Source organism: Crinia signifera, chromosome 1 (genome assembly GCF_055691185.1).
Source record: "Crinia signifera chromosome 1, ASM5569118v1, whole genome shotgun sequence".
NCBI classification, from domain to species: domain Eukaryota; kingdom Metazoa; phylum Chordata; class Amphibia; order Anura; family Myobatrachidae; genus Crinia; species Crinia signifera.
The window spans coordinates 34,783,617-34,855,705 of NC_139217.1; positions in this window are offsets into that span (position 1 = coordinate 34,783,617).

Here is a 72,089-nt window from a genome sequence, read left to right on the forward strand (position 1 = left end):
GGGTACTTCATAAGGAGGAGATTTCTTTCTTTTTGGTCAAGTGTCCAGCCGTCTCGCTGGTTCTTGGTCATCCTTGGTTGGTCCTCCATAGCCCGCAGGTTGATTGGAAAACAGGGGACATTGGCCCTTATTCTAATCGGATCGGTACGGCCCGCGTGCGGCCGTACCGCCGATGTTTTTACTCTGCACATGCGCACAGGTCAATCTGCGCATGTGCAGCCCCCTTCGCCGCAGACGGATTTCGTCCGCCGCAAAGGGGGCGTATAGGGGCGTGAGAGGCTTCATGCCCTCATTTCCCTATGTGTACGCCCCGCGTTTCATGGGCGTTCCCATGCAAACGCGGGGCGTGTGCATGGTAATGAGGGCATGACGCCACTCATGGGGGCGGAAAGCTGACGTCGCCGGATGTCAGCTTTCAGCCCCCATACAAGCTACCACACGGACGATTGTCCGTGTGGTCTCAGCTTGCGGGAGCTGCCGCGGCGTGCGGACCTGCCTTCGATGGTCGACGACCATCGAATGCAGGGGGCAGCTCCCACCATGGTGGAGGCGTACGCCTCCACCATTTTTATGCGGATCGCCAGCCGTCCGTGTACGGACGGCCGTGGCGATCCGTAGGGTGGGCGGGGATTGGTTTGTGCGGCCAGAGCACCGTGTGCGGCTCTGGCCGCACCAACCAGAATAAGGGCCCTTGTGCGGTGGAGTTCCTCTTGTTTTGATTCCTGCATAAATCCCTCTTTTCTTCAGGCCTCTGTGTCACTCTCAGCTATACCGCCAGCATACGTAGATTTCTCGGATGTTTTTTCAAAGGGTAAAGCGGATAAGTTTCCGCCCCATCGTTCCTATGATTGTGCCATTCAGCTTATACCCGACGCTTCCTTACCTAAGGGGAGACTTTATTCTTTGTCTATCCCGGAGACCAAGGCCATGAATGAATACATAAAAGAAAGTTTAGAAAAGGGGTTTATCCGCCCGTCTAAATCTCCTCTTAGCGCTGGATTCTTCTTCGTGGCCAAGAAGGATGGGTCCCTACGTCCTTGTATCGACTTTCGGGCCTTAAACAAAATCACCATAAAAAATGCGTATCCCCTTCCCCTCATTTCAGTTTTATTCGACCAATTGAGGTCCGCCACGGTCTTCTCCAAAATTGACCTCAGAGGGGCGTATAACCTCATTAGAATAAAAGCAGGGGATGAGTGGAAGACGGCATTTAGCACACACTCTGGGCAGTACGAGTATTTAGTGATGCCCTTTGGGCTGTCCAATGCCCCTGCCGTATTTCAAGACTTTATCAATGATATCTTACGAGATTTTTTGGGAAGTTTTGTAGTCGTTTACTTGGACGACATTCTGATTTATTCCAAGGATCTAGATTCACACAGAGCCCAGGTGAAGCAGGTTCTCCAACGGTTGCGGGAGAATAATTTATTCGCCAAACTCGAAAAATGTGAGTTTGAAGTTCCCGAAATCGCATTTTTGGGATATATCATCTCAGCTGAGGGTTTTAGCATGGATCCTAAGAAGCTCCAGGCAATAGTGGATTGGGTACAAACAACCAATCTTAAGGCAATCCAAAGGTTTCTTGGATTTGCCAATTACTATCGACGCTTCATTTTTTCTTTCTCCTCTATTGTAGCTCCTCTGGTTGCTCTTACCAAGAAGGGTTCGGATCCAGGGAATTGGTCCTTAAAAGCCAAACAGGCTTTTCAAACCCTCAAAGAAGCCTTCGTGTCCGCTCCTATTCTCAAGCACCCGGACCCTGAGCGTCCCTTTGTGGTGGAGGTGGACGCCTCGGAAATGGGTGCAGGAGCAGTGCTCTCACAAACCAACCACAAAACTCAGATTCTGCACCCTTGCGCCTATATGTCTAAGAAATTCTCTGCAGCAGAGACCAATTATGATGTTGGTGACAGAGAATTGTTAGCCATCAAGTGGGCCTTCGAGGAATGGAAGCATTGGCTAGAAGGTGCTAATCATCAAGTAGTGGTATTAACAGACCACAAGAATCTGCAGTATATTGAAGCAGCCAAGAGACTTAATGCCCGGCATGCCCGCTGGGCGTTATTCTTTACTCGCTTCAATTTCATCATTTCCTATAGACCCGGTCCGAAGAATGTTCGAGCGGACGCCCTGTCACGGTGTTTTGTTCCACAACATTCCACAGAAGACTCGGTGGTCCCCATTCTCCCTGCCTCCTGCATACGGGCCGGCCTCAGGTTGACGCTAGAAGGGCTCATTCGCCAGGCCCAAGACCAGGCCCCTGCTCAGACTCCTAGAGGTCGGTTATTTGTCCCTGAGACTCTCAGGCGAAGAGTACTCACAGATTTTCATGATAGCAGGACTGCAGGGCATCCCGGGATTCATAAGACCAGGGACTTATTGGCCCGAGTTGTGTGGTGGCCAGGAATGTCCAAGGATGTCAGGGACTTCGTGCGATCATGTCTCATTTGTGCCAAACATAAAGTGCCTCGGTCTAGGCCTTTTGGTGAGCTCATGCCGTTGTCCATTCCGGCAAGGCCATGGTCCCACATTGCCATGGATTTCGTGGTAAGCTTACCAATATCTGCCAACTGTCAAACCATTTGGGTTGTCATTGACAGGTTTTCTAAAATGGCACATTTTGTAGCCCTTAAGCAGGTGCCGTCAGCCAGGGAGTTGGCTTCATTGTTTCTGAGGCATATTTTCAGACTGCATGGATTGCCCACTGACATTGTTTCAGACAGGGGTCCGCAGTTTGTAGCACAGTTTTGGAGGGCTTTTTGTGCAACTCTTAAAATCAAACTGAGCCTGACGTCCGCTTTCCACCCTCAGTCCAACGGACAGACTGAACGGCTCAACCAGTCCTTGAAACAGTATCTGCGCTGTTTTATTTCTAAGTTGCAGAATGATTGGGTGGAGCATCTCCCCATGGCAGAATTTGCATATAATAATGCAGTACATTCTGCCTCTAAGGTGTCACCTTTCTTTGCAGTATATGGTTTCCACCCTCAGGCCAATTCTTTTGCTCAGGCTCCATCTTCGGTTCCATCTCGGGTCTTTCACTTCAAGACCTCGTGGAAAAAGATTCAGGATGCTCTTAAGGAGACAGCATGGAAAGAGAAGGTGTTGGCGGATCGATTTAGACGCCCTTGCCCATTTAAAGTTGGTGACTGGGTCTGGGTTTCAACCCGAAACATCAAATTGCACCAACCTTCGGCAAGACTTGGGCCCAAGTTTATTGGTCCATACAAAATCATCAAGAGGGTTAATCCGGTCGCTTTTCGCTTATTGCTGCCTAAGTCCCTCAAGATTGTGAATACCTTCCATGCGTCTCTTTTAAAGCCTGTCTTCTTTTCTCATAAATTTCCCCAGAAGATCATCAGAGGGGTTCCTTCAGTGGATGTTCAGGAACAGCAGGAGTTCTTGATTGAAAAAATTATGGACTCCAAATTTGTCCGTGGTGCCCTTCACTTTTTGGTCCATTGGAAAGGGTTTGGGCCAGAAGAAAGGTCCTGGGTCCCCGATAGGGATGTCCATGCCCAAAACCTGAAGAGAAGATTTTTTCTGGAGTTTCCCCATAAACCTGGGGGTAGAGGTTTCAAAACCTCTCCTCAAGGGGGGGGTACTGTCAGCAGCGCTGACAAGCGCGCTGCTGCGGCGCGTCACTTCCGCCCAGCCGGGGGACTGTAGTGAAAGTCTGGCCGCGTCACCTGGTGGTTGCCAGGCAACCAGGGGACGCCGGGCGGCGCGCGCCCAGACAGCTGGGGCTAAATTAAAACAGGGTGAGGGCCGGATCTCACGGCGGAGGCTGATTGGCCAGCAGCACCCTTTTAAGGGGGCTGGCCCAACTCAGCCCCGCCGGTGATATTGTTTCTTGTGGAGAGTCAGTTACTCTCTGGTGTCCCGGTCCCTGCTCTTTTGACCACCCTGCACCAGTCCTGTGCCGCCTCCCGTGCCACTTGCTCGGCTGCATCATACCGCCGGTCCTGCGGTTGTTCCGTGGTCAGCAGCCGTGTCCTCTGGTCCCGCCGAGATCCTCCAGACGTGCACTTCTTCATCCATTGCCGCTGGTGTTTCCGATCCGGTTGTGTAAGTGCTCCAGTGGAGCCTGGTTCATTATTCTTTTATTTGTGGGCAAGCAGCCCTTATTCTTTAGTTGTTCTTTCCTGGTTTATGCCTGGCCTCTCCGAAGTTAGGAAAGGCGCATGCTAGGGGGTACTCGCCCGTTTTTGGGGTATCGGTATTTGTATCATTTATTTTAGGGGTGTCTTTGGTATACCCCGTCATGTTTAGCTCTGGTGTCTGTGACTTGGTCACACCCCCCGTCCTTGGTCTGGTGCCACGAGATAGGGTGTTCTTTCCAGCTAGGCCCTATTAGCCAGTTCCACCTCTTGGTCCGAGTCCCTGACGGTCGCCGTGGGTTTGTCCCAACATAACACCTGGCTGCATCGGGGTTAGAGTCGGCTTAACTGACTCTTTCGAACGCGGCGGCTACAGGCGAAGCCTAGCATTTTGCAGCCCGCGGTCACTGGTCCGGGACGGCCAACAGAGTCAGCGTAGGGCTTTGCCGTGGCCGTTCTAAACAGCGGTCCCGGCTGAGGGCTCAGCCCACCACCTACCTCACATCCACCTACACACGTTACAGCTATATATCAATATCAGTGTACTTAACTGCAGTATGCACTTGTGCAGCAGCAGTGCAGTACTACCCAAATGGACTTTCAGTGCCACTGGACTGGACTACAGAACTGTAGTAGTTAAAACTACAACAGGATAGGTATATAATCTATGAGGCACAGGCACAGACTGTTAGTGCCGCTGGACTGGAATACAACAGGAAGGAACTGTAGTATTTAAAACTACTACAGCTAAGCTATCTATGAGGCACAGGCACATTTGAAGTGGCCGGGAGAGTGAGCACGTGGTCAGGCAGGCAACCAGGATGTCCTATCACTTAACTCTCTAAGACTGGAGTGAAGATGGCGCCCGCCCCTTTATATGGCTCTGGAAACACGTGTTGTGAGTCTGTGTGGGAATCCCCAAACAGGCTCGGAAGCAGGCTCGAATTGGGGGTGTTCTGGGGTGCCTGGATTTCCCCAATCCGAACCCACTTATATCTAGTTTATATCCCATCTCTGCCAACCTATTCACTTGTTTTTACTCTACTGATATTTATCTTTTAGCCTTCAGTCTTGGAGTCAAAAAAATTCAACAATTCTATCTAACTATAGCCCCCTCATTACTTCTAGAATTCTTGTGAGGCTTCTTGACACATTATCCCAGTTTCACCATACATCACCATCTCTCTCCCACTTTAAATTAAGGTATCTTCAGGCTTTTTAATAGGCCCCTACACATTTCCCTCGACACTTCCCGACTAAGCAAATTTATTCAATGTATTCCATCTTCCAATACAACTTGATTAAGACACCTAATTGTATCTATCCATCTCTGTCTTGCTATATTTCTCATTTGCATTTGCAAATGGACAATGCATCTTCAAGCTTAATTCATCATATTGGACTGTATTTCCCTTTACCTTTTCTTATTTTCTCCCTACATGTCTGTACACGGTTGTCAATACAAGCATCACTCTTTGAAGTGATTTGACTCATTCATTAACTTTCCGTTCCTCACCTACTCATATATGTTCCTTCTATTAAAATATCAGCAGAAAGAGACCATCAAATAATTTTGCTACCTTCTCTTTCCTGTTCTAACTGTCATTCAAGTTTCTTCTTGGTTCAGTCACAAATGCCATTGCCAAATCTATCATTATTTTATCTTGCTCTGCTACAATTGGATGTATGCTATGGGCAACCAATCAGATACTATCTATTATCTTCTAGAAGGTGGTAACTAAATAAGAAGTTGATTTTGATTGGTTTTGATTGGTTGCCCATAGCAATATCCCATGTGAGCAGAACTCCCATATTAGTAAATTCCCCCCATAACTCTCACTTACAAAGCTCTTGTCCTGTAATCTCTTACCTACATCTTAAAGCATATGTCCTAAAAACTCCATCCCATATTATAATATTATAATATATCATCATCATCATCATCATCATCATCAATCATTCAACTCCTCTCCCCAAGTTATTGACACACCTCACTCCCATTTCTAAGACTGTACCTCTGTTGATAATAAAACATAGAATTCTCATATTCTCTAGATGTGACACTCTTATTAATTATTTGATATGGAAATTTGATCAAAGCTGATTTCAAAAGTCTAGCCTCCATCTCACTGACTGGACCCCAAAGGTGTTCCATTGTATTAAGGCGGAATTAAACAAACATCATTGCAACACATTAATCTTGTTAATGATGGGCTATGGTGATATTCAAAATAAAAAATTGGCCCTTATTCAGATCTGATCGCAGTCCAAATTTGTTCTCAAAATGGGCAAAACCATGTGCACTTCAGGTGGGGCAGATGTAACATGTGCAAAGAGAGTTAAATGTGGGTGGTGCGTGTTGAAACTGAAATCTATATTTCAGTGAAAATAAAATGCAGCCAGTATTTACCCATCACAGAAACAAAATAACTCACACAAATCTTAACTCTCTCTGCATTTTACATCTGCCCCACCTGCAGTGCACCTAGTTGTTCCCAATTAGAGAACAAATTTGTACTGTGATCAGATCTGAATAAGGACCCGTACTGTATGTGCAGCATGTACACATACTGTAGATGTCTTCTTTTACCTCAGCATCCACCACCAATGAGTCCCAGGCTTCATCTTAATTCTGGGGGAATCTCAGGAGGGAAAAATCTTTAAAAGGGAATACCCATTTTCTGAGGAATTATAGGGCTGGGGTAATTATTTAGGGTTCATAATGCTTCAACCAAGGTACCATTGCATGCTGTGTCATGTTTTTGTCATTTAACCCCTGCTAGAAAGAACTTGGGGCTGGTTCTGATTAATAGCTACTGTAAATATGCTCAAAAATTGCAAACTTGGCCAAGCACTTACTATTTAACTTCATACAGACTATACAGTTGTTGAGTAGTGACCATAATGAACGTCACGATACATTTATAAAAAACAATAGATTTCTATAAACAATGGTATAAACAGGAAATGGGAATATTGAAATATGTTTAAGTCCTACTGTAAATAAGAAAAGTAGGAGTGGGACTATATATGTGACATCAAGAGTCCCATAATCCAGGCATGTCCAAACTATGGCCCTCCAGCTGTTGTGAAACTACACATCCCAGCATGCCTTGCCATAGTTTCAGCATTCCCTAATAGCAAAACTGTGGCAAGGCATGATGGGACTTGTAGTTTCACAACAGCTGGAGGGCCATAGTTTGGACATGCCTGCTAGTAATCAAATGAATTAAAATTCCTGTCAGAAGGAAATAAAATGACACACAACACTTTATATAAATATATTATGTATATTATTTTTAAAATAGAGTGTGACATCTACGATACAGCTAGGAGGTGGAGTCAGCCATAAAAACAATATTTACGGCTTTCAATTAAGTGAATAAAACTTGCAGGGGAGGAGAGGTGCCCCCTTGGGAGCAAGAGCCCAGCGGCAGATGACTCCATTGCCTCCCAAGGGTCCGCCTCTGGATAAACAACAAAAGAGCAGAGCATTCTGTCACTGAAACATGTATGCTGCAAAGATAAAATTAGTTTCAGATACTTAAAGTGTGAAATAAAAAAAGTTATGAACACTTTGAATTTAATTCTGCTACTGCTTTATTAAACAAAATTCACTTTTTAGTACCATACTGCATGCCAGTATATCCCCATTTTGGTTTTACTGATCCAGAGCATTAAAAAAAAGGTAGCAGTAATAATAGCAACTTCATTAAACTCTTTTTTTTAGCATAGATGCCGCATGGACAATGTTCTGAAAAGTGTTCTGATGGATTCAGAAAAGCAACAAAGGAAGGATACCATGCGTGTTGCTATAACTGTGTGCCGTGTTCAGAGGGCGAAATATCCAATAAGTCTGGTACATATATAATATTTTAATATTTTGCTTTTCAAGTACAAGTGAAGGGGAGAGAAAATGGATTCACAATAATTAACTATTTGTTAAGTAGTTATATGTTATTCAGAAACGCAAAGTACTGTAAAGACAAAGTGACCTGCTTTATCACACACAGCGCCCCCTAAGTCCCAGTCTGATTTAGAGTCTGAGGGCAAATTGCTTACTGGGCTATTCTGAGTAGGAGAATCACATCACATGGGCCATTTTCGTGACATGCAATGCGATGCAATTTTTGAATGTAATTTATACATTTCTGTGTTGGCCGCGGGGAACACATCGCATCGCACCTCACGCAAAATCACATGCGATTGCATGCTATTTTATAGGGTGCGATGCCATGCCATTAGCTATACACTGGTATGAGATACAATGAGGCTTTAGTGACCCCCCACTATCCACGCCACCCCGAAGTGTGGCGAGCGCAGCGGAATGTATCATCCCGACCTTTCCATACCCCCACTATCCCCCACTTTCCATACCCCCACTATCAATGTCGGCGTGGAGTTGATTTTATTAAGTGTGGCGAGCGCAGAGAGTTATGAAAACTAAATACCATAGGCACAGGTGGGGAGGGGGTCCGGTTGCACATAAACCCCCATTCTCTTGGCAAGTGGTTCAAATGATGACAGTAGCAATGGAATATAATATGATTACTAGAGCTGCAGCAACATCATGCAGTGGTAGCAGCTTCTTCTACTAAAGTTAGCTGTGTGTGTGGATCTGAGTACTCAATCAGTGAGTAGCTACCAGGAAGCAGAGACAGGAGCCTTACCATGAGGTGGGAGAATGTGTGCTTTGAAAGTACAGTACTGTGTATTTATTAGTTAAGGTATGTTTAACCTTTTTCCTTACAACTTATTAGTTAAAATTTTAATACAGCCTATAATATAGTATATAGTTATATATATAGTGTAACACTGTAGGGGAATTTGGATGCCTTTTCCTGGGGTAGAAGGCAGCCAACAGCAGCTGAGTAATCACACCAGTCCAGTCTTTGTGGTACAACTGGCCGCAACCAGTTTTATTTCAGCAGAAAACAAAATAAACATAAAAGAAAATACCTTGCCTTTCCGGCACTAACTATACACAGGGTGCTCCTAACTGTCACTAAAGAAAAATACAAAGTTTCCCAGTCAACACTGGGTGGCTCACTTGTAAAAGGCAGGTTTGCTTCTCACACAGAGACTCTGCAATCTCCCAGGCAATTCTCTCACACTGTTCACTCTGGCAGCCTTTTTACAGCTTGCTTGCTGATTAGCCCTCTGTGAGGCAAAACACCTGTTTCTAAAAGGTGTAGGACAAGAACCTGGGACAAATATACCTGCCTTCAAACACTACTCCAGTGTTCTTGTCACATATCGACCTCTCCTGTTTCGACCTAGGGGCCGGAACACTTGTAGCCCCCAAACAGAAGGTGCAGGAAAATGCATCTGCATTGGCCAACTGTGAACCTGGTCTATGTTCGACCTTAAACTTGAAATCCTGTAATGCTAGAAACCATCTGGTTTCCAGAGCATTCTGACCTCTGTTTACATGCATCCATTTTAAAGGGGCGTGATCTGTCACTAGCCTGAACAGTCTTCCCAAGAGGTAATACCTCAAGGTATCTAATGCCCATTTAATGGCCAAAGCCTCCTTTTCCACAATGGCATACCTTTTTTCATGCTCATTGAGTTTCCTACTCAAATAGATGATAGGGTGTTCATCCCCATTGGGACAACACAGCCCCTATCCCTACCTCTGAGGCATCTGTCTGTACAACAAATTATTTTGAAAAATCTGGCGTTATCAGTACAGGTTGTGAACACAAAGCCACTTGTATTGCTTGGAACACTTTTTCTGCATCAGGGTTTCATTTCACCGTATTTGACTGCTTCCCCTTGGTAAGGTCTGACAACGGCACTGCTGTGGCTGCAAAATTAGGAATAAATCATCTGTAATACCCAGTTATTTCCAAAAAAGCCCTTACTTGTTTTTTATTCATTGGCCGAGGCCAATTTTGAATAGCATCAATTTTATTTAATTGGGACTTAATCAGACCTCTACCAATGGTGAAGCCCAAGTACTTAACCTCCTCCATTGCAAGGCAGCACTTCTTTGGGTTAGCAGTAAACCCTGCTTCTCTGATTGAGTCCAGTACTGCTTGTACTTTAAACAAATGGGACCCCCAGTCCGTACTGTGAATTACCACATCATCCAAATATGCAGCTGCATATTTTCTATGGGGCCTCAAAATTTTATCCATCGTCCGTTGAAAGGTTGCTGGAGCCCCATGCAACCCAAAAGGTAACATCTTATACTGAAACAGCCCCTCTGGAACCGAAAAGGCTGTTTTTTCTTTTGCGCTATCAGTTAGGGGTATCTGCCAGTAACCTTTAGTCAGGTCCAATGTGGTAAGAAACCTGGCTGTTCCCAGCCTTTCTATAAGCTCATCCACACGGGGCATGGGGTATGCGTCAAATTTGGACGCCTCATTTAATTTACGAAAATCATTACAAAAGCGTATGCTACCATCTGGCTTCGGGGAGGAGAACTATAGGACTGGACCACTCACTGTTGGATTCCTCTATGACTCCTAGTTCTAACATGTTTTTAACGTCTTTAGAGAGAGCTTCTCTCTGAGCTTCAGGAATCCTATATGGCTTTAAATGAACCCTGACCCCTGGTTCAGTGACAATGTCATGTTTTATTATGGTCGTTTGGCCAGGCAGCTCTGAAAATATCTCCCTAATTCGGTTGAGAAATTCTTTAACCTGATTGTTCTGATCAGTTGACAATGTCTCTGACACCCTCACCGCGGGAATCAACTGAGGTGAAGACGCCAAAGAGCAAGGCTCCGCTGACAGAGACAACCTATCTTTCCAGGGTTTGATTAAGTTAACATGGTAGATTTGTTCAGGTTTTCTCTTACCTGGTTGGTATACTTTATAATTGACCTCATTCACTTTTTCCAAAATCTCAAATGGTCCCTGCCCTTTAGCTAGGAACTTGCTTTCCACAGTGGGCACCAACACAAGAACTCTATCCCCCGGAGCAAATTCCCGTATCTTGGCACTCTGGTTATATACCCTCTGTTGAGCACTTTGGGCTTGCTCCATGTGATCTCTGACAATAGGTACCACAGTTGCAATCCTATCCTGCATTTGTGATACATGTTCAACAACGCTTTTATAAGGGGTGGGTTGTCCTTCCCACGTCTCCTTGGCAATGTCCAACAGCCATCTGGGGTGTATACCATACAACAAACCAAACGGAGAAAACCCAGTAGAGGACTGCGGAACTTCTCTGATGGCCATCAACAAGTAGGGCAACAAACAATCCCAGTTTTTCCCATCTTTGTGAACAACCTTTTTTAACATACTTTTTAACGTTTTATTAAATCTTTCCACCAACCCATCAGTTTGGGGATGGTGGATAGACGTCCTGAGGTGGGTGACCTTAAACAATTTGCACAATTCTTTCATGACCCTTGACATAAATGGAGTACCTTGGTCAGTCAAAATTTATTTTGGTATTCCCACTCTACTGAAAACCTGCACCAGTTCCCTAGCTATCGCTTTGGTTGTGATAGTGCGTAAAGGGACAGCCTCAGGGTATCGAGTGGCATAGTCCATTATTACCAAAATATACTGATGGCCCCGAGCGGATTTTAACAAGGGCCCCACGAGATCCATGGCCATTCTGTCAAATGGGACCTCTATAATAGGCATGGGAACTAGTGGGCTCCTGAAATGAGGTCTAGGGGCATGATACTGGCATTCAGGACAGGAAGAACAATATTCAGACACTTCTTTATACACCCCTGGCCAAAAGAACCTTTGTAAAACTCTTTCAGTGGTCTTTTCTGCCCCTAAATGTCCTGCTGTAACATGACTATGGGCTAAATCTAGTACCGTTCTCCTATAAGGTTGGGGAACTACCAGCTGATCCACCCCTTCCTCACCCTTTTTGACAACGTGGTACAAAAGCTCATTACAAATAGCCATGTGGGGATAAGAAATCTTGGCACCTGGTACCACGGGTTCCCCATTAACAACCTTAACATTTTCTCTAGCCTTCAATAAAGTAGGGTCCTTTAACTGTCCAGACATAAACAAATCCTTCTTTACCTCCAGATCGGGCACTACTACCTCTCCGTTTCCAGCAAGAGGGTCCTCACTGGACTCTCCATCTGTCCCCTCCCCAGCCAAACTAGCAAAAGGTAAAGGGTCAGAAGGTTCAAAGGACTCACATACATCCACAAAATCATTGGCATTAACTACTGGCTCTTCACTTCTCCCATCTGTGGCTAAACGTGATTCCCACAGCTTCCAAAAATGAGGAAAATCCCTCCCTATTATGGCCTCATGCAACATAGAGGGGACCAGTCCTACTTTCACAATTGCTGACCCACAACAAGTTTCTATATGTACTTCAGCAGTAGCATAATGTTGGGTATCCCCATGTATACAAGTAACCCCAATAGGTATTTGCTGGACCTTTAAGGGATTCACTAATCCAGCTTTCACAAGGGTAACCAAACTCCCTGAGTCCAGCAAAGCCTCTACCCGGTTACCCTCTAAGAACACATCACACATTTGTCTTTCGAGTTTAGGAGAAGGCACCACAGTACAAGCTAATCTAGCAAAGAAAGACATTCTGCGATTTTCAAAGGCAGCATCACATTGCATGGGTTCCTGCGTAACTGGGCAATTAGCAATAACATGACCTGGCATATCACACCTGAAACATTTAATCACACGATTATCAACCTGTTTGGGCAGCATAGACCTTTCTAGTCCCATTGTCTCGTTTGGGTTAACCCTATACAGGGTTGGGTATATACCCGCACAACCTATTTTGAAGTTGGTCCACAAATATGGAAAGAGAAACCCCCAAATATTGTATCCACCGTGTGGGGAGTGCAGTTCCCAACAGAAACAATGTATTTGTACAAGGAGAAGAGAAAGGCTGTATGGGGGAACGCACAAAATGTTAAAACATAACTTTTATTGGTATATTTTAAGATGCCCTATATCCATATATATTGGTATATTTTAAGATGCCCACTACATAAATAGCGAAAATAATGAAGAGGTTAAAAAATACATATAATATACAGACAAAGTAAGTGATGGAAAAGTAAAGAATTAGTGTGTTAAAAACACATTTGTTAATTAGGGAGAGATGTTATAGGATAGATATTGAGACAAAAAAAACCTTTTGGGGATCAATTCTTTGTGTCATATATTTGACAAGTAACCGTGGAGAAATATGGATTGTGGGCGAGTGGTTGGTATTCCAGTCGGAACCAGAGTTATCCACTTGTGATGGGTAATCCACTCTCACTGGTTCCCCAATCAAAGGTGGTGGCAGATAAGTGTTGTTTGTGTGTTATACTTGTAGATGAACACTCGTTGTGAAGGGTGATCCCCTCTCACTGGTTCACCCCTCACAAAAATCGGGTTTGGGATGGCAGTTTCAAAGTATTCAGAGATATTTTTATTTATTTCTCTATTATGCTATACTTTATTGTAGTATCCCATTGGTGCCCTTTATAATTTTGACACACAGAGAAAATAACCAACACAGTTGCCACCAATAAAGATATATAGCCACACTAGTGTCTTGATGTTATTTCAGGAATGCCACTCTCACTGGCATTACCTGTTGGTACTAGTTGTTGGGTTGTATTACCCTCAATGTAGTAATAGGAATGCCACTCTCACTGGCATTACCTATTAATACTAGTAGTTGGGTTGTATTACCCGCAATGTAGTATTATACTAGTACAGAGACACTATAGAATATTGCACAGTTGAGTGTGAAGTTTCCCTGTGTTATAGTAATTCAAGTGGTATTATTTGCTGGCTTAGATTGCCCTCTAATGGTTAAACCACATGAATTACAAGCACACTTATTGTTGCAATATTTCCCTGTGTTATAGTAACTCAAGTGGTATTATTTGCTGGCTTAGATTGCCCTCTAATGGTTAAACCACATGAATTACAGGCACACTTATTGTTGCAACATTGTGTTCAGTGCATATATTAGATACATCTCTGATACTGTGTCTTATATTTCTCCTGACTCAAGTCTATCCAAGTCCTATCTCATACAATAAATTTCATTTATCATAATGACAATTATATAATAAACTGAGAGGACTTCTCCCTAATATGACAGATGCCAACGCAGCGTTTCGCTATTAAGCTTTTTCAAGGCCAAAAAAAAGCCTTGAAAAAGCTTAATAGCGAAACGCTGTGTTGGCATCTGTCATATTGAAATTTGAAATTTATTGTATGAGATAGGACTTGGATAGACTTGAGTCAGGAGAAATATAAGACACTGTATCAGAGATGTATCTAATATATGCAAAAAGGAGAAAAGGAAATGTCTTTCTGTGTGGTGCACCTCATGAGAAAAATAGCATAAAATTTAGCTTTTATTAACTTATATTAAAAGACAAAGAGGCGAAATATAGACAAAACAGTGAAACATAAAACACGGACAGTGTATTAAAAAGGATAAGCAAATTTATCCTCACTCAGTGTGGCCCAATTCCCCTGTGGTCCCCTTCAAGAGTTTGCAAACGGTGTTTCTTTTTTAATTAGAACTGTGCTGACAGGCAGTGAGTACTAGTATTGTGGGAGTACAACATGCTTTACTATATGTGCCCTGTCAGATTGGAGTTGTGTCCAGAAATCTGGAAATGCCTATCACCTTAAGCACTATTGCTTGGAAACTGTGTAACCAATATACCAATTAATCCCAGATAGTGTGGTATTAATTAGGGAGTTACAGAGGCCCCTCCAAAAAGCACACCAGTGTGTGAGCAATCACCATACAATTGGGACTGCAGATCTCCCCAGCCTGCGGTAGCCAATGAGGACTGTCACTCCTCTGGCACCCCGTGTTAGCCGGGGGTATAGAGATGATACACTGGTGGTTAACCCTTCAAGAGCTAAGGCATGCGGTGGCGTGTCAAATACAGCGCCGTCCGAGTTATTGCCCGCTCTAGAAGGTAAGGAGGAAGCTCATACACAGCGAGCAAGGCAGGCGGCAGCGTGTCAAGTACAATGCTGTCCGTCTTATAGCCTGCTCCTAATAAATACAAGGTAGCGGCAAAGACTACAGAGGTGAGACTATGGTGAGCGGCGGCGTGCCAAATACAACGCCGTCCGACTTAACACCAGCTCTGTAAAACAGCAAGCTGCAGCACAGACGTCTTACGCTGCAGCCTGAGACAATTAGTGAGCCCAGTGGAGACTGGCATTCACTCGGTCTAAAAATTAAACTAGACACAATCAAAATGCAGTATAAGTGGGGAGGGGAAGAGGGAATAACACACTGAGGGTTAGGTCAGTGTACACTTCACAAACAGAGCTTCATCAGGACTGGTCTCTTGAAGGGTTAACCACCAGTGTATCATCTCTATACCCCCAGCTAACATGGGGTGCCAGAGGAGTGGCAGTCTTCATTGGCTACCGCAGGCTGGGGAGATCTGCAGTCCCAATTGTATGGTGATTGCTCAGACACTGGTGTGCTTTTTGGAGGGGCCTCTGTAACTCGCTAATTAATACCACACTATCTGGGATTAATTGGTATATTGGTTACACAGTTTCCAAGCCATAGTGCTTAAGGTGATAGGCATTTCCAGATTTCTGGACACAACTCCAATCTGACAGGGCACATATAGTAAAGCATGTTGTACTCCCACAATACTAGTACTCACTGCCTGTCAGCACGGTTCTAATTAAAAAAGAAACACCGTTTGCAAACTCTTAAAGGGGACCACAGGGGAATTGGGCCACACTGAGTGAGGATAAATTCGCTTATCCTTTTTAATACACTGTCCGTGTTTTATGTTTCACTGTTTTGTCTATATTTCGCCTCTTTGTCTTTTAATATAAGTTAATAAAAGCTAAATTTTATGCTATTTTTCTCATGAGGTGCACCACACAGAAAGACATTTCCTTTTCTCCATTTTGTTTGAGCCTCGATCCATGTCCAGTGGTAGCACACCCTCTTCCTAAATATAAAGGAATAATTCTACTTCCATGAGGGTCCTGTCTGAAATACATTTGTAAATAAACCTGTGCGACTGACCGTCCTTTCCCCCTGTCCCCCAAAAAACCAAGTATCTAATATATGCACTGAACACAATGTTGCAACAATAAGTGTGCCTGTAATTCATGTGGTTTAACCATTAGAGGGCAATCTAAGCCAGCAAATAATACCACTTGAGTTACTATAACACAGGGAAATATTGCAACAATAAGTGTGCTTGTAATTCATGTGGTTTAACCATTAGAGGGCAATCTAAGCCAGCAAATAATACCACTTGAATTACTATAACACAGGGAAACTTCACACTCAACTGTGCAATATTCTATAGTGTCTCTGTACTAGTATAATACTACATTGCGGGTAATACAACCCAACTACTAGTATTAATAGGTAATGCCAGTGAGAGTGGCATTCCTATTACTACATTGAGGGTAATACAACCCAACAACTAGTACCAACAGGTAATGCCAGTGAGAGTGGCATTCCTAAAATAACATCAAGACACTAGTGTGGCGATATATCTTTATTGGTGGCAACTGTGTTGGTTCTTTTCTCTGTGTGTCAAAATTATAAAGGGCACCAATGGGATACTACAATAAAGTATAGCATAATAGAGAAATAAATAAAAATATCTCTGAATACTTTGAAACTGCCATCCCAAACCCGATTTTTGTGAGGGGTGAACCAGTGAGAGGGGATCACCCTTCACAACGAGTGTTCATCTACAAGTATAACACACAAACAACACTTATCTGCCACCACCTTTGATTGGGGAACCAGTGAGAGTGGATTACCCATCACAAGTGGATAACTCTGGTTCCGACTGGAATACCAACCACTCGCCCACAATCCATATTTCTCCACGGTTACTTGTCAAATATATGACACAAAGAATTGATCCCCAAAAGGTTTTTTTTGTCTCAATATCTATCCTATAACATCTCTCCCTAATTAACAAATGTGTTTTTAACACACTAATTCTTTACTTTTCCATCACTTACTTTGTCTGTATATTATATGTATTTTTTAACCTCTTCATTATTTTCGCTATTTATGTAGTGCCCCTGATTTGGATATAGGGCATCTTAAAATATACCAATAAAAGTTATGTTTTAACATTTTGTGCGTTCCCCCATACAGCCTTTCTCTTCTCCTTGTACAAATAGTCCCATTGTCTCCAGGGCCACTGTTTACAGTCTCTCCAGCCTTGCGCTCTCTTAACCGCCCAGCAACATTTTCCCGTGGAACAGTCTTACCAGTCTTCACTGAAGGGTGCTGTCGGGGATCTGTGGGGTGCTGGGTGGTCATCAGTAACTCCTCTGCCACCAGATACCTCTCTACCATGTCCACTAACCGGTCAGCAGTATCCAGATTTCCTTGGCTCACCCACTTGCGCAGGACCACAGGCAAGGATCTCAAATAGCGGTCCATGACGACTCTTTCCACCATCTGGGGGCCAGTTAATGTCTCTGGCTGTAACCATTTTTTGGTTAGCTGAATCAGGTCATGCATCTGTGAGCGAGGAGGCTTCTCCAGGGCATATACCCAGCGGTGCACCCGTTGGGCTCTTACGGACAGTGTGACTCCCAGGCGGGTTAGAATCTCAGTTTTTAATTTGTCATAGTCCCGAGCATCTGCAGGGCTTAAATCAAAGTATGCTTTTTGGGGCTCACCCGAGAGAAAAGGTGCTAGCAGACTGGCCCATTGTGCTTCCGGCCAGTTCTCACACTCAGCAGTCCTTTCAAACGTGGTCAGATAGGCCTCCACATCATCAGTCTCTGTCATTTTCTGCAGGAAGTGACTGGCCCGGATAGAACTAGAGCTGGCTGAAGCACTGACGGCCACATCACCGGTCTGTGTTGCCAAGCTTCGCACCACTTCGGTTAAGGCCTCTCTATCCTGATGCTGTTGCCTGCAAAGTTCATCCATTGCCACCTGCTGCTCTCCTATTTTCCTCAATGGCCACATGTTGCAGCCTGGTGGCCTCCTGCTGAGCTGCTGTGGCCTCCCGCTGTACCGCTGTAGCTTGCAGCAAGGCTTTAAGCAGTTCCTCCATGTTGACAGATTTTTCAGGTGGCTTTGTAGCTGCTTTCACCCAGGACATATATAAAATCCTCAGGCAATTCTCAGCAACTTCACACTGGGCTGTATCTGCATAAACCACTGTTTTCTACAGGGCTCAAACAGCTGCGGCTCTCACTTATGCACAGAACGGAGTGCTCGCATTCTCCACCAATTTGTAACACTGTAGGGGAATTTGGATGCCTTTTCCTGGGGTAGAAGGCAGCCAACAGCAGCTGAGTAATCACACCAGTCCAGTCTTTGTGTTACTACTGGCCGCAACCAGTTTTATTTCAGCAGAAAACAAAATAAACATAAAAAGAAAATACCTTGCCTGTCCGGCACTAACTATACACAGGATGCTCCTAACTGTCACTAAAGAAAAATACAAAGTTTCCCAGTCAACACTGGGGACTCACTTGTAAAAGGCAGGTTTGCTTCTCACACAGAGACTCTGCAATCTCCCAGGCAATCCTCTCACACTGTTCACTCTGGCGGCCTTTTTACAGCTTGCTTGCTGATTAGCCATATATATATATATATATATATACTAGGTGATTCATCGCGCCCTACGGGCGCTCTTCACACCGTCGTAAGGGGCTGCGCCCCCTTAATTTGTAAACGTTTGTATATGAGAAATATGGTTAGAATTGTATGAAAGATGCCCTGTATTGCAACTTAGGTGTCCGCGAATCGCGGGAGGGGGGGTCGCGGAGGGTGCCGCGAATTGCAGGAGGGGGGGTCGCGGGGGGTGCCGCGAATTGCAGGAGGGGGGGGGTTGTGGGGGGGTGGATGCTGCGAATCGCGGGAGGGATTGCAGAGAATCGCGGGAGGGGGGTCACGGGGTGGGTTGCCGCAAATCGCGGGAGGGGGGTTACGGGGGCGGGGGTTGCGGCGAATCATGGTAGGGGGGGTCGCGGGGATGTGCCGTGAATCACGGGAGGGGGGGTCACGGGGTGGGGTGCCGAGAATCGCGGGGGGGTGTGTGTGTGCCGTGAATCGCGGGAGTTGGGGTTGCGGGGGGGTGGGGGGGTGTGACGCGAATCGCCACAAGAAAAAATCAACACAGAAAGGTCAACACATGTAAATGTTGACATAAGTGTGGCACTTCATTGGTGTCCATGTCGACACATGAGAATGAATATGAAAACATTCAAAAAATGAAAAAAAAACCTTCAAAAACTCATGTCAACCTTTTTCATTGTCGACCATAGCCATGTCAGTGTTTTCCATGTGCAATTTAATTCTGGAGCTGCCGCGAGTCACGGTGGGTGACGCGAATTGCGGGAGGGGGGGGTCGCGGGGGTGGGTGCCGCGAATCGCGGGAGGGCGGGGTTCACAGGGGTTCCGGTGGGGGGTTGCCGCGAATTGCGGGAGGTGGGGGGTCACGGGGGGTGCCGCGAATCGCAGGAGGGGGGTTTGCGGGGGGTGTGACGCGAATCGCCACAAGAAAAACTCAACACAGAAAGGTCAACACATGTAAATGTTGACATAACTGTGCCACTTCATTGGTGTCCATGTTGACACATGACAATGAATATGAAAACATTCAAAAAATGAAATAAATCTTCAAAAACTCATGTCAACCTTTTTCATTGTCGACCATAGCCGTGCCAGTGTTTTGCATGTGCCATTTAATCCTGGGGCTGCCGCGAATCGCGGGGGGTGCCGCGATTTGCGGGAGGGGGGGGGTTGCGGGGGGTGGGTGCCGCGAATCGCGGGAGAGCGGGGTTCATGGGGGTTCCGGTGTGGGGTTGCCGCTAATTGCGGGAGGGGGGGGTCGCGGGGGGTGCCGCGAATCGCCGGAGGGGGGGTTGCGGGGGGTGTGACGCAAATCGCCACAAGAAAAAAATCAACACAGAAAGGTCAACACATGTAAATGTTGACATAAGTGTGGCACTTCATTGGTGTCCATGTCGACACATGAGAATGAATATGAAAATATTCAAAAAATGACAAAAAAACTTCAAAAACTCATGTCAACCTTTTTCATTGTCGACCATAGCCATGTCAGTGTTTTCCATGTGCAATTTAATTCTGGAGCTGCCGCGAATCACGGGGGGGTGCCGCGAATTGCGGGAGGGGGGGTCGCAGGGGTGGGTGCCGCGAATCGCGGGAGGGCGGGGTTCACAGGGGTTCCGGTGGGGGGTTGCCGCGAATTGCGGGAGGTGGGGGATCACGGGGGGTGCCGCGAATCACGGGAGGGGGGGTTGCGGGGGGTGTGACGTGAATCGCCACAAGAATAAATCAACACAGAAAGGTCAACACATGTAAATGTTGACATAAGTGTGCCACTGCATGGGTGTCCATGTCGACACATGACAATGAATATGAAAAAATTTAAAAAATTAAAAATAAATCTTCAAAAACTCATGTCAACCTTTTTCATTGTCGACCATAGCCATGTCAGTGTTTTGCATGTGCCATTTAATCCTGGGGCTGCTGCGAATTGCGGGGGGGGGGTGCCGCGAATCGCGGGAGGGGGGTCGCAGGGGGGGTGCCGCCAATCGTGCAAGGGGGGTCGCGGGGGGGTCCTTTTTGCCGCGAATCGCGGGAGGGAGGTCGCGGGGGGGTGTTTTTTCCGCGAATCGGGGGGGGGGGGGTCAGGGGGGGGAGGGTTTACAGCGATTCGCGGGAGGGGGGTCGCGGGGTGGTGGTTATGCCGCGAATTGTGGGAGGGGTCGTGGGGGGGTTCTTTTTGCAGCGAATCGCGGGAGGGGGGGTCGCGGGGGTGTTTTTGCTGCGAATCGCGGTAGGGGGGGTCGCGGGGGAGCGGGTATTTTTGCCGCAAATCGCGGGAGGGGGGGGGGGCGCGGGGGGGAAAGGTTTTTCCCCGGGAGGGGGGCGCTCACCTGGTGGCCGTGGAGTAGCAGTGCTGGGCAACATGGGAAGGCAATGGGTGTCTGGCACTGTCTGTGGGCTCACTGGGCTGGTTCTCTGTCACATACCTCCCAACTTGACCCTCTCCAGGAGGGACACAATGCTCTGTTTCTAGACTTCCACTTAATGTATGATTGCCATCACCTGTTTCAAACAGGTTAATTTCTCAGAAAGGTGTTCAGCACAGATGAAGGCAATCACACATTAAGAGGAAAGTCCAGGAACAGAGCGTTAGGGCTGTTTCACACAGTACGGTTCCTGCCGCACGGTGAAATCCCGTACGGCCAGGGAGCCGTGCCGCACTCAGCAGTTGTGAATGGACACTATTGTGTCCATTCACACGGGACGGCCACGGCCCGGCCGCACGGCTGCAGCCGGATCCCCCCACTGGAAGGGACGGCTGCCGGGCTGTGGCCATCCCTGCCATTATAAAATTCTGAGTGCGGCGCGGCTCCCTGACCGTACGGGATTTCACCGTGCGGCAGGAACCGTACTGTGTGAAACAGCCCTCATAGACACAGACACCCACTTTGAGTGACAGATGTAGCCAAATATATAGGAGATATATATATATATATCTATAAGTATTTGAGGGCACCGCAGCACACACTTCAAGCAAGGAAACGAGTGCCGGTCCGCCTCCGTACCGTACAGTATATATATATATATATATATATATGGGCAGTACGGATGGTGTAATGGTTAGCATTACTGCCTCACAGCACTGAGGTCATGGGTTCAATACCCACCATGGCCCTAACTGTGCGGAGTTTGTATATTCTCCCCGTACTTGCGTGGGTTTCCTCCGGGCACTCCGGTTTCCTCCCACAATCCAAAAATATACTGCTAGGCTAATTTGGCTCCCAACAAAATTAACCCTAGAATGTCTGTGTGTGCGTGTGCGTGTACATGTGGTAGGGAATATAGATTGTAAGCTCCACTGGGGCAGGGACTGATGTGAATGGTCAAAATATTCTCTGTTAAGCGCTGCGGAATCTGTGTGCGCTATATAAGAAACTGCTAATAAATAAATAAATATATATATATATATATATCTATATAATAAGTTGAAGAGTCTGTGTGCGTGTGTGTGTGTGTGTGTGCGTGTCCATTGCATTGCGGACACACCGTGGCACTCAGAGACACCAAATTCGGCAACATGATACCTCTGGACCCGGTGGTGTGCACCTCGAAGCCGTTTTTGGGAAATTTCACTTAGAAATTTAAAAAACACCAAGTTTTAATTTTCCTTCATTGATGCTCTGGGGAAAAGATCGACGATCTGGGAAACCGTGGACGAAGGAACAACTCCACACCTGATTTCATTTCTGTCATTGAGTATGAATGACACATTCTAACATTATGGTGAAGGCTTTAAACAATTAGGAATCAATTGAGGATATACATAGACCACACATAACACACACACGTACACATTGTACACGCACACACACACACAGTACACCACATACGCACACATTACACACAACACACACATTTATACGTAGAGCACCTCACACACTTACGCATTGGACAGATACACACACACAACACACCACATGCAGAACAATACAAATTCATACACACTACAACACACACCCAAAACTGTACAACAAACACATAGCACACACACACACTTAAACATTGCCAGGATACGCACAGCACACTACACACACGTATATACGTAGCACACCTCACAAACTTACACATTCGGCAGATACACACAACACTCACAGTACAACACACACCCACATTCACTACAACACACACCCAAAAACAGTACAATACACAGAACACACACACACTTAAACATTGCACAGATACACACAGCACACTACACACACACAGATTTATAGATAGCACACCTTACGCACTTACACATAGGGCAGATACACACAACACACACACATAACATACCTCTAACAGCACAACACACACCCACATTCACCACACACACCCAAAAAACAGTACAACACACACAAAACACACACTTAAACATTGCACAGATACACAAAGACACAACACACACATACTGTATATACGTAGCACACCTCACACACTTACGCATTGGACAGATACATACAATACAACACACACAACCACATACACTACAACACACACAAAAACAGTACAACACACACAAACACACAGAACACATAAAAAATAATTTGTTGTTTATTTAACAGTCTGTATCGGCAAATAAAAACTGTACCTAATGTACCGTTTCTACTTTGTTCCCCATATTCGTCTCTCCAGTCCTCCAGCCTGTAACTGCGCTCCCCGGCCAGTTGCACTGAGAAATCTGTGTCCTGGCCAATGCACCCATTGATCAATACAAAGTGGGTACACTGCACTCACCCTATTAGTCAGTTGGATATCAGGCACTGCTCTGCCTTAGGGGTTTCCCAGACTATTTTGGTTCATAGATAATGTTTGCTCGATGGGCATGAGCGCTGCATGCATTTGTTTGAATGTTATGAGTGTAAGAAGTTGAAGAATAAGACTGAGATGAAGATTTGTCACGTTATAGTGTACAATTTACTCAATAAATCGTGAAACAAATATGTGTACATAGAAGTACAATCAAGAAATGAAAGTAGGATTAAAAAATAAATTCTGATTTAAACTGATAATTGTTTGGATGGCGGTGGGTTGCGAAACAAATCTATAGGTGGAGGGGGTATGGATATTGTGGGCATAATTGGTGTTTGGTACACCTACAGGGGGTCCCCAGTTGATGAGAAATTTTCACTACAGTGTCACCGTAGGGGGATTTCCAATTGGGGTTCAGGTGGTCTTTTAGGGGTCCCTTTACAATCCCGTTGGTCTCTTCTCCAGGAGGCTACGGTCTCCCTCAGTGATTGACTATCATTAAGGGAGACTGTAAGCTCAAGGAGAAGAGACCTACAGGATTGTAAAGGGTCCCTAAAAGACCACCTGGACCCCAATTGGGAATCCCGCTATGGTGACACTGTGACCGTGACACTGTAGTGAAAATCCCATCAATTGAGGACCCCCTGTAGGTGTAACAAACACCAATTATGCCCACAATATTCATATCCCCCACCTATAGATTTGTTTCACAACCCACCCTTATCCAAACAATTATCAGTTTGAATCAGAACTTATTTTTTAATCCTACTTTCATTTCTTGATTGTACTTCTATGTACACTTACATTTTTTTCCACGATTTATTGAGTAAATTGTACACTTTGTAACATGGCAAATCTTTATCTCAGTCTAATTCTTCAACTTCTTACACTCCAAACCTTATCAATGCACCCATTGCTGATTGTGATGGCTGGATCAGTGGATTGTCCCGGTGGGTGTAGGGAAGAATTTGCCCAATTGCACCCATTCCCAGTGGTGCATTACAGTGGTGCGGGTAGAGTGCGTCGCGTCATGACATCATGTGGCCTGGCCCGCGGACCTGCTCCCACACTCAGGGGCTGCCCCACTGTTTGGTAGAGATGCCCGGTGCATGTGCTTTACAGATCCCTAGACCTCAGAGACTGCTGCAGGTTCGGTAAGGGGAGCGGCAGTGGCAGGGAGCAGTGAATTTTTAATTAATTATGGCGCGGTAAGTAATGCCCACCCCGGTCCCTTCGCACTCAGCGCCTGTAATTACACACCCTAGAAACTGTACCATTTGAAAGTATAGAAATGGAGGTGTGGCCACGTCCCTTTCTGATTTTGTACCGATTTCTGACCCTCAGATGTTGGAGGATATGTCATACATTAGGTGCTAAATCTCAGGAGTGGATGTGGAATTCATCAACACATACAAGTTATCAACTCAGGAGCGTTGTGTTTCAAACAACAACACCACACCTGATTTAATTGCCGTCATTGAGTATCAGTGCAAACACATTCTATCATTATGGTGGAATCTATAACAAATTACAATCTTAGGTCTTTGTCACAGCATATTGTAAGATGACATTTTTCAGCAATTTTGGAGATAAAGAAACCCCAAGGTTTTCCCGGGCAACGCCGGGCGGGTCAGCTAGTATATATATATATATATAGTGATAAAATATTATTACTGTATTCCATACAATATCCAATGTATAAAAAGACCAGTGTGTACATTAATGTCCAGGGGCGGTATTAGGTTCTTCTAGCGCTCCCCCAGACTCCCGCTCTTCTTACAATGTTCCACAGTGTGATAATTTGTGTACTGCATTTGGAAACCCCCATCTAGAAATCCTGTGTTTTCCACTGAATACTACCATGAAATTACCACCAATTGACCAGTTGCCTGCAAAGAGTGATGTATAATATTTGAGCCAGTATGTTTAAAATAAAGGAAGGAAAATAATGAAAGGGATATACAGTATAGAAAGAGAATGAGGGGATCACTATTGCTACAATATCTATATCAAATTGTACTCTGCCCGCTGGTTTCTCTTACAAAACCCATCACCTATCCAACAGCACATGTCACACCCAGAAGGAATTCTCTTATATTCAACACACTGCCCTCCAGCTTTTCCATCACATGCCACACCAAATTCCCTAGCTGTGCTCTCACATACAGTACCCCCATACTGACACTATGTCCTTCATTTGTCTCCTTTTAGTCATATTACAGAGAGAAGGAGAGCGCATGAGGTATCTTGTTAGTCATTTTTTATGTCACATTTATTTTTTGTAGACAATGATAACTGTGTGAAATGCTCCGACACTGATTGGCCCAATGATGCTAAAAACAGCTGTATTTCCAAAGCACAAGAGTTCCTTTCATATGACCTGGATTTTATAACTTTGTTTTTCTCTGGCACGGTTGTATTATTTTCTGTTATAATTGTCTTCATATTTGGAATATTTATCTTCTTCCGGAAAAGTCAGATTGTCAGAGCCAATAACCAGAACCTCAGCTTTGTTCTCCTTGTCTCTCTAGAGTTGAGTGTACTCTGTATATTTCTCTTCCTTGGTCGCCCAGTGGATATAACCTGCATGCTGCGGCAGATCTGTGTTGGAATCATATTTACTATCGCTGTGTCCTCAGTCCTGGCCAAGACTATCACAGTTTGCATCGCTTTTAAGGCCACAAGACCTGGAAGTTACTGGAGAAGATGGATGGGAGTCAAACTACCAAATTCCTTAGTGGTGATCTGCTCATCTGTCCAGGTCCTGAATGGTGTCATCTGGTTGTCAGTTTCTCCTCCTTATCTAGAGTATGACATGAACACATATCCTGGGACTATCATCATCCAATGTAATGAGGGTTCTGTGCTGGGCTTTTATTTCATGTTGGGTTACATGGGATTCCTGGCAGCTCTGAGCTTTGTTCTGGCTTTCATGGTGAGGACATTACCGGACATCTATAATGAGGCCAAGTACATCACCTTCAGCATGCTGGTGTTCTGCAGTGTGTGGGTCTGTGCCATCCCGGCCTATCTGAGCAGTAAGGGGAAACATATGGTCATTGTAGAGGTGTTTGCTATATTAGCCTCATGTATTGGGATATTGGGTTGTATGTTTTTTCCTAAATGTTTTAGTATCCTGATGAAACCTCAAATTAACAATAAAGAACTTTTATGTAAGGGTAAAATTAACTTGTCCTCATAATATTAAAATATTAATAATAAAATATCATATATCACCATTGTGCTTAGCTTACAATATGTATTGCACTGTATTCCTTTGCTAGTCATTTCTTAGATTAAAAAGTTGATTAAATAATCCCTATATAAAACAAGGAATAAGTGCCTTATTGTAGTAAAGAACAAAGTAAAGTTAGGGAAGAAATAGAAACATGGCCATCATTTTGGAACAATCTTTAAAAATGAACAAAGTGTAATTATCATTTATTCCTTTATTTCCTAGAGGAGGTTATATAAATAAGTTATTTCTTGTACATCTTCCTGTAGAATTTTGACTAAGCCTACTGATATATCCCCTGATGGTTAGAATCCCTTTGTTAAGTTTATATCTGGTTATAATGCTACAGTGGAATTTGATGGACAATTATTTGAATTGCTAAAGAGTGTTGCCACCATTCACACACCCATCCAGGTCATATTGGTTTAACTTTTAAAATATGCTATGGCTTTGAATTGATATTAATAATGACTACTTTACAATTCAAATATTAATAGTCATAGTACTTTATGTTGCCACTTTGTCTAATCTTTAACCCCTTCCTGACACAGCCAGTTTTTGCCTTCCTGACAGAGCCCTTTTTTTCCAAATCTGACATGTATCACTTAAGTGGGGATAACTTTTTTTTGCTTTTACTTATCCCAGTGATTTTGAGACTGTTTTCTCGTGACACATTGTACTTCAAGTTAGTGGTAAATTTGGGTCGATACAGTCTGTGTTTTTTTTGTGAAAAATACCAAAATGTCGCAAAAAAATGGAAAATTTAGCAATTTGCAAAATGTTAAATTTTCTGCTTGTGAGACAAATAATCATACCACTCAAAATAGTTAATAACTAACATAGACCATATGTCTACTTTATGTTTCCATCATTATTTCAACTTCCTTTTAAATTTTTTGGACACTAGGAGGCTTAAAATATGAATAGCAAATTCTCAAATTTTCAAGAAAATTTCAAACACTGATTTTTTTAGGGACCAGTTCAGTTCTGATGAGACTTTGAGGGACTTGTATGTGAGACACCCCCATACATGATGCCATTTCAAAAACTGCACCCCTCACAGTATTCAAAACAGCATTTTGGAAGTTTGTTAACCCTTAGATGTTTCACAGGAATTAAAACAATGTGTAGGTGAAATTTCAAAATTTCATTTTTTTTGCAGATTTGCAATTTTAATACATTTTTCTAAGGAACACAGTACATTTTACTAGAGAAATGTGACTAAAAATTGATTCCCCCAATTCTTTTGTTTTCATAAATATCCTATATGTGGCCCTAGTGTGCACGTTGACCAAACCACAGGCTTCATAATAGAAGGAGCACCTACTTGATTTTGGAGCCTCCTTTTTATGAGATTATTTTTTAGGCACCATGTAGGTTTCTAGGCACCATAAGATGCTAAAAGTTAGGAACCCCCCCCACAAGTGACCCCATTTTGCAAACTACACCCCTCAGGGAATTCATCTAGGGGTATAATGTACATTTCAATCCCCCAGGGGTTTCACCAATTGTGGTACAACTGGGCAGTGAAAATGAAAAATTAAATTTTTTACACAAAAATGCAGTTCTGGCTCAAAATTTTTCATTTTCACAAGGAATGAAGGAGACAAAGCACCACAAAATCTGTGCCCCAATTTCTCCCGAGTACGGCAATGCCTCACATGTGACCAAAAAATACCATTTGGGTGCATGGCAGGACTCAGAATGGAAGGAGTGATTTTTGTATTTTGCAGCTCAGATTCTGGTGGAATTTTGGTGGGTGCTATGTCGCATTAGCAAGACCCCCAAAGCACCAATACAGTGGAAGCCCCCCACAAATGACCCCATTTTGCAAACTACACCCCTCAGGGAATTCATCTAGGGGTATAGTGTACATTTCAAACCCCCAGGGGTTTCACCAATTTTGATACAACTGGGCTGTGCAAATGAAAAATTACATTTTTTTACACAAAAATGCAGTTCTGGCTCAAAATTTTTCATTTTCCTAAGGTATGAAGGAGAAAAAGCACCCCAAAATCTGTGCACCAATTTCTCCCGAGTATGGCAATGCCTCACATGTGACCAAAAAATACCATTTGGGTGCATGGCAGGACTCAGAAGGGAAGGAGTGATTTTTGTATTTTGCAGCTCAGATTCTGGTGGAATTTTGGTGGGTGCTATGTCGCATTAGCAAGACCCCCAAAGCACCAATACAGTGGAAGCCCCCCACAAGTGACCCCATTTTGCAAACTACACCCCTCAGGGAATTCATCTAGGGGTATAGTGTACATTTCAAACCCCCAGGGGTTTCACCAATTTTGATACAACTGGGCTGTGCAAATGAAAAATTACATTTTTTTACACAAAAATGCAGTTCTGGCTCAAAATTTTTCATTTTCACAAGGAATGAAGGAGACAATGCACCCCAAAATCTGTGCCCCAATTTCTCCCGAGTACGGCAATGCCTCACATTTGACCAAAAATACCATTTGGGTGCATGGCAGGACTCAGAAAGGAAGGAGTGATTTTTGGATTTTGCAACTCAGATTCTGGTGGAATGTTGGTGGGTGCTATGTCGCATTAGCAAGACCCCCAAAGCACCAATACAGTGGAAGCCCCCCACAAGTGACCCCATTTTGCAAACTACACCCCTCTGGGAATTCTTCTAGGGGTATAATGTACATTTCAAACCCCCAGGGGTTTCACCAATTGTGGTACAACTGGGCAGTGAAAATGAAAAATTAAATTTTTTACACAAAAATGCAGTTCTGGCTCAAAATTTTTCATTTTCACAAGGAATGAAGGAGACAAAGCACCCCAAAATCTGTGCCCCAATTTCTCCCGAGTACGGCAATGCCTCACATGTGACCAAAAAATACCATTTGGGTGCATGGCAGGACTCAGAAGGGAAGGAGTGATTTTTGTATTTTGCAGCACATATTCTGGTGGAATTTTGGTGGGTGCTATGTCGCATTAGCAAGACCCCCAAAGCACCAATACAGTGGAACCCCCCCACAAGTGACCCCATTTTGCAAACTACACCCCTCAGGGAATTCATCTAGGGGTATAGTGTACATTTCAAACCCCCAGGGGTTTCACCAATTTTGATACAACTGGGCTGTGCAAATGAAAAATTACATTTTTTTACACAAAAATGCAGTTCTGGCTCAAAATTTTTCATTTTCATAAGGTATGAAGGAGAAAAAGCACAACAAAATCTGTGCCCCAATTTCTCCCGAGTACGGCAATGCCTCACATGTGACCAAAAAATACCAGTTGGGTGCATGGCAGGACTCAGAAGGGAAGGAGTGATTTTTGTATTTTGCAGATCAGATTCTGGTGGAATGAATGGTGGGTGCTATGTGGCATTAGCAAGACCCCCGAAGCACGGTGAAATGATGAACCTAATAATCCATAGATGTGTGGTATATTTTAAAACACTCCTTTATACATAGGCCGGGTTTGTCGGGGCAAGTGTCACACTGGAAAATAGTTTGCTTTCTTATTCCCTTTTTATAGCAAACTTTGAACCTTTTTTGTGTCCTGCCCTTTTTTCCAGTGGAGGGGATTTCATCAGGAAAATGCTGCCCTGGTACAATACGGGGGCCAGTACTAGAAGTACTGGGGCCCTCTGCCTGCTGGTTCCCAAATATTAGGCTCTTTATGACTTCCTCTTGAAAGTGCATAAATGTCCCCCTCTGGCTGGTAGAACGGAATAGCACGTAAGCGTTATACAGTGCCATCTGGATGATATACACGGCCAGCTTCTTGTACCAGATTTTTGTTTTCCGCAGGGCACTGTACGGCTTCATTACCTGATCTGAAAGATCCACTCCGCCCATGTACTTATTGTAATCCAGGATACAATTAGGTTTTGAGGTGTGGGTACTGGTACCTCGTACAGGGACGGAGGTGGTACTGTCTCCGTGAATTGTTGTCAGTATAAGGACATCCCTCTTGTCCTTATATTTGACCAACAACATATTTTCGGTGGATTGTGCCCTGCTTTCACCCCTTCTCATTACTTGGGCAATGTGCGTTTTTGGGAGGCCTCTTTGGTTCTTGCGCACAGTACCGCAAGCTGCTGTACCTCTTGAACCAAGGGCCTTAAACAGGGGGATGCTAGTGTAAAAGTTATCCACATAGAGGTGATAACCTTTATCCAGGAAGGGGTGCACTAAATCCCAGACAATTTTTCCACTAACACCTACGAGGGAGGGGGGGCATTCTGGCGGTTCAATTCTTGAATCCTTCCCTTCATATACCCTAAACCTGTGAGTGTACCCTGAGGTGCTTTCACACAGCTTATACATTTTTATGCCATACCTTGCCCTCTTACTGGGAAGGTACTGGCGGAATTTAACCATTCCTTTAAAATGTATAAGGGACTTGTCTATGCAAATGAATTTATCTGGGATGTACATCTCTGGAAATTTGGCACTGAAATGATCAATGACCGGCCTGACTTTGAATAGCCGGTCAAAGGTGGGATCATCTCTGGGTGGGCACTGTGCATTATCGTTGTAATGCAAAAATTTAAGGATTAACTCAAAACGAGTCCGGGTCATGGCCATACAGTAAAGTGGGGTGCTGTACAGAACATCTGTACTCCAATATTGCCTAATTTCTGGCTTTTTTACTATGCCCATATGAAACACCAGACCCCAAAACGTCATCATCTCTACTGCATCTACAGGGGTCCACCTAGCAAATGATGACGTGGGGTTTTGAGCAATAAACTGCTGGGCATATAAATTAGTTTGGTCCACCATTAAATTTATAAAATCATCAGAGAAAAATAATTTGAAAAAGTCAATTTCTCTGAGACCTGTGGAATCAAATTGGATTCCTGGGATGGCCAAAAACTCAGGAACCTGGGGCTCAAAATTGTCTGGTGGTGGGGTCCATACGAGATCAATTATTGGGGGGGGGTCTCAGCTGCTCTACGGGGGCGTCTTTGAGGGGGTTCCTCATCACTAAAGGAGGAAGAGGAGCTTAAGATGAATCCTTCAAATTCCCCGCTTGCCTCACTGGCTGTGTCAGAGTCAGAGGCAAGCATGGCATATGCCTCCTCCGCTGAATACATTCTTCTGGATGACTGGGATGACATTTGGGATGCCATTTTTATTTTTGTGTTTCTGGTAGTGAAATGTTTCAACACGTGTATAGTGTAGGGGGGGTACAAACTTTATTTCAACCCGGGGGGGTATGTAGTGTGTAGTGTGTATGTAGTGCAGAAAAAAAAAAGAAAAAAAAGGTCCTGCGCCAAAAATTGAGCACAGATGTTGGTCAGTAAAAAAAAAAATAGATCAACCCTGTGCCGAAAAAGCTGATCAGTGATGTACGTCACTGATCAGCGCACAGTGGCCACAGGACACCCACAAAATCACAGTGTGTGTAAAAAAAAAATTAAAAAAAGACCCCACAGCACCCTCAAAAAAAAAAAGGTGATCAGCACAGATATACTGATCAGCACAAAAGGGGGTGGGGGGGGTAGCAGACACAAAATATAGCGCTCTCTATCACTCTCTGTCACTATCTCTCTCTATCTCTCTATCTCTCACTATCTATCACTATCTATCACTCTATGACACTGCAGCAGCAGCACTGACAGTTATATATATAAAAAAAACCCATGCACCCCCAAAAAGTTGCTGTTCAGCACAGATATACTGATCAGCACAAAAGGGGGGTAGCAGACACAAAATATAGCACTCTCTATCACTCTCTGTCACTATCTCTCTCTATCTCTCTATCTCTCACTATCTATCACTCTATGGCACTGCAGCAGCAGCACTGCACCCCCAAAAAGTTGCTGATCAGTTAATTTATACTGATCAGCACAAAAGGGGGGGCAGCAGTCAGTTGCACACGCAGCACAGCTGTATATATATAAAAAAAAAACCAGCACCCCCAAAAAGTTGCTGATCAGCACAGATATACTGATCAGCACAACAGGGGGGGGGGGGGGGGGCAGCAGACACAAAATATAGCACTCTCTGTCACTATCTCTCTCTATCTCTCTCTATCTCTCTCTATCTCTCTCTATCTCTCTATCTATAACTCTATCACACTGCAGCAGCAGCAGCACAACACAGGAAGTCACAAGAAGTCAGATCCAGGAAGCATCCAGCACGCTACAAGCAGTGATCAGGTGATCAGGTAAGTATTTGCAAGGATCAGGTCAGTATATCACGGCAGATAGGCACGGTGACCGCACTGCACGCAATTCCAGACCGGAATGGCGTCTGCAGTGCAGTCACCGTTAGTATAAATCACCCTCCATGGCTGTGATTGGTCCGTCGGTCCGACGAACCAATCACGGCCTTTGAGGGCGGGTGTGGTGAGGTGGGGTGACACCAGTGTCACCCTTACACCCCGTGGTGATTGGTGCTGTACTTTACAGCACCAATCACCACCGATCCCTGTGTCACCGGCGATTGTTATTCGCCGGTACACAGAAAACGCTGTAATTGGCTGTTCACATTTGAACAGCCAATCACAGCGATCGCCAACGGGGGGGAGGCATCGCCACCCCCCCTGGGCATGCAGGGACAGCAGACATGTTTAAACTGTCACCGCGTCTATAGACGCGGTGACAGTTTAAAGCCATGACGTACATTTATGCCATGCGTCGGGAAGTACATCCCGGCCATGACGTAAATGTACGTCAAATGTCGGGAAGGGGTTAATCAGATACTGTATATAGGTTAATAAGATACAGTACTTTTGTTGTTTTCCTGGCAGCCTGCTACAGTTTGACTTGTCTCTCTTTTAGTGTTTGTTCTGCTTATGTTGCAGGCCGCACTAAGTTCTGTGTCACACCTGCTATGTGATGGCTATGTGTTCGTGCTATACTGATTCAGATTTATCTGGATACTAATAGTTAAATGATACACTTTCATCATGCATACCTTACTCCTCTTCCTTTTTTGGTGTATTATTATTATTATTTACATTTTGCTTTAGCAAAGCTACAATAATACATACAACTCTAGTCGACAGACCTATGGGTCCAATAGAGAGTTCCTTTATAGGACTAAAAAGTTAATTTGTGCCACTCTTTGATATATTTCAGTATGTTACTTAGTGTTGCCAGGAGTTTACTGGCTCTTTACATTACCTATATTTAAATAGTTTATTTCTTAGACACAGATTATGATTGTAGTCTTGGTTCTATTCCTTTGGTTTGGAAAGTTTAGAAAATAACATTTGAGCAATCATTAGTTCTATTATTCATCTAATCTGTCATAATATATAGTCTACCTTAAATTGCTTTTAGCCTGAAAGTGTATTTGCGCAACTCAGTCATATTTTAACCCCTTGAGTGGTGGGGTTTTCTAGGGCAGGACAATCCTACCAGAGCAGGTTTTTTCTGCCCCAGAAATACCCACCACAGATAGGGCAGCCCCCCCCCCCACCCCCTGTTGCTCACTGACATTGCAGGGTTCACCTGCCTCTGCCCAACCGCCATTCACAGCAGTGACCAGGCTGCAGGCTCGGAGATGTTTGTGGCGGTTTGGGGGACTCATGCACCCAAACTCCGAGCGCTTCTGAGCTGCCTTAAACTATGGCGAATGGGGCCTGCCGCCTGTGACTTCTCACTGCAACAAATGTTGGCTTGGGAAGCAGCAAGATGGGGGAGTGATGATGGGTGGTGCTCCTAGAGGTGGTGCTCCAGTGGTGTACTATTGGTGCACACCTACATTATATTGGTGTGCCCGAAAGGCGCAGCTGAACTCATAAAATTTCCATGCACACAACCGAAATGTTTAGAGCGTACTCTAAATCTGCTCATCTATGTTGACTTAATATAATGCGTATGCTTCAATACAAATTAATAAAAATAAAGAAAAATAAGTTAAGAAAGAAAATCATTAGAAAATCAATGTTAAATCAATGTGAGAACTCATTTCCCTCTGAAATCTAATTCAGCCCCCTCCACTGACCCCCAAAAGGCCGAGCTACAGTAGATCCAGTGGTGGGGTTTTGGGAACCCCCTGCAAACTATTATGTTTTTGTTAGAATTTTGTTAGAATTAATAGGGTGCAAATGTTTAGATGAAGCCAGAAATCTCTTGCGATTACTGGTGATTTTTAGTAAAGGTGTAATTTTTAGTAACGGGAATATGCAATTTTTAGTGTGTGTGTTTTTTTTTCCATAGATTAAAAAAAAAAAAAAAAGCAGCGTGGGGTCCAAAGTGATGGGGTACCAGCACTGGGATCTTGAACCAGTCCTGGTTCCTAAAATATGAGGGACAAAAAGAGAAGGGGACCCCTGTATTTTGGAGTCAGCACGGGGATCCAACAGCAAGCAGTGTATTTCCACAGCCAGGGGACACTTTTTATACAAAGTCCCATGGCCTTATCATTCTCGCCCGGGGTGGTCAGCCCTGGGTGGGGTACCTGGGAGGAGTGGGGATCCCACCAATAAAGTGAGCCACCCCAGGCCTAATCTTTCTGGGAATTAAACCCAGGGCAGTTCCCACCACCCCTGGGTGGTGTGTGGCAAAAAAATAGAAATTAAATATTACATTGGGTAAAGCATGCTGAGGCTTCGAGAACCACAAGTACTTGTAGTTTCACTGCATGACCAATGTACACATACTGTAAATGTACCCCAAATAGTACAACTTTATAAATATACATGAACATATTCAATTACACATACTCACCATGCCTGGTTCCCAAGCTGAAACAAACCACTTCTCCAGGAGAGGGTTCAGGGTTAAAAAAAAAACTGCAGGCCCATACCTCCAGACTAGAGGAGCTGCATAATCGTCTCCTCCCCCAACCCCTAATGAATTCCCAGTGACAGTTGTCACAGGACTTCCAATGACGTCTGTCACTGGCACTCCCATAAACCAGAGCTCAACTTTGCCCTGATTGGATGTAGGCATCTCCTTTGAAATCCCTATATTGGGGGACCACCCACTACCCCAGTTTCCCCATCCAGGGCTGGGAGACCTTGTCTAAAAAAGTCCCCCAGCTGTGGCATTACACCACGTGCCAAGCCAAGTGCTGGTTCCAAAACACAGGGTAACACAACTCTTTTTGCCCCCCCCCCCCACACACACACACACATTTTTAGAACCAGGATGGGTCCAAGAGCATGGTGCTAGTTTCTTAACTCAAGGGGGAATCCATTCCTTTTTCCTCCATATTGGGGAAACCAGGACTGGCTCAATGAGCCTGGGGCTGGTTATATTCGGCAGGGGGACCCCACGTTGTTTTTCATTTATTTCTTTGTTTACACACTTTTTTTTAGATAGAACTGCACAGATTTCACTGATCTGTGCATGGTTCTGTCAAACTCCCCAGCCAGAACCAGGTCTATATTTCTAGTGATTTTTGGTAAAGTTTAGGGTGCAATTTCTCATATAACGTTGTCTTCAGCAGCATCTGTGTGCAGGGATGCCACTAGTAATTTTTTTGCACGGGATTGACCTTCAGTCCGGCCACACCCTCCTTCCCCCCGCACCTGCACCCACACGTGCCCCCAAAGGGTTGGATTTTATGATGAATACTACCTTAGTCTACAGTATGAAAATTTTCATCAAAATTGCAGATATTCACTGTACAGGGCAATGATTTAATATTGTACACATCAGGAGTGGTAAAACAAATGACTGGTGATATAAATAAACTTGAGAACTGGACATAAAATGAGGCATCTATGATATAATGAAAAAATAAATAAAAATCATGCACTCGGGTCTTAAAAACACATAGGGCGGTATTCAATGTGAATACCTGCGAGGTGCAGCGAATCCTTTTTTGGATTCGCTGCACATTCGCCACGTTCCGGAGCCGGCGGGCTCCGGTATTCAACGAGTCAGGGGCAGCGAGCCCCTGACTGGCGAATATGAGCTCCTGCGGCGATTGCCGCAGGGAGCCTCAGGACGGTGCCAGGCAGAGAGATGGTAGTCTCTCTGCCTAGCCCAGACCTTTGTGGGGGGTTAGGTGTGCTCCCCGGGTGCCAGGCAGCACAGGCTGCCACCCCGGGGGTGCCAGCAGGCAAGCGTATATTCACTACACACAATCAAAATGATCGTGCAGTGAATATATGAATATGTAATGAGCAGCTCCGCTCTGGCGCCACCTGCTGGATGCTGTGTAAAATATAAATAAATAAAAAAATATAATTTTTTAAATTAAATATATATTCATGTATAAAAATAGCATGCCCCTCCTCAGAATAAAATTCCTGATTTTTTTACACCAAATGTAAAGAACAAAACACTTTATTTTAAAAGTTCACATTCCACTTCACCATAAAAAGATAGCGATTGCTACTCGGTGAATCATGGTGAAAAAAACCTAGAAATGTATTCGCCATGTGGTCATTGAATAGGGTGATTCACCGTTTTTGACAGTTATTCGCCAAACAGCACAAATTCGCCATAAAAACCTGGCGAATCAGGCTCATTGAATACCGCCCAAAGGCTAGAAAGTGTAGGTGTTATTTGAATCAAATTAGCTTTCCAGAAAGAGTAGAGAATAAGTGGAATATCCTGTAGAGACTAATACAGTAGAGCAACTTAAGTTTCCCCGAGATAGGTGTATGAATATCCTTACAAAAAAACAAGGTTCAAATAGGGTTGAGGTTCAATAAAGTATAAAAGGGCAGATTATATAAAGCGCAATGGAATATGCTGCGCTATATAAGAAACTGTAAATAAATACATTCTATAGGCCAAAGTGGTTCTTATATCTGCAATAACATTCTATGCTTCTGTGAGTTACTATGACAATAGTTTCCCTTTTCTTCTTTAGACAGTGAAAACTGCCAGAAGTGTCCAGACGATGAATGGCCCAATGAGTATAAAGCCAAGTGTGTGCCCAGAATATTAGTATTTCTGTCATACAAGACCGACACAATAGCTGTAGGGTTTTTTTTTTCCAATGTCTGTTCTGTGTTTTATCTTAATTAATTGTGTAATTGGAATATGTGTTTCCTTCCGGGACACTCCCATAGTAAAAGCCAATAACAGAAACCTGAGCTTCATTCTTCTCATCTCCCTCAAGCTGAGCCTACTCTGTGTGCATCTGTTCATTGGTCGTCCAGTGGACATCACCTGCATGCTACGCCAAATATCCTTTGGAATTCTATTCACTGTGGCCTTGTCTTCTGTCCTGGCCAAGACTGTCATGGTTTGCCTCGCTTTCAAATCCATCCAATCTGGAAGCTCCTAAAGAGAATGGCTGAATGCTAAATTTCCAAATTCTGTAGTGTTGATCTGCTCATCTGTCCAAGTTCTCACCAGTGCTATGTGGTTGTCAGTTTCTCCTCCTTTCTAAGAGTATGATATGGACTCATATCCTGGCATATTAATAATAATAATAATAATAATAATAATAATAATAATACAATGTAATGAGGGTTCTGTGCTGGCCTTTTATTTCATGTTGGGTTACATGGGATTCCTGGCAGCTGTGAGCTTTGTTCTGGCTTTCATGGTGAGGACATTACCTGACCTCTACAATGAAGCCAAATACATCACCTTCAGCATGCTGGTGTTCTGCAGTGTGTGGTTCTGTGCCATCCTGGCCTATCTGAGCAGTAAGGGGAAAAACATGGTCACTTTAGAGATATTTGCTATATTGGCATCAGGTATCGGAATACTGAGCTGTATATTTTTTCCTAAATGCTACAATATTCTACTGAGACCAGAGATAAACAATAGGGGACGCCTGTTAGGGAGAAGTGTCTCCTAGAAATGTTATCAATGTATCTCACTATAATCTCACCTGCTACTATATAGTCGTGTTTTGGAAATGTATAACTGCTTGCTATACACAAAATAAAGCTATATATACTCCAATATAGTTTTTATATCTACATGTTTGAAATACAATTATGGGTGAGATTTAATAGGATGAGAGTTTCAAAACGTGAGAGATTTGCTAAGAAATCTCCAGTTTTTTTTTAAAGCGGCAATCATTTACACTGCAATATCAAACTGGTTTTGCAGTGTAAATGATTGCTGCTTTACAAAAAAAACTGGAGATATCTTACCAAGTCTTTCACTTTCTGAATATCTCATCCTATTAAATTTCACCCCAAGTGTAAAATGACTGTTCACTGGAATTACATGTCCTGCTGCATTGAATAGAAGGTAGAATTTTGGAACTTTCTCTAGTTTTAAAAGATCTGAAAGGTACATTTAAAAGTGAGGTACAGTATGGTCCTGATTCAGAACCATTGTCACAATGATAATTGAAGTACTGTTAAATAGAAATGGTTGGTTAAACAATCCATCATATTTATTGGTTCTTACAACTTTTCATATCAGAAAATGGTTGCTCCTCTCAGGAGCTTGAAGTATACCTGCACACTGAAAATCTTTCTAATGATGAGAAGAATAGAGATCCCCATATTTCATTAATCAGTAGTGGGTGGTGCATTCAGCGGTTAACATGAGATACAGAAAGAGAGGAGCGCACAAATAGAAATTAAAACGTAACTTAAATTTTTTTATATGTTAATATATTAAATATTAAAAATTAAAAGTTAGATTTTAATTTATATTTGTGCACTCCTGATAACAGTCCCTTTTTCCCTTTTTGTGTATCAACTTTTCATATCAGCCTGGCACCCACCTTTCAGGGGTGCTGGGGACAGACCCTGGCTTCAGCAACCAGGGATGCCCTTTATTGGGGGGGGTATTCACACTGCCCCAGGCAACTGGCCAGGGCTGACCAGCCAGAGTTGTAATGCTTTGGCCAGGGGAACTTGTCCAAAAAAGATTTTCCTGGCTATGGCATGACACCCCTAGCTGATGGAGCCCGCTGCTGGTTATAACAATATTTGTTTTGTCCCCCATCTTTTTGTAACCAGGACCGATACAAAAGCCCAGTACTGGAGGACCCAAGTTTTTTTTGTTTCCCTATATTTCTGGAAACATCTCCAGCTCAAAGAGTGCACGGCTAATTATACTAGTTTGGGGGAGACCCCACAAAATTATTTTTATTTATTTATTTTTCTTTTTACACATAGAAACATCAAACAGATCTGACTGAACCAAGCATGCTTCAGCAAAATATGTAATTAGAATTTTGAGCTGAATTCAGCAGTACAAATGATTGTATATTTGCCCATCAGATAAAACTTTATTCTATCTATTCTATCTGATGAGTTCTATTGATGGTGTACTCATTCATACAGCAGTTCCCTGCTGTAATTAAGATCAATTGGGTACAAAGGGTGCATTCGTATCCATTCAATCTTAGCACATTTCCCATAAAAGAATTTTTTTCCTCCATCAATGCAAGACCTAAAAATACCTGAAAAGAGGTACAAGCTGGTCCACTCCCTCTCGGCTGACAGGGTGGATGTGGCTATTATCCAGAAAAGCCATTTTAAATTTGGTTCACAGGCTCCTTCCTTAAGTGATCACCACTGTCCTACTTTTTTATTTATTAAGCTATAGCCTAGAAGGGAAGTCTAAGAGTATGACAATGTTGTTTTCACAAAAACTTTCTTTCACCAATGTTACTGTCCATAATCTAGTCATACTGTATAAAGGCTCCTTCTAACTACTTGCTAGCTTTTCAATTAGGCTTTTACATTCAACAACATGTGCAGTATGGCCCTAATTAGGCCCTACACTCCTTTCTAAAGTGCAGTCTTGACCACGTAAAATCCCTGGTGAAGGTGACACTGTAATGGGAGGAGTTCTCAGTTGGACTCTATATCTCACCCTCAACATCTCCAATAATTATCCTCAATTTTTTTTAATGTTAAATACTGTACCATCATGTTCAGTTTATTTCTTATTATAACCATCTGGCCGAATCTTGGAGGTTTCTTCATCCTATGGGGGGTGACTACTCATTCTATTCTCATCCAATAATAATATATTCCTGACATTATTATCTATTTCTGAGTCATAGGCATTTCCATCTCTTTACAGAGGCTTGGACTGATTACCCAGTATCACTGACATTGACTATTTCAGATTCTTCTCCTGGAGGCAAGTTTTAAAAAGAGTCTCCTGCAAGATATATAATGCAGAATAGACAATTTGAGACTTCCCACAAGTCCTCCCTGTCTGATGATATTTGCCTTGAATTGGCAGAGTAACATGCTGCACTTAAACTACTATCAGGTATAAAAGTGCAAGAACAAATTCTACCATTGAGTGAACAAACAATGGAAGCTCCAAGCTTGAACTTTCCATGCACAATGAGAGTTGGGTTTTATAAATTATATTAAAGATGACTCAGCTTCTCCATGCTTTCAAGTTTGTCTATTAAGACAAACAATTCTCCAACCAATCTTTAGAAGCCTACATATCATTCATCCCTAAATCCAGATAAAAACCTCTTGCTATGACTGAGTTACAGAACCACCTCACTTCTTAACCCCTTCATGACAGAGCCAGTTTGTGCCTTCATGACAGAGCCCTTTTTTTTCAAATCTGACATGTCTCACTTAAGTGGGGATAACTTTTTTTTGCTTTTACTTATCCCAGTGATTTTGAGACTGTTTTCTCGTGACACATTGTACTTCAAGTTAGTGGTAAATTTTGGTCGATACAGTCTGTGTTTTTTTGTGAAAAATACCAAAATATCGTGAAAAAATGGAAAATTTAGCAATATGCAAAATGTCACATTTTCTGCTTGTGAGACAAATAATCATACCACTCAAAATAGTTAATAACTAACAAAGACCATATGTCTACTTTATGTTGCAATCATTATTTCAACCCCCTTTTCATTTTTTTGGACACTAGGAGGCTTCAAATATGACTAGCAAATTCTCAAATTTTCAAGAAAATTTCAAACACTGATTTTTTTAGGGACCAGTTCAGTTCTGATGTGACTTTGAGGGACTTGTATGTGAGACACCCCCATAAATGATGCCATTTCAAAAACTGCACCCCTCACAGTATTCAAAACAGCATTTTGGAAGTTTGTTAACCCTTTAGGTGTTTCACAGGAATTAAAACAAAGTAAGGGTGAAATTTCAAAATTTCTTTTTTTTTGCAGAGTTTCAATTTTAATACATTTTTCTAACGAATACAGTAGATTTTACTAGAGAAATGTGACTAAAAATTGATTCCCCCAATTCTTTTGTTTTCAAAAATATCCTATATGTGGCCCTAGTGTGCACTTTGACCAAACCACAGGCTTCATAATAGAAGGAGCACCTACTTGATTTTGGAGCCTCCTTTTTATGAGATTTTTTTTTAGGCACCATGTAGGTTTCTAGGCACCATAAGTGCTAAAAGTTAGGAACCTTCCCCACAAGTCACCCCATTTTGCAATCTACACCCCTCAGGGAATTTATCTAGGGGTATAGTGTACATTTCAAACCCCCAGGGGTTTCACCAATTTTGGTACAACTGGGATGTGAAAATGGAAAATTACATTTTTTACACAAACATGCAGTTCTGGCTCAAAATTTTTCATTTTCACAAGGAATGAAGGAGACAAAGCACCCCAAAATCTGTGCCCCAATTTCTCCAGAGTACGGCAATGCCTCACATGTGACCAAAAAATACCAGTTGGGTGCATGGCAGGACTCAGAAGGGAAGGAGTGATTTTTGGATTTTGCAGCACAGATTTTGGTGGAATGAATGGTGGGTGCTATGTTGCACCAATACAGTGGAACCCCCCCACAAGTCACCCCATTTTGCAAAGTACACCCCTCAGGGAATTCATCTAGGGGTATAGTGTACATTTCAAACCCCCAGGGGTTTCACCAATTTTGGTACAACTGGGATGTGAAAATGGAAAATTACATTTTTTTACACAAACATGCAGTTCGGGCTCAAAATTTTTCATTTTCACAAGGAATGAAGGAGACAAAGCACCCCAAAATCTGTGCCCCAATTTCTCCCGAGTACGGCAATGCCTCACATGTGACCAAAAAATACCAGTTGGGCGCATGGCAGGACTCAGAAGGGAAGGAGTGATTTTTGGATTTGGCAGCACAGATTTTGGTGGAATGAATGGTGGGTGCCATGTTGCATTAGCAAGACTCCCAAAGCACCAATACAGTGGAACCCCCCACAAGTCACCCCATTTTGCAAAGTACACCCCTCAGGGAATTCATCTAGGGGTATAGTGTACATTTCAAACCCCCAGGGGTTTCACCAATTTTGATACAACTGGGCAGTGAAAATGAAAAATTACATTTTTTTACACAAAAATGCAGTTCTGGCTCAAAATTTTTCATTTTCACAAGGAATGAAGGAGACAAAGCACCCCAAAATCTGTGCCCCAATTTCTCCCGAGTACGGCAATGCCTCACATGTGCCCAAAAAATACCAGTTGGGTGCATGGCAGGACTCAGAAGGGAAGGAGTGATTTTTGGATTTTGCAGCACAGATTTTGGTGGAATGAATGGTGGGTGCTATGTTGCACCAATACAGTGGAACCCCCCCACAAGTCACCCCATTTTGCAAAGTACACCCCTCAGGGAATTCATCTAGGGGTATAGTGTACATTTCAAACCCCCAGGGGTTTCACCAATTTTGGTACAACTGGGATGTGAAAATGGAAAATTACATTTTTTTACACAAACATGCAGTTCTGGCTCAAAATTTTTCATTTTCACAAGGAATGAAGGAGACAAAGCACCCCAAAATCTGTGCCCCAATTTCTCCCGAGTACGGCAATGCCTCACATGTGACCAAAAAATACCAGTTGGGCGCATGGCAGGACTCAGAAGGGAAGGAGTGATTTTTGGATTTGGCAGCACAGATTTTGGTGGAATGAATGGTGGGTGCCATGTTGCATTAGCAAGACTCCCAAAGCACCAATACAGTGGAACCCCCCCCACAAGTCACCCCATTTTGCAAAGTACACCCCTCAGGGAATTCATCTAGGGGTATAGTGCACATTTCAAACCCCCAGGGGTTTCACCAATTTTGATACAACTGGGCAGTGAAAATGAAAAATTACATTTTTTTTACACAAAAATGCAGTTCTGGCTCAAAATTTTTCATTTTCACAAGGAATGAAGGAGACAAAGCACCCCAAAATCTGTGCCCCAATTTCTCCCGAGTACGGCAATGCCTCACATGTGACCAAAAAATACCAGTTGGGCGCATGGCAGGACTCAGAAGGGAAGGAGTGATTTTTGGATTTGGCAGCACAGATTTTGGTGGAATGAATGGTGGGTGCCATGTTGCATTAGCAAGACTCCCAAAGCACCAATACAGTGGAACCCCCCCACAAGTCACCCCATTTTGCAAAGTACACCCCTCAGGGAATTAATCTAGGGGTATAGTGTACATTTCAAACCCCCAGGGGTTTCACCAATTTTGGTACAACTGGGCCGTGAAAATGAAAAATTACATTTTTTTACACAAACATGCACTTCTGGCTCAAGATTTTTCATTTTCACAAGGAATGAAGGAGACAAAGCACCCCAAAGTCTGTGCCCCAATTTCTCCCGAGTACGGCAATGCCTCACATGTGACCAAAAAATACCAGTTGGGCGCATGGCAGGACTCAGAAGGGAAGGAGTGATTTTTGGATTTGGCAGCACAGATTTTGGTGGAATGAATGGTGGGTGCCATGTTGCATTAGCAAGACTCCCAAAGCACCAATACAGTGGAACCCCCCCACAAGTCACCCCATTTTGCAAAGTACACCCCTCAGGGAATTCATCTAGGGGTATAGTGTACATTTCAAACCCCCAGGGGTTTCACCAATTTTGGTACAACTGGGCTGTGAAAATGAAAAATTACATTTTTTTACACAAACATGCAATTCTGGCTCAAGATTTTTCATTTTCACAAGGAATGAAGGAGACAAAGCACCCCAAAGTCTGTGCCCCAATTTCTCCCGAGTATGGCAATGCCTCACATGTGACCAAAAAATACCAGTTGGGTGCATGGCAGGACTTAGAAGGGAAGGAGTGATTTTTGGATTTTGGAGCACAGATTTTGGTGGAATGAATGGTGGGTGCTATGTTGCATTACCAATACAGTGGAACCCCCCACAAGTGACCCCATTTTGCAAACTACACCCCTCAGGGAATTCATCTAGGGGTATAGTGTACATTTCAAACCCCCAGGGGTTTCACCAATTTTGGTACAACTGGGCTGTGAAAATGAAAAATTACATTTTTTTACACAAAAATGTACTTCTGGCTCAAAATTTTTCATTTTCACAAGGAATGAAGGAGACAAAGCACCCCAAAATCTGTGCCCCCATTTCTCCAGAGTACGGCAATGCCTCACATGTGACCAAAAAATACCAGTTGGGTGCATGGCAGGACTTAGAAGGGAAGGAGTGATTTTTGGATTTTGGAGCACAGATTTTGGTGGAATGAATGGTGGGTGCTATGTTGCATTACCAATACAGTGGAACCCCCCCACAAGTGACCCCATTTTGCAAACTACACCCCTCAGGGAATTCATCTAGGGGTATAGTGTACATTTCAAACCCCCAGGGGTTTCACTAATTTTGGTACAACTGGGCTGTGAAAATGAAAAATTACATTTTTTTACACAAAAATGTACTTCTGGCTCAAAATTTTTCATTTTCACAAGGAATGAAGGAGACAAAGCACCCCAAAATCTGTGCCCCCATTTCTCCAGAGTACGGCAATGCCTCACATGTGACCAAAAAATACCAGTTGGGTGCATGGCAGGACTCAGAAGGGAAGGAGTGATTTTTGGATTTTGCAGCTCAGATTCTGGTGGAATGAATGGTGGGTGCTATGTGGCATTAGCAAGACCCCCGATGCACGGTGAAATGATGAACCTAATAATCCATAGATGTGTGGTATATTTTGAAACACTTCTTTAAACATAGGCCGGGTTTGTCGGGGCAAGTTTCACAGTGGAAAATAGTTTCCTTTCTTATTCCCTTTTTATAGCAAACTTTGCACCTTTTTTGTGTCCTGCCCTTTCTTGCAGTGGAGGGGATTTCGTTGGGAAAATGCTGCCCTGGTACAATACGGGGGCCAGTACTAGAAGTACTGGGGCCCTCTGCCTGCTGGTTCCCAAATATTAGGCCCTTTATGACTTCCTCTTGAAAGTGCATAAATGTCCCCCTCTGGCCGGTAGAACGGAATAGCACGTAAGCTTTATACAGTGCCATCTGGATGATATACACGGCCAGCTTCTTGTACCAGATATTTGTTTTCCGCAGGGCACTGTACGGCTTCAGTACCTGATTTGAAAGATCCACTCCGCCCATGTACTTATTGTAATCTAGGATACAATTTGGTTTTGAGGTGTGGGTACTGGTACCTCGTACAGGGATGGAGGTGGTACTGTCTCCATGAATTGTTGTCAGTATAAGGACATCCCTCTTGTCCTTATATTTGACCAACAACATATTTTCGGTGCATATTCCCCTGCTTTCACCCCTTCTTAGTACTTGGGCAATGTGCGTTTTGGGGAGGCCTCTTTGGTTCTTGCGCACAGTACCGCAAGCTGCTGTACCTCTTGAACCAAGGGCCTTAAACAGGGGGATGCTGGTGTAAAAGTTATCCACATAGAGGTGATAACCCTTATCCAGGAAGGGGTGCATTAAATCCCAGACAATTTTTCCACTAACACCTACGAGGGAGGGGGGGCATTCTGGCGGTTCAATTCTTGAATCCTTCCCTTCATATACCCTAAACTTGTGGGTGTACCCTGTGGTGCTTTCACACAGCTTATACATTTTTATGCCATACCTTGCCCTCTTATTGGGAAGGTACTGGCGGAATTTAACCCTTCCTTTAAAATGTATAAGGGACTCGTCAATACTAATACATTTATCAGGGATGTATAGCTCTGCAAATTTGGCACTGAAATGATCAATGACCGGCCTGACTTTGAATAGCCTGTCAAAGGTGGGATCATCTCTGGGTGGGCACTGTGCATTATCGGTGTAATGTATAAATTTATGGATTGCCTCAAAACGAGTCCGAGTCATGGCCATACGGTAAAATGGGGTGCTGTACAGAACATCTGTACTCCAATATTGCCTAATTTGTGGCTTTTTTACTATGCCCATATGAAACACCAGACCCCAAAACGTCATCATCTCTACTGCATCTACAGGGGTCCACCTAGCAAATGATGACGTGGGGTTTTGAGCAATAAACTGCTGGGCATATAAATTAGTTTGGTCCACCATTAAATTTATAAAATCATCAGAGAAAAATAATTTGAAAAAGTCAATTTCTCTGAGACCTGTGGCATGGCCAAAAACTCCGGAACCTGGGGCTCAAAATTGTCTGGTGGTGGGGTCCATACGAGATCAATTATTGGGGGGGGGTCTCAGCTGCTCTACGGGGGCGTCTTTGAGGGGGTCCCTCATCACCAGAGGAGGAAGAGGAGCTTAAGACGAATCCTTCAAATTCCCCGCTTGCCTCACTGGCTGTGTCAGAGTCAGAGGCAAGCATGGCATATGCCTCCTCCACTGAATACATTCTTCTGGATGACTGGGATGACATTTGGGATGACATTTGGGATGCCATTTTTATTTTTGTGTTACTGGTAGTGAAATGTTTCAACACGTGTATAGTGTAGGGGGGGGTTCAAACTTTATTTCAAGCCGGGGGGTATGTAGTGTGTAGTGTGTATGTAGTGCAGAAAAAAAAAATACTTTATACAAAAAAAAAATTGAAGGGGTTAAAAAAAAAAATTGAAGGGGTTAAAAAAAAATTGAAGGGGTTAAAAAAAAAAATTGAAGGGGTTAAAAAAAAAAAAAAAGGTCCTGCGCCAAAAATTGAGCACAGATGTTGGTCAGTAACGTCCGTCACTGAACAGCGCTCAAAGGCAACAGGAATTTGATAAAAAAAAAAAAAATTAGATCAACCCTGTGCCGAAAAAGATGATCAGTGATGTACGTCACTGATCAGCGCACAGCGGCCACAGGACACCCACAAAATCACAGTGTGTGTACAAAAAAAAATTAAAAAAAGACCCCACAGCACACACAAAAAAAAAAAGGTGATCAGTGATGCGACACTGATTACCAGTGAGGGGCAGCAGGTGCACAACCTTTGGTGCAACTGACAGTGCAACTGGCAGGTATATATAAAAAAAAAAAACCTCTGCACCCCTAAAAAGTTGCTGATCACCTCAGATATAGTGATCAGCACAAAAGGCGGGGGCAGCAGACACAAAATTTAGCACTCTATCACTCTCTGTCACTATCTCTCTCTATCTCTCTATCTCTCACTATCTATCACTCTATGACACTGCAGCAGCAGCACTGACAGTTATATATATGAAAAATAACCCCTGCACCCCCAAAAAGTTGCTGGGGTGCACAAAAGGGGGACAGCAGACACAAAATATAGCAGTCTCTATCACTCTCTGTCACTATCTCTCTCTATCTCTCTATCTCTCACTATCTATCACTCTATGACACTGCAGCAGCAGCACTGACAGGTATTTATATAAAAATAAAACCCTGTGCCCCCAAAAAGTTGCTGATCAGTTAATTTATACTGATCAGCACAAAAGGGGGGGCAGCAGTCAGTTATATAAAAAATATATAGCACAATCTGTCACTATCTCTCTATCTCTCTCTCTCTATCTCTCTCTATCTCTCTCTATCTCTCTATCTATAACTCTATTACACTGCAGCAGCACAAAATATAGCACTCTCTGTCACTAGGCCTCTCTATCTCTCTATCTCTCTCTCTCTAACTCGATGACACTGCAGCAGCACAACACAGCACAACACAGCACAGGATGTCACAAGATGAAGCAAGATCCCAAGCAGTGATCAGGTAAGTATTGAGCAAGGTTCTGGTCAGTATATGGCGGCAGCTGGGCACGGTGACCGTACTGCACGCTATTCCAGACCGGAATGGCGTCTGCAGTGCAGTCACCGTTAGTTTAAACCCCCCTCCATGGCTGTGATTGGTCCGTCGGTCCGACGAACCAATCACGGCCTTTGGGGGCGGGCGGGGTGAGGTGGGGTGACACCAGTGTCACCCTTACACCCCGCGGTGATTGGTGCTGTACTTTACAGCACCAATCACCTCCGATCCCGTGTCACCGGCGAACGTTATTCGCCGGTGACACAGAAAACGCTGTGAATGGCTGTTCACACTGAACAGCCAATCACAGCGATCGCCGACGGGGGGGGCGGCATCGCAGCCCCCCCTGGGCATGCAGGGACATGTCTGCTGTCAGGGACAGCAGACATCGTCCCTCTGTCCCCGCGTCTATAGACGCGGGGACAGTTTGAAGCCATGACGTATATATACGTCATGTGTCGGGAAGTACTTCCCGGCCATGACGTATATATACGTCAAATGTCGTGAAGGGGTTAATATTGAACTTAATCTATATGCCAACTCATGACCAACAGACTTCATCCACTTGCTCCCACAACTGATCTATAGTAACTTGATGGGTGTCATTGGAGGCTGAGAAGCTTGTGATAACATAATCTTCAACTTCTGCTAACTATATTGAACGTACTGCCAATAGAGGCACCTTTACATGTGTTCTAGTCACACAGCCTGTCAGTTCTATCACACATGTTGGGATGACTTTCTCAGCTCCTGATTGAATAGAATCATTCAGTGGAGAGGCGCGGAAGATGAAAGATCTCTGTGCCTCTGACAGACCGATGCGGGGAGCTGATGGAGACGCCGGCATGTCACAGAAGGTGACAGAAGACCAGGACTATATCAGATCAAGACTACAGATCTTCACAGGAGGACCTGGGTGAGTTGGATTTCCTTCCACAGGTCCCCCATGGATTTCTTCGGACCCGGATGGACGCCAACAGACGCCGCCGACATGGACATTGACATGGAGCCAAATGCCGACATGGATCTGGACCAGGACAAGGCACCGGACCAAGACCCAGGGACCTACCTACGGGCTCAAGATAGGTAAGTATCAGTATGTATGGTCTTTGGATGTATTAAAGTTTTATTTTTATTGTGTGTGTGTGTTTATTTCACCATTTATTTTACTGTGGAACTACAAGTGCCAGCGGGCCCTTTAATGCCCCACAGGCTGGGACTTCTCCAAGTCCCAGCTTGCGGGGGAGGCTTGCTGGGACTTATAGTTCCACAGTTATAAACAATCTTTTTTAATTCTATTTTTTTTACACTCAATCAGCCTGGTGGCCACCGCACAGGGCCACCGGGGACAGCACCAGGCTTCAGCCTGGTCAGGTAAGTACTGGAGGGGGGGACCCCTTTATTGGGGGGTCCCCACTCCCCCAGGGTCCCTGGCCAGGCTGACTGGTTAGTAGGGTGATGTTTTGGCCGCGGGAACTTATATAATAAGTGTCCCCCGGCTGTGACATTACCCTGCTGGCTGGTTTGTCCTGGGGCTGTTTCTTAAAACCCCTAGTCATTTTGTCCCCCGTATTTTGTGAACCAGCCCCAGACCCGAAGCCTGACGCTGGTTTTAAAAAATCGTGGAACACCTATTTGTCGGGTTTCCTGATTTTTTATTACCGGCCCGGCACTTTCATCCTGTTGCTGGTTACAGCTGTGGGGGGGATCCCACGCTGTTTTTTTTATTCATTTAAAAAAAAAAATTAAACCTTGCAGCCTGCACGGATCTGACTGATCCGTGCAGACTGCCTACACTAATTCGTATTAGCGGCCATATATACGGCCAGCTAACACCAATTAATAGGACATCGGAGGGTTACAAAGCAGTCATATATGACTGCTTTGTAAATTCCCCTCCAGAACACGACTTTGCATACGGCTGAAACAGCCGTATGCAGTCTTAGTCAGAATACAAATATGAATTTTTAGGTTTTTCATATTAGTAAATTTCCCCCATAGTGTCTGCCAAAACCACTTCTCCAGGAAGAGAGTTCCAAAGTTTGAGTGCTCTGACTGTAAAGAAATTTTTTTTTCGAGATGAACAAATCTTTTTTCTTCTCATCTAAACTCATGCCCTCGCGTCCTTGATTCCTTTCTCGTAGAAAAAAGGGTGTTTGTCTGTTCCTTATATTGGTCCCATATGAGTTCAAATTTGTGAGGGCAGTCATGTAGATAGTATGTGATCTTTTCCATATTTGCTATAAACCAAATAGAGATGTTCAGAGCGATATTAGAGGTGATGGTTTTTGGCAATTACTGACTTTGCAGTGGCCAGTATATGAGAAAATAATTTATTTAGAGAGGTATCTAAGTTCTGAAAAGGACGGGCTAATAGGAATATCCATGGGTCCAGGGAGAGTCGGATGTCTGAAAGGGATGTCATTAGATCAATGACTTTTCCCCAGAAAGGAACTATTAAAGGACAGGTCCACCAAATATGCAAGAGAGTGCCCCTTTTACTGCAATTTGCCAACATAATGGGGTAGAGGAAGGAAACATTTTAGAAAGTTTATCAGTGGTGTAGTACCATCTGTAGAAAAGCTTATAGGAAGTTTCCTTGATACGAGTGAAAATTGAGCTTTTGACGATTGCCTCCTGTACTTCATTACCACATAGATTAATCTGGGGGTGGGCCAATGTCCCTTTCCCATTCCAGCTCGTGTTGGACTTGGGATGGAGAGGTGAATCATTGAATATATAGATGAGATCATTCCTCTACGAAGAGGAGCCTTAATGCAGATTGTCTCAAAGGGAGTTAAGTCTCTATGAGTATCAGTCTGGGAGAGGAACATGAGAAAATGGTGGATCTGAAGATATTCATAAAAGGGAGGAGACAAGGGTAGGAGTTTAGTTGTAATTTAATCAAAAGAAACCCATGTCCCTTGGGAGCACATATCATATATCCAGTGAATTGCAGATTGATACCATAGGGTGAATTGTAGGTGGGAGACTCCCGGAGGGAAGTCAGAATTGGCGAGGGTAAGGAGGATAGTTTGTATTTGGTTGAGGTTTTGTCCCACAGTGAAAGGTGGAATTTAAGTGAAGGAAGGATATTAATCTCAGGATTTTTGTAGGACCTGTCTATACTCCATAAGGAAGCCAGTGAGCCGGCTTTTAGTAAATTTGCTTCCAAATCAGACCAAGCGATAGAGCCAGGAGGAGCAAAAGAAGCTACTACAGTATTTTGCTCAGATGACACGCAAAATAATAATATTTGACATCATGGGGAAAACCCTTCCTCCTCCCGACCTAGGGAGTTTGAGAGTTTTGAGAGCTATTCTAGGGGGTTTGCCATTCCAAACAAATCTCATAGAATTTCTAGATAATTTTTAGTTGGGGCATCAATGTCATTTTGATTGCTGTGATCTGTCCCAGCCAAGAGATAATATAAGACTTCCAAAGTTTAAGTTCTGAGGAAAATTGTCAGAGTATAAGTTATCATAATGAGAGGTAATATAAACTCCTAGGTATTTGATCTTATGCTCTTGCCATTTAAATTAATAGGAAGAGAGTAATGAGCACTTTATTTCATTGGAGGTATGTAAGACCATGGCTTCCGATTTGGTGAAGTAAATTTTATACCCAGATAGGTCACCATACTCCTTGATGATGTCATACAAGGCTGGGAGGGATGTTTTAGAGTGGGTAAGGGATAGCAGTACATTGTCTGCAAACAGTGAGATTTTGAATGTTTTGGGGCCCACCTTCACCTCCCCAATCCTATCAGACCGTCTAACCATGGCCGCCAAAGGTTCAATGACCATAGCAAACACTAGGGGCTAGAGTGGGCACCCTTGTCTCGTCACAATGGAGAGAGGGAAAGGGGTAGAGAGGATACCATTGCTTGTTGTTTTTAATATTTCACAGTCTTAATATACATGAATAAAAGTTATGTCTGAATATTCCTAGATGCAGCACAGAAATTACATCTCTTATGTCTCTCTATATTCTCCATACACACTGAGCGCTCAGTTGCACTATCACCATCGGCTCCTGGTGTGGGTGTGTGGCTGGTCAGTGGAACATCTTTAAAGGGGTATCGGGTAGAGTGATAGAGACAGTGTCAAGTAGAGAGGGGGTGTCGTGTAGAGAGATACTGTAGAGAGAGACTGTCTGGGAGATAGAGTGGGGGTGTCAGGGAGAGAGATAGGGAGAGAGATAGAGAGACAGTGTCAGGGAGCGAGAGATACAGTGTCAAATAGAGAGAGATGAGAGGGAGGGGGAAGAAAGATAGAGGGGGAAATGTTGGGAAAGAGATGAGAATCAGAGAGACAGAGGATAAAAAAGAGGGACAGAGAAAGAGAATAAGAGAGAAGTGAAATGGGGGTGGAGTCACAGAGGGTTGAGAGAAACAGGGAGAATGCAGGGGAGAAAGGTTAGTGGCGAGGAAGTATAGGAAGGAGAAAAAAGAGAACAGGGGAGCAAGGGTCAGAGCGGGAATGGGAGGGAAGAGCACAGGAGGGAGAAAGATTGTCCTCGGGCCCCCAAAACCACCGGGCCACATAGCAGTTGCATCCCTTGCACCATCTATACTGTAGTCATCAGGGATGTGCTGTCAGGGGAGGCAGTGCCTCCCTTGTCATAATGAAAATAACAAAAAGAAGATATCTATCTTTTATTATTTTCATCATTTCTACCTCTTCCGCTGCCTCCCACCCTCTTACACTGCTGCATGTGAGAGTGGGAGGCAGCGGGATAGGTGCCTCCTGCTGTTAATATTAAAACTCTGGGCAGCAGGTAGGGGCAGGCTGGGGGGCAGGGTGCAGCAATGGGCTGTAAAAGCCCATTGAAAATGAATGTGGAAGCAGCACTTTTACTGGTGCCGCAATGACAGGGGCACCAGTATGAACGCACGCCCCCAGAAGTGGTTGGGCCAGCGGATCCAGTGCTGGATCTGCTGTCCAATCACACACACATGCAGGGCCCACCTGGTGAAGATGCTGCAGAGCAGCCAGCGGGGAGTCCAGCAAAAGCCGCTGCCACCACAGTGGAGAGGACTGGCCACCGCCGAGGAGAGGACAGCTAAGTCCACAGGTGGGGGTGGGGGAATAATGTGGCATGAATGTCGCATGTACCCCCTGATGCCTGTGCCTGGCCGCTGCATACCTCTGTAGTTCCCGGCAGCAGCTGATGATGTAGCTTGGTGTCCACGCTTGGTCACGGGGGGGGGGGGATGCAGTGCAGTGATGTCAATGCATCCCCAGGCAATGATCTCACCGCATGTCGCTGGTAGTTACGCCACTGGTTATCAGACATGTCAGTGTAACTTGCAAAAGGTTAACTCTACTTTAAACCCCTTTTGAGCTCAGCTAATTATATTAGCCATAAACCAGCGTCTATGTATATTGACCCATGATGTAATTTTTTAGATATATATATTTTGGAATTCTTTTTAAATGCAGCTTTGTTCTATTCACACTGTTGTATTTTTATTAGTCCATGACAGAAGAGTAACCTGCAATGTATATAAGGTTCCCACTATCTCCTGTCACCCTGTGCCCTGCATATTCCATACTACTCCTGTGTAGCTGTCAGTGCTGGGATTGGGGAGAGGAGAAACCATCTCACATGCACCTGATTATATGTAACAATGGGGCTAAATCTTCTATTTATTGTGTCTTGGTTACTGGTCCTGTGTGTGACATTCTGCAGATCTGAGACACAGAACTCTACACCCGGCTGTCTCCTGGTAGTGAGCGATTATACAGTTACATGTAATTATTCTCAGGAAGAAGATAACATTATTGCAGGAATAGTCACCCGATGTACGAGGTTATTATCTCAGTGGAATGGATGGAATATTTTCTCCAGTGTCGTCTGCATGATGTAAGTAAAATAGATGCTGCAAAGAGTATTACAGGGACATTTGATACAGAGAATTCCCAATACTGTGGGGTATATACAATGCGCTATGATGAGCTATGATGGCGAGCAGTGACGATTGCTCGCCATCATAGCTCGCAGGTCAGTATTTAACTGACCCCCTGCACTTGTCTTTTCAGCAAGTTGGAAACGGCGAGTGTGGCCATCAAAATGGCGAGGGTCATCGCTATATGCAGTGGGCTAGCTGGATTAGTGGTGAACCAGACCGTTCTGGGGAATCCTCGTCGTCCTCTGATAGTGAGGATTCCCTCGGAATATGGAATAGGGTGAGCCGCCGGCGAAGGGGTTAGACGGTGAGGATGGCTTGTTTTTGATGATCCTCGCTGACAACATGCCACCTTCGCCACAGAAACCCCCTCACCATCGGCATTGAATACCGCCCTGTAATTTCTGTGGATTGCTCAGTAACTGCTGAGGGACGGAGATGTACTAATGCTGGCCACACATCAGACCAACTTTTCCTCCAATTAGTTGCTTGGATGGAATAAAAATATGGTTCAGAAATGTGCTCACAAACCCAGGAATATGGACAAAAACATTCAGTCAAATTGTTTAAATCAAACAGGTTCAACCACAGTACCGAGTCTGAGCGACATGTTTTGTCCTTTTCCAGATTTTGGGATCAAATTTCTGAAGTAAATATTACATTTGCTCCCATCCAGTACCATATTTTTATTCCATCCAATCAACTAGTTGGATGGTTGGAGGAAAGTTGATCTGATGTGTGGCCAGCATAATCCTTGAAATGTGATAAAATAGAGAGTGATAAACCAACAACCAATCATCTCCTACCTGTCATTTTTTAAACACAGCCTGTGACATGGCAGTTATGAGCTGATTGGCTGGTGGTTTATCACTCTCCATTTTATCACTTTTCAAGAACTAAGTAGAATTAGTCCGAATAACATTGTATTCTGTTCAATTCCTTTCTAAACATCTGCTGTTAACTGTATTACTACTTATATTGGCGAGGACAGAGAAAGTGTGTCTTTGGTTGGTGCACCAAAAGAGAATTTAATAATAAAACATGACTTTTATTGGTTTCATTAAAATAGTTGCGAAGATATAAAAAAAACATGAAAAACAAATAGGACAACATTGAGTGATTTAAAAAGGATATAATATATCCTCACCTAGTGGGACCCCACTTCACACTGTCCCTGAATAATTTAATACTTTTATAAAGCACGGTGGTTGAAATTTAAGAGTGGAAAAGTTATGTCTGGTATTGACAGTTTTACAGTGTGTATGCTTATCCAGGATGTAACAATTATCAGATACAATGTATATATTCCTGGGGCTCACTATGCAGTAGCGATAAGTGCCTCAACACGGGTGTGATCCCGTTTCAGCGCTACCGCTGGCTGGAGCCGCTAGTTCCACAGCCTGTGTGCTGACCGCAGAGCTGTGTCTGAGGTGTGCACTACCTCGCTCTTGCGTGTCAGATCAGACAGGAGTGTACACGGCTCTTGCGCTAGGGTCCATGTCACTGTACTACAGGGAACCGTGTGCTACGGATACCCTGTGTCGCCACCGGCCTAAACAGATCAAAATACAATCATATGGGGGGAAGGGAAGTGGGGTTTAACACACTAGGGGGCAGATGTATTAAGCCTGGAGAAGAGATAAACTGGAGATAAAGTGGAGATAACTTGGAAGAGTTAACGCACCAGCCAATCAGCTGTGTTTGAAATATGACAGTTGGGATCTGATTGGCTGGTGCGTTATCTCCTTCCACTTTATCTCCAGTTTATCTCTTCACCAGGCTTAATACATCTGCCCCTAGGTGTGCAGTCAAGCGTACGCTTTCGCAAAAGCTTCTTCAGGACCAACCAGGCAGGCAGCCGGAAGCTCCTTAAGTACTGGTTAGTACATGCATAGTCATTGTATGCAAATTGAGAAGGGAGTGTCTGTCAATTCATTATTCAATTAGTGGGCATTGTAAATGGTCAAGCCCTTGTATGTAATTAGGTCAAACCTGCACATTTATATTTACATGAGAAATGACAAAGTGAATAGAATAATACTGAATAAATGACTGATTAACTGCCTGCTGGGCAGATAACCATCTCATTAAATGTTTGTTTTTAAACAAATGCACTTCTGTGTTTTATACAGTATGTCATACTGTACATCCTTGCTGGCGGGTCGCCAGAACGTACGCGCTGGCGACCCGCCAGCAGCCTCGCCAGCGAGGAGACTGAGACGCACGTGCGTCTCACGCGCACGCGCGTCTCAGTCTCCGTCGCTAGCGCGACGGAAACCCTGTCCGTCTCCGACTCAGGGAGACGGACAGGGTTAGGGGGGGTTAGTGGGGGGTGCGGGCAGGCGGCGGGGACCCCGGGTTACCGCCGGCAAGCCGGCGGGGACCCGGGGAACTGATGGAAGCGCCGTCGGAAGGGGACGCGCACGCCCTCTCGAGCGCGCGCGTCCCCTTCTCACCATCGCCATGGCGCTGGCGGGGGATGGCGGCTGGCGACGCCAGCGCCATCCCCTGCAAAGATGGGACCTGACCCATCTGTACATAGAGATACACAAGCTCCTGTGTTCATAATATACGTGGAGCAGAGATTAGAAGATTTCATGTGTTGATAAGACATTGCGCAATTGCATTCATGGTGCAAATATCTGGGCATATCACAGCTTTTATAGGTACACTTTCAAAAGGGCATGTTAGTTTATATATTTTTGATCACATGTAAAACATGAGAAACTGATTGTATGCAATTCGAATCATAAACTCACCATCGGGTATCCTCCCGGTTTACAACTTGTCCGTTGACAAACCTAAACACAACCTTAACTCTAAACTTAAATAACTTAACCTAAAATAAGACACAGACTCAAAGTGCTGGCGTTTCAAAAGAATGTCAAATTTATTTTGACAACTAAAACTATGACTATAAATGGTGGCGGCACTATAGAACGGTCACTATAGCAAAGGTGTGGTTAAAGATCACTATGCATACATACATCGCTGGTGATCACTCTCCCTGGTCAGCCACCCGGCCTGGTGGTGACGGCCATCCCCCGGACAAAAGCATGGCCCATGACAATCGATGTCGAGGGAGAGTGCACCCCACTACCTACACACACACAGAGTTCTTAAAGAATGACCGTTCTTTACCGCCACCGGAGAAGAAGAGAAAGAGGGTAGGGTGGGTGGGGCTTCTTCAGACAGAGAATTTGTCACTATAACTCGTGATCCCTTCCTACCCTGTCTAGAACCCTCCCCCTGCTCTGATAGGCCTTTTGCCCATCATCATTACCATACATGTGACCAACAGCACTGTGTAACCTGTGAAGATCACTGATTCCTTCATAAGGATGTGGCAGCATTCTTTACAGGCATACGGGGATTGTCAGTCTGTGTTGAGAGGATCACTGATATATATGAAAAATGCGCCTATATTGTAGAGCATTCCATATTTCAAGCCGAATAATGTTACTTGTGTTTGAAGAAAAATGGACATTGTCGCCAAATTTAATAATAAGGGGGGGGGGAGAAGAGGGGGAGTGATTCCTGTGACGGACAGTGATGTGTCAGGGCAGTTTTTAGATTTCCTACATCTCCTATTGGATGTATGATCTTGGTGATTAAATCAAAGAGGAAGACTAATAAAGAGAAGAACATCATATTGCAATTGTAAAGATTGATTTGAGAGATATTCATGTGGGACAGACAGGTAAGTATGTTCTAGGTAAAAGGGGATCTAATGGCTGTCACGAGTTAATGGATGATGCCTGTATGAATAGAGGAAGGTTCAGTTTAAGGAGATATTGGATCATACATGCAGGTAGATCAAGAGTCGATTGGTATTTGATCCCTTAAAGTTTTTACAGGAAAATTGTTTTCTTCATTAAGGCCCCTTTTGGACATGATTTCCATTAGAAAGATAAGTCTTGTTTCTTGCTTAAGGAGCTCACCTATCCCAGTCTCCTCTCCGAATGCCTAGGGCTACCTGAATCATACCGTAGGCTTTCAGGCCTTTGGGATTGCCACTGTGGTATCTTAGGAAATGTTTCGCCACTGGCATAAGACTTTTTCCTCTTTGTCGGTCTCTCTCCGCATTCCTGATACTTGTTAGATGCTCCGACAGGCGCTTTTTGAGCTGTCTTTTGGTCTTTCCAATATAGTGTTTCCCACAGGGGCATTCCAGATTGTATATGGCCCCTGGGGTATCACATGTGATGTACTGTTTGATTTTCCACAATGTCCCATACTTGTCAGTATACGTGCTTTGCGGTACCATGTATGGACATACTTTACAGGTGCCACATCTGAATGATCCTTTTTTGGCAATTTTGGTCTTGGTTTTCTTATTTTCAAAATGGCTTTGCACCAAAAGATCTTTAAGATTGTTGCACCGTCTCCAACTGATGTCTATTTGGTTGCCTAGAATCTCCTCCAGATCCTTGTCGGTTTTGAGAATGTTAAAGTGCCTGTTCAGGGTGCTTTGGATTTCACGCCACTCTTGACAGAACGTGCCAATAAATCTGACTTTTTCATGGGAATTTGCTTTTTTGCGGTCATTGGGGACAAGTAGGCGTTCCCTATGGTAACTGTGTGTGTCCTTTCTGGCTCTGCGGATGGCTCTCCTGCTATAACCTCTGCTTAGAAGTCTTTTATCAAGTTCATTGGCCCTCTTCTCATAGATGGTATTGTCAGAGCAGTTACGTTTGGTCCTCAAGTACTCACCCTTGGGTAGCCCTTTAAGGACCAGAGGGAAGTGAGCACTACTGTTGTGAAGTATTGAGTTAGTCGCTGTACTTTTACAAAAGAGATCAGTGGTAATTGAGCCATTTGTCTCAATCATGATACGGAGGTCCAGATATTCGACCTCCTTTTGGCTGGTATGGTAGGTGAGCCTCAGATTTAGATTGTTACTGTTCAATTTGTTGATGAATTCTATAAACAAATTGATGTCACCCTCCCACATGATGAGCAGATCATCGATGTATCGTAACCAAATTAAGATGTGTTCTGTATACTGCTCATTGTCTTCTGTGAACACGTGTTCCCGCTCCCACCATCCCAGGTACAGATTTGCGTACGTGGGGGCACAAGTGCTCCCCATTGCTGTCCCCCGTACCTGGAGGTAGAAGCGGTCCTCACAGACAAAATAATTTCTGTGTAACACAAAGCGTAATAGCTTGATGATAAAAGGATTGAGGGGTGTGTCACGCTTCATGCTGAGGAAGTATTCTGCCGCCTGTATACCATTCTGATGTATAATGCTGGTATACAGGCTCTCAACATCGCACGTGATAATCCAGGAATCTGGGCTGAGTATGAAGTCTTGAATCTTGTTTAAGACGTCCATAGTATCTCGTATGTACGAGGGCAGACTGGTGACATACTGTACTCTCTTAAGAAGAAATCGACAAACTGGCTCGCTTTTTCTGTAAGGCCCCCTATGCCAGATATAATTGGCCTGCCAGGTGGATTTTGTTCACATTTGTGAATTTTAGGCAGGAGGTATAGAGTTGGAATCTTTACCGATTTCACCTCCAGAAATTTAAACTGTGATTTGTTTATAATTCCCTCTTGTCTGGCCTGGTTCAGGATTCTCTGGTATAATTCCAGGTACTTGTGTACAATCACAGCTCCCACGATGTCCATCGCATAGCAAAAAAATCGCATGCGATCGCATCGCATGCGATTCGTAACAGAAATGCATCCAAATGCATTGAAATTAGTATCAAACATGTTCAATGGCCCCCAAATGTCATTTTTGAGGCTGTACCACCCCCGCTATCAACGCGAACCCGAAGCGTGGCGAGCGCAGCGAGCCCGCGAGGGGCGGCGGTACGCGTCCTACGACCTTTTCATACCCCCACTATCCATGTCTGCGTGGAGTTGAGAATAGAAAGTGGCGAGCGCAGCGAGCCCCGCGAAGGGACACGGATACCTTCACAGGTATACGCGTCCCCTCGCGGGCTTCACAGGTGTCCGCGTCCACTCGCCACGCTTCGGGCTCGGTGCCTCGCTGCACTCGCCACACTTTCTATTCTCAACTCCACGCTGATGTGGATAGTGGGGGTATGAAAAGGTCGTAGGACGCGTACAGCCGCACCTTGCGGGCTCGCTGCGCTTGCCACGCTTCGGGTTCGCGTTGATAGTGGGGGTGGTACAGCCTCAAAAATGACATTTGGGGGCCATTGAACATTTTTGATACTAATTTCAATGCATTTGGATGCATTTCTGTTAAAAATCGCATGCGATGCGATGGCATGCGATGCGATCGCATGCGATTTTTAAAAATTATAAAAACAGCAAAAATCGCATCCCATCGCATGCCACTACATATGGCATGCGATGGCATGCGATGGGAGCCGTGAAAGTACACAAGTACCTAATTCCAGATAATCATTGGTAGGGTTAAAGGTCAACGGCTTGTAGCAAGACCTTTAGTTACATCCTGGATAAGCATACACACTGTAAAACTGTCAATACCAAACATAACTTTTCCACTCTTAAATTTCAACCACCGTGCTTTATAAAATTATAAAATTATTTAGGGACAGTGTGAAGTGGGATCCCACTAGGTGAGGATATATTGGGGGAAATTTACCAATATGAAAAACCTAGTTTTTCGTATTGGTATTTCCCCTCCGACTGCATACGACTGTTTCAGTCGTATGCAAAGTCGTGTTACGGCCAATCAGGAGCCGCTAGGCCGCAAGGCGGCCAATAGCGGCATACGGGGGCGGAGCCGCACGATGTACACAAACACCGTGCGGCTCCTGCTGTCCAGCTGGTTTCGGTTGTCGGTTTGTTTTTTTGCAAAGACCCTTACCTGGATTACGTCGCCCTGGGACAGGTGAGTATGGTTTCCTTCCACAGCTTCCACATGGATTTCGTCGGACCCCGGACGCCATCGCCGACAGCGACGTCGACATGAAGAAGGACGTCGACATGGAGCAGAACACCGACACAGGACCAGGACATCAGGACCAGGGCTACCTACGGGATGAAGTTAGGTAAGTATTAGTATGTGTGGGCTTTGTATGTATTAAAGTTTTATTTTAAATGTGTGTCAGTGTGTTTTATTGTACTATTTTTAATACTGTGGCACTACAAGACCCAGCGGGCCCTTTAATACCCCGCAGCCTGGGACTTGTGGTTCTCCAAGTCCCAGCTTGCGGGGGAGGCTTGCTGGGACTCATATTGCCCCAGTATTAGACAATAGTTTAATCTTTTTTTACACCACTATCAGCTCGATGCCCACCACCCAGGGGCATCGAGGACAGCACCAGGCTTCAGCCTGGTCAGGTAAGTCCTGGAGGGGGGGGGGCCTTCATTGGGGGGGTCCCCACTCCCCCAGGGCCCCTGGCCAGGCTGACTGGTCGGTAGGGTTAATATTTTGGCCGCGGGACCTTATATAATAAGTGTCCCCTGGCTGTGACATTACCCTGCTGGCTGGTTTGGCCTGGGGCTGGTTCTTAAAATACGGGGGACCCCTAGTCATTTTGTCCCCCGTATTTTGGGAACCAGCCCCGGCCTTGGAGAAGGGGCTGGTTGTTAAAAATCGGGGAACCCCTATTTGTCGGGTTCCCTGATATTTAATTACCGGCCCCGGCTCCTTCAGCCTGGTGCTGGTTACAGCTGTGGGGGGGACCCCACTTTTTTTTTTTTATATTTATTTTTTTTTCTATTTTTTTACACTAAAGCCTGCACGGATCTGACTGATCCGTGCAGGCTTAAAGCAAATACGACAGGGAAAGCAAGGTGTATTTTCCTGTCGTATTTGCGTGGGTGTTTTACACCACTTAGAAGCCGTATTATCAGTACGGCTGCTTAGTACATCAGGAACCACCATTCTTTTGAATGGTGATTTCTGTCGTATTCTATCGATGGTGTAGACATTCGTATTTGTAAATACAAATACGAATGTTCCATCTTTAGGAATAAGAATTGTTGTATTTTCGGGATTGTAAATCCCAAAAATACAAATTCGTAAAAAAAAAAGGTGTATTACTGCCTACGAATACACCTTTTTTCTACGAATCCATTTTGGTAAATGTCCCCCATTATATCCTTTTTAAATCACTCAATGTTGTCCTATGGGTTTTTCGTGTTTTTTTATATATTCGCAACTATTTTAATGAAACCAATAAAAGTCATGTTTTATTATTAAATTCTCTTTTGGTGCACCAACCAAAGACACACTTTTCATTCATATTCATTCTGTGTCTATGGTAGCACACCCTCGCATATCAAAATATTGAATACTAATAGTGCACAAAGAGGGTCCACCCGCATAATAAGTTTGTGATTTCTGTGGGACTGGCACAGCTCTCCCCAATCTCCTGTATTACTACTTACAAAACTTAAGAATAATAACAGTTATTTATTTTTAAGTCAAAATTACAAAAAGATATCAGATTACTGGTAATGAATAAATGTCAGCTGAAATATTATGCTGACCTTTATTCATTACCAGTAATCTGATATATTTTTGTATTTGCGATTTCCTTAACACTCAGATAATTAGTGGGGTGATTAGCGTTACCGCCTATTAGTGCAGCATTGCATAGCTGAAATCTGTCATTACTCAATTGTTTTGGGCAATGATCACAGTTTAAGTGTCCCCTTCCCCTTGTTCAGACACATTCTTTATAGAGGAATGGAGTTCATTTAAATCAGAACCAATAGCCTCCTATGTGTGTGCATCTGATAGATGATTTTCATTGGAAACTTCCACTGTTTCAGTATATGTTGTAAATAGAGCTTACATCTGACGTTATAATGCAGTGTGTTATTGTGGTGCTGTACTACCACTACTACTACTACTACTACTACTACTACTACTACTACTACTACTACTACCACTACCACTACCACTACTACTACTACTACCACCATAGGTGCCGATTCTGTGGGTGCTCAAGCGCCCAAGCACCCACGGAAATTGATGAGCACCCACTGCTGGGCTGCCATATTAACTTGCTAATTTGCAGCTGCAGCATCCACATCGCCGGACCTGCCACCTAGGAAACAGTATGCCGGGAAGAGTGTATTCTGTCCGTGGAGTACCTGCACTGTGGGGGCATTTATGTACCTGCACTGTGGGGGGCATTTATGTACCTGCCCTGTGGAGGCATTTATATATGTGGAACTCTGTTGTCATAGTTTGAATATTGGAGACAACTGTGCTCCATAATATAAATTGGTATTATTTTGTGGCCACACCCCTTCCCCGTGAAGCCACTCCTCAATATTTTTGGCTTGAGCACCTACAAGCAAAAACATAAATCGGCACCTATGACTACCACTAGTAGGGCTGCTACTAGGAAATGTGGGGCCTGGGACTGACCGTCAGTCTGCCCCCCCAGTACCATTATGGCCGCCCCCGCCCCCCCCCCGAGTACCATTATGGCCACCCCCTAGCACCCAGTACCATTACAGCCACCCCTTCCCAAGTGCCACTCTTTACCATTACCAGGCCTGCTGACAGGGGGATCTGTGGGGTCTGGAGTCCCGGGCGCTCACAGAGAAGTGGGCCCGGACCTGGTCCTACAACTACTAACATCAAACAGTTCCTTACCCGCTATCTATTTGCCCTGTCCCCGTGGTGTGTCCATCGGCTCTGTTGCAGCCAGACTCTGCTCTGGTCTCGGACAGCAGGGGCTTCTGGGACATGTTTTTTTTTAATGTCTGGCAGCAAGGCAGTTTAAAAAAAAAACTACATGTCCCAGCAGCCACTGCTGTCTGGGACCAGAGTAGACCAGACTAATGGATGGCTGCTCACCAGCATATTGTGTAATAATGGGCATAACTGTATGCAGCATATTGTGTAATAATGGGCATAACTGTATGCAGCATATTGAGTATTGGGCATCATGTTGTGTAGCATTTTGTGTAGTGGGCATTACGGTGAGCGGCATTATGTGGAATAAGCATTATGGTTAGCGGCATTATGTGGACTGGGCATTACGGTGTGTGTCATAATGTGGAATGGGCATAACGGTGTGTTTCATAATGTGGAATGGGCATAACGGTGTGTTCCATAATGTGGAATGGGCAGTGAAATACCTCCTTTTTGTGATGCCACACCTGCTTTCCATGAGGACACACCCCCTTTTCGGTGCGCGGCTTCGCCGTGCAAGGTTCCCGCCTGCTGCGGGTGGGCCTGTGTGCTCAAAATGCCAGGGTCACTTTCTGGTCCCAGTCCGGCCCTGTAAATAGAGTAATATTTAAAGGACTGACCCCTCTATTCATCTCCATATATAACATAGGCTAGTTAAGAGAGAGATACATTTATTTGTTACAAATAATTTAGTTGTAACAAACAGGGCACACATAACACTTTCATTGTAAATAAACCTCTGTACTTAGACAATGTTTCAACCTCACTCTGGAATCCAATGTGATACACAGTATCTTGAATTGCAAAAAATAACCCTATGCTATTCAGCTGAGATGATGGGACTAACACAACAAAGTACTGCATATAATCACAAAAACGCTGGCCCATGATTCACAACGGACAATGTAAAAATAAAGTGCAATTAAGCGTGTTTCACCTGTTCGCCACCTCATCCTTTCTAATATCACTACATGTTGCATATACGTGTCTTTTTAGGTATATTTTGCAGCCTTTTAATGATGTCTCAATAAAAGTTAATTTTTATCCTATCGAATGTCTAGGTGTTTGAATCATACAGAGATGCATATTACACTGTTAAACAGAATATACCTAACCCCTGATAGATTACACACGTTTTGGCAATCCTGCTCAAACCTCTGCTGGCGTAACTGTGGAGAAGTGAGAGATATCTTACTTATCTTCTGGACCTGTCCCAATATACGGGCCTTCTGGTTTGAGATGTTCAAGTTGATTAATGAAGTGCTAAACCTGTCCCTGACCCCATCTGTGGCCTTAGCATTGCTACACATATTTCCTGCGGATGTGTTACCTCATCATAGATATCTGTTGGGCCATATTTGCATAGCTGCCAGAGCCGCTATTGCGCAGAATTGGAAACAGCTTGTCCCCCCCCCCCCCTATTACCCTAGTTACTAACAAAATCCAATTCCATTTTACTATGGAAACTGAGTGTATGTTACATCCACCCAAAACCTCCTCCCCATGGGAGAAATGGATGCCGTGGCATGAGTATATGACAGCTGGTGCAAATGCCACTTCTCCACCATAGCCAGCTCCTCCCTCTCCCTCCTATTCCATGGCTGGTGACACCCCTATATTTTACTAGATTTTCTATCTGCCAATGTGTTTTACTGCTAGACCTACGTTTGTTTGTTTGTGTGTTTGTTTGTTTGGCTGTATTTGATGTACTACATTTTCTTCTACCCATTGGACTATAAGTATGTATAATTGATTTATGCACTCCATATGTGTTTGTATCCCATGATACCGGTTCTGTAACCTCCTCCCCCTCCCCTTTTTCCTTTCTGTATCCCCTCCCCCTACAAAACTCTGAAAATTAAATTTTCAATAAAAATTATTGATGACAAAAAAGTTCATTTTTAAATAACTAGGTGCACCACACTATGGACAAATCTTTCTCTCTTCAGGGGGATAGAATTTAACCGAGCCTGTCAGGGGAGCCTGGGTCCAGGGACACACTTTTCTCTTTTTTTTTTATGTATTTTGCTTTTTTTTGGACAGGCACCTGGTCTGAGAGGGGTCATTCGGGTGAGCTGGTGGTGGGGGTTTATGTGTAAGGAGGTGCCGGTTGGCTCTATGGTCACTGTATGCTGCTGGTTCCCTCCTCTCCACTCCACTGATTGGTGCCACACCTCCGCTGGGCCGTGTCTCCTCTTGCTGCCTCTGTTGCTGGATCCTCGGCTTCCCTCCTTTCTGCTGCCATCGCAGCCCCACCGGTTGGCCTGGCTTCTTCACGCTGTGTCTGAATCCGTGGACCCCGCCAGATGTCGGCTCTCCTGCCTCCTCCCACTGCTGCCTCTGACATGCTGAAATTAAGTGTTTAAGCCTACAAATGGACACTGCACTCTCTCTGTCCCATTGCTTTCACTCTCCCCATGGGACCTCTGTTAATCTCTTTGTTCCTGCTGTCACTGTCCCTTCAATCCCGCTGTCACTGCCCTGCATCCTCACCATCAGTGTTCCCACATCCTTACTGTCACTCTCCCGTGTCCCTGTTGTCACTGTCCTAGCTGTCTCGCCTCCCCACGTTTCTGCTGGTACTCTAGTGTTCCCGGCTGTCACTCTCCCTGTGTCCCTGTCACTTTCCCTCTCCATGAAATTTGCCTCATACTGGCCCTTATTCTGGTTGGTGCGGTAATATCCGCGTGCGTTCGTACCGCCGATGTTTTGTGTCTGCGCATGTGCGAGCGGGGCGTACGGCCAAATCCCGCATGAAATGTGAACACTCCGAACAGGGGGTGGAGAGGCGCGTGAAGGGCTATTTGGGCACGTATAGGGGGCGGACATATGACATCGCCGGATGTCAGCTGCCCGCCCAGATCCCTGCTTTTGCACGGAAAAATGTCTGTGTGGTCTGAGGTTGCCGGAGCTGGTGGAGCACTCGGTCCTGCATTCGATGGTCTGCGACCATCGAATGATGGGGGAGGTTCCCTGAGATGGAGGAGGCGTATTCCGTGAAAAATACACGTGCGGTCCGTTCGGCCAGCTTATTACCGCGTACGGGCGGAGTTGGCGATCCGTATGGAAGGCGGGGTTTCGCACGCACGGTCCTGGCTGCATAATCGGATCCGGCCGCACCGATCAGAATAAGGGCCACTGTATGGCATAATGTGAATTATGGCTCATACTGTGTGGCATAATGTGAATATTGGCTCATGCTTTGTGGCATAATGTGAATTGTGGCTCATTCTATGTGGCATAGCGTGAATCTTGGCTCATGTTTTGTGGCATAATGTGAATTCTGGCTCATACTGTGTGGTAAAATGTGAATTTTGGCTCATACTGTGTGACATAACGTGAATTTTGGCACAAACTGTGTGGAATAATGTGAATCTTGGCTCATACTGTGTAGCATAATGTGAATCTTGGCTCATGCTTCGTGGCATAATGTGAATTCTGCAAAGGAAGGTTACAAAGGTATCACTTAGCTTGCGCTGATTCAAATAAACATCAATCCAGAGGTATATGTGTCTCCGGGGTGAAAAATGAAGAAAAAGATATATAGTGAAGTATTTAATCACAACATCTAAAAACATCCATTAAAAACATCGATACAAAATAAAAAATTTCATCACATCAAATATGGCAGTGGATAGGATAGCTTTACAGGGAAATTACCAGAGAGGGTGTGAACTGGTATGAGAACACAGTTTATGTAGAGCATGTGATCTGCAGAATACCCCGGGTGATAACTGCTTCTCCTTGCTCCTGGTGTAAAGTGCCCGTGCTCTGTGCAAAATTGGCTGGATCTGCCGTCCGTCCACCGCCTCATCAACCAACGCATTTCAACCCGTTACAAGGGTCTTTTTCAAGATCCTGATGCTGCTCAAATGATGTGACAGTCTTCTGGCTTTAAATAGTGTCCATATTCCCGCGCCGCGCTGCCGCACACAGCTGAATCCTATACACAGTGTGACTACATTGTCCATGATTCCTTGCGGTGCAGCAGCCGGCCGTCGCGTCATTTCCGGTTTGTAGTCCTATGTGATACTCCTGGGACTCTCTCTCCCAGTATCCATTGCCTGCTATGATATCACTTCCGGAATCGCGTCTTTACTGTTTACAGATACGTTTTGTAAACCGTGCTTTCGTACTATTGTTATCTGTAATGATAAAGTCCACTTTAAACTCATGCATATATTCTGAAAAAACAATGGTCTGTAGTATAAATTCATCACAATCTAAACCGCAACATGCAAAGTACAGTTTTAAAGTGACAGTGCTCTTTTAAAGTGACAGTGCTCAGATCATTCACAAGAACCATTTCACCTCAAAATCTGCATTAAGGCCTCCTGGTTGTAAGGTGTTAAGTTCGTAAATGGTTCTCATTTCCTCTTTTGCAAGTTGTTTTGCTAAGTCTCGCCTACGCCAATGGCCTTTGACCCATTTGATTCCACAGAATTTTTTGATCCCTACTGTGGATTTATTATGGACTTTAGCGAAATGATCTGATAATGCATGTGTATTTGTGCTCTTGTGTATATTTCGCACATGTTCACCGATCCTGGTTTTTAAAGCTCGTGATGTGCGGCCTATATACACAAGGTTGCACGTGCACTCTATAGCATATATAACACTGGTTGTGTTGCAAGTAATGAAATTTACAATTTTCACTGTATTTCCATTTACATTTATTTCAGTAGTTTTTGACCCCTCCCCCTTAATATTTCTGCATCCCACACATTGGCCGCACCTATGGAACCCTTGTGTTTTAATCCTAGTGGTGAGCATTTTTGGAGGAAATGCACTACTTACTAGTCTATTCTGTTAATTGGATGCTTTTCTGTATATACATTTAGGACGGGGAGGTAAAAGATTCCCTATAATGGGGTCCTTTTTTAACACTTCCCAGTGTTTCTTCAATGATGCTTCAATTTTCTTGTACTGACAATTGTAGGTGGTAATAAAAGACCATTCAAAACCACTTTTTGTTTTTTTTCTCTTTTTGTTTTTCTTCTAAAAGGTCATTTCTTGGCATAGCGGATACCATATCATTGGTGGCGTCCACTACGTTTTTACAATACCCTGAGGCTACAAATTTGTTAGTCATTTCTTTTGCTTGTTCTGAGTATAGTCCCACATTAGAACAATTTCTCCCTATCCTTCTAAACTGGTTGCCTGGGATCGATTGCAGCCAGTTATGGTGATGACAACTGTCAGCCCTCAGGTAGGTGCCAGAGTCTGTCGGTTTTTTAAAGTTTTTGGTTTGAATAGTATTATTTGCAACAAACACTGTAATATCCAAGAAATTAGTGGTTTCTGCACTTATTTCAAAAGTGAGTTCTATATTTTTGGAATTACTATTTAAAAATACACAAAAATCATTTAAAAGACTCCTCTCCCCTCTCCAGATAAAAAAGACGTCATCTATGTACCGTTTCCAGGACACCAGGTTCGCTCCATATGGGTTGTTGTTAAAAATGGCCTCCTTCTCCCATTGTCCCATAAAAAGATTAGCATAGCTTGGAGCGAACCTGGTGCCCATAGCAGTGCCAACTTGCTGTAAATAGAAGACGCCATTAAAAACAAAGTAATTATTTTTTTAAATAAATTCCACACCTTCTATCAAAAGTTTTTTCAGACTTTCCTCGAAATTACATTCAATGAGGCTTTCTGATATTGCACTTATCCCGTCCTCATGTCTAATGATTGTGTATAATGACCGTACGTCGGCCGTTATTAATAGGAGATCTTCTTCCCATTTAATACCATTATGGGATAAGTGCAATATCAGAAAGCCTCATTGAATGTAATTTCGAGGAAAGTCAGAAAAAACTTTTGATAGAAGGTGTGGAATTTATTTAAAAAAATAATTACTTTGTTTTTAATGGCGTCTTCTATTTACAGCAAGTTGGCACTGCTATGGGCACCAGGTTCGCTCCAAGCTATGCTAATCTTTTTATGGGACAATGGGAGAAGGAGGCCATTTTTAACAACAACCCATATGGAGCGAACCTGGTGTCCTGGAAACGGTACATAGATGACGTCTTTTTTATCTGGAGAGGGGAGAGGAGTCTTTTAAATGATTTTTGTGTATTTTTAAATAGTAATTCCAAAAATATAGAACTCACTTTTGAAATAAGTGCAGAAACCACTAATTTCTTGGATATTACAGTGTTTGTTGCAAATAATACTATTCAAACCAAAAACTTTAAAAAACCGACAGACTCTGGCACCTACCTGAGGGCTGACAGTTGTCATCACCATAACTGGCTGCAATCGATCCCAGGCAGCCAGTTTAGAAGGATAAGGAGAAATTGTTCTAATGTGGGACTATACTCAGAACAAGCAAAAGAAATGACTAACAAATTTGTAGCCTCAGGGTATTGTAAAAACGTAGTGGACGCCACCAATGATATGGTATCCGCTATGCCAAGAAATGACCTTTTAGAAGAAAAACAAAAAGAGAAAAAAAAAAAAAAAGTGGTTTTGAATGGTCTTTTATTACCACCTACAATTATCAGTACAAGAAAATTGAAGCATCATTGAAGAAACACTGGGAAGTGTTAAAAAAGGACAACATTATAGGGAATCTTTTACCTCCCCGTCCTAAATGTATATACAGAAAAGCATCCAATTTACAGAATAGACTAGTAAGTAGTGCATTACCTCCAAAAATGCTCACCACTAGGATTAAAACACAAGGTTTCCATAGGTGCGGCCAATGTGTGGGATGCAGAAATATTAAGGGGGAGGGGTCAAAAACTACTGAAATAAATGTAAATGGAAATACAGTGAAAATTGTAAATTTCATTACTTGCAACACAACCAGTGTTATATATGCTATAGAGTGCACGTGCAACCTTGTGTATATAGGCCGCACATCACGAGCTTTAAAAACCAGGATCGGTGAACATGTGCGAAATATACACAAGGGCACAAATACACATGCATTATCAGATCATTTCGCTAAAGTCCATAATAAATCCACAGTAGGGATCAAAAAATTCTGTGGAATCAAATGGGTCAAAGGCCATTGGCGTAGGCGAGACTTAGCAAAACAACTTGCCAAAGAGGAAATGAGAACCATTTACGAACTTAACACCTTACAACCAGGAGGCCTTAATGCAGATTTTGAGGTGAAATGGTTCTTGTGAATGATCTAAGCACTGTCACTTTAAAAGAGCACTGTCACTTTAAAACTGTACTTTGCATGATGCGGTTTAGATTGTGATGAATTTATACTACAGACCATTGTTTTTTCAGAATATATGCATGAGTTTAAAGTGGACTTTATTATTACAGATAACAATAGTACGAAAGCACTGTTTACAAAACGTATCTGTAAACAGTAAAGACGTGATTCCGGAAGTGATATCATAGCAGGCAATGGATACTGGGAGAGAGAGTCCCAGGAGTATCACATAGGACTACAAACCGGAAATGACGCGACAGCCGGCTGCCGCACCGCAAGGAATCATGGACAATATAGTCACACTGTGTATAGGATTCAGCTGTGTGCGGCAGCGTGGCGCGGGAATATGGACACTATTTAAAGCCAGAAGACTGTCACATCATTTGAGCAGCATCAGGACCTTGAAAAAGACCCTTGTAACAGGTTGAAACGCGTTGGTTGATGAGGCGGTGGACGGACGGCAGATCCAGCCAATTTTGCACAGAGCACGGGCACTTTACACCAGGAGCAAGGAGAAGCAGTTATCACCCGGGGTATTCTGCAGATCACATGCTCTACATGAACTGTGTTCTCATACCAGTTCACACCCTCTCTGGTAATTTCCCTATAAAGCTCTCTTATCCACTGCCATATTTGATGTGATGACATTTTTTATTTTGTATCAATGTTTTTAATGGATGTTTTTAGATGTTGTGATTAAATACTTCACTATATATCTTTTTCTTCATTTTTCATCCCGGAGACACATATACCTCTGGATTGATGTTTATTTGAATCAGCGCAAGCTAAGTGATACCTTTGTAACCTTCCTTTGCATGTACACTTTTTGGTGGAGGTTTGGGAAAACTCCACACTCATAGGAGTCACTGGCACTGCAGCTTACTGCGCACTCATAGTCTAGTACACTTCAACCTTTTCTGTATAATGTGAATTCTGGCTCATACTGTGTGGCACAACATAAATTTTTGTCTCATGCAGTTTGGCATAATGTGAATTTTGGCTACTTCTATGTATGGGTCTATGTTACATAATGTGTATAAAGGGTATTTAGTGTGGTACACTACAGCTAAGGACATGCCCCTATTGA